Here is a 70,200-nt window from a genome sequence, read left to right as displayed (position 1 = left end):
CTCAACAATGGCACAGACAGTGCCCCTGTCATCAGGCCCAGGAAGGGGACAGCAGGTGTCTTTGTTCAGGCTGCCAAATTTCTGTCCCCCAGTGGAGGGAGAGAAACCCAAACTGGGAGGAAGGTGGACCTTAGCAGGAGGAACTTGGCAGACAGTTCCTAGGGAGGACTTGACAAATGTCCACAGGGACGTGGAAGGATTTCAGACAGGAAAGAGGGGAGGCTTCTTGATCTTCTTCACCAAGAGCAGACCAAAGGGGCATCTGGGAAGTCCAGAGCCCATGGAGCCCATGGGCACTCAGAGAGGTGACCCTCCACAAGCAGGCAGGAACCCTATGGTGTGCCAGGAATTGTGCCAGGAGTGCAGGAGCTAAGGACAAAAGTGAAAGAGTGCCTGCCCTCAGGGTGTTTGTATCCTACCAGAGGATGCAGGATGAAGATGGACAAGCATACACGAGGTCATTTCAGAGGGACAGAGAGCACTGGGATCTGGAGGGATCAGGAGGGGATTCATGTGGGAGGTGACACAGGAGCTCAGCCTCAGAGGAAGCTGGGAGGCTGAGGGGTAGAGAGAGAGCATTCTAGGCATGGGGGAAAGTGTGGGCAAAGGCACTGAGGTGGGCCATGGCCTCTGCAGCTGAGATGTAATAGGTAGAGTATGGATTAATTCTCCACTGCTTGAGCTAACTCTGGACTGACAATAGATACCAAAAAACCAGAATCTCTCCATCAGTCAGCACCACACCAGCCATACTTGCCACCAGCAGTTACAGTAAATGGAGCAGTTCTGAATACTCTGGAGAGATCACTTAGCTTGGCAGGATACTTACCAGGGATGTCCAAGTAGATGACGGAGTTGATGCATGTATTGTCAGAGCTAGCTCAGGGTTTGGGAGGCTGCCAAGGAAAGTGTGGGGAGGGGAGGTATTAGAAAGCCTACCCAAGTGAAGGTCTACAGAGCCGTGGTGCTGACCTCACTGTTGTAAACCTGGACAGTCTACCAGCACCATGCCAGGAAAGTGAATCATTTCCATTTGAATAGTCATAGGAAGATTATGAAGAACAACTGGCAAGATATGGTACTGGAAACTGAGGTCCTTTCTCAAAGAAAACTGCCAAGCATTCAGGACTGCCCAGCCTGGTGTGCCCCAATCAAAGAAGGCATGGTGCTCTAGGAGTGAAACAGAATTGCAGAACTGCAGAAACCCAAAAGAAACATGAGATGCATGAATTGAGAGCCACATGCACTCCAAATGTTTGGGTGGAATATTTGTGCCCCACCTGGGTAGAGCCTGCTGAGCTCCCACTGGGCTGATCAGCCACAGTGGACACGCTGGACCTTGACCCCAACATAGTGATGTAATTTTGGTCCCTTCCAGAAGGAACAACAACCACCAACCAATGAGGCACACCAAGCAGGGCAGTCTGCCTGGAACTGAATGTGACAAAGGAGGTAAAAGAGAAGGAGGCTGGGAAAGCAGGAAGGGGGCAGCTTGGGAACTTTTCCAATGCATTTTCTTCCCAAAGCCACTGAAGCATCCTGAGCTCAGGGGCCAGGATTGGGGCCTGGATTCCATTTGCTGTGAGGTCTCCAAACCCAGAAATGGTACTTTTTAATTTAGGGTCTGGAAAAGGAGACAACCTTGCCCCTAGTGCCACCTCCCCCTCCTGAAGCAATGGGGTGTTTGTACCAGGAGCACCCAACTGACCATTATATTCTCTTAGCCCAGAGCTACAAGTATGCCCAGGGGATCACTGGTCATTCCACTCACTCAGTAGTTCAAAAGTCTCCTTGTGACTCATTAGGATCATGGTCAAAGCCCTTAGCCTTGAAGTTCACATTCCATTTCCCTTGTTATTCAATAAATATTTGGGTCTGGAAGGTCTTGGAGAGACCAAGAATCGCCGATGAGACCAGGAAGGTGAGTGCTTCCTGCTGTAAAGACTCACCCAAAAGCCTTGGGTTTGGCTTTGAAGGAAGAAGGAGGAATCAGTAGGTAGATATAACTAAACAAGGGGCACAGTGGCCTCTAAGAAGACCCAAATTATGCTCAAGCCCCCAAGGAAAACTTCTGAGGGTCAAAGAAACACTGGGTAAGTATATATACAGAGGCTTCATAAGTTGTTTGGGAGTAGGAAGGGTAGGAGGGACAACAAGAAAGAAAAAAGCTGCTGCTGATTGCTGTGGCACAAACATTCACACACACAGGCACATGCAAACACACACACACACACACACACACACACACACTCTGCAAAGAGAAAGAGAGAGAGACACACACAGAGAGAGAAAGCGAGCGATGGGTAAAAGTTAGGGAAAGTTAGGTTTCCACAGAAGAGTTAAGTTCCACAGAATAATTAATGAAGTGTCAGCTTGAATAAAGGTGGAGTAAAAATTAACCAAGATGATGGTCCTCAGACAATCCCAATCAACCTTGTGGTTTTGCAGAGACCACAGTTTCAGGATGTTAGGAAAACTGGTCTAAACCAGACACAATTCCTTTGAATTCCTCAATAATAATAAATTGCCCTTGACACCTGAATTTCAATGTGGAGCATATTTCTAACATGTGTGAGCTTTTGTGGGTCTGTGGGGGGTGGGGGTGTTCTGCTGTTGGATGCCAGCTACCAAGGGATTCTCACTGCTTGTCCTTGTTTTGGAAGAGGACCAAAAAGCCATTGGTATGTTACAGTCAAGGTCCAGTGTGTCCAACTATGTCAAATCAGCCCAATAAGAGCTCAGAAGGTCTAACACAGGTCGGGCACAAGTAGTTCATGTGAACAATGTAAATTTGTACATCTCACATTTCTTTTGAGTTACTCCAATTCTGCTTTACTCAAAGAGTACCTTCTCTGATGTGGCCATGCCATCCTGAGCAGTACTGTGTCAGTATCTCTCACGTCACACAATCAGTTCCAAAGTTCTTAAGAGAGACCTTCAGAGTGTCCTTGTATCACTTCTTCTGACCACCATGTGAGCACTTGCTCTGTGTGAGTTCTTTGTAAAACAGTCTTTTTGGCAAGCTTACATTTTGTATTCAAACAACGCAGCCAGCCCACACCACACCTGGGCACCTGATGTCTGGACCTTGACATCTCTCATGCCCAGGTAGCCTCCCCACCCCGCCCCTGCCCATTCCTCCCAAATGTCCCCACAGCCCTGCAAGCAAAGCCCTGACCACCCCCCTCCAGAGTCTATGAACACTTCAGGGCCTGAAGAAAACTCTGGACCAACCAGTAGAATCCCAAACCATCAGCTTTCTCTACTCCCATGCTGTGCTTCAGAATGACCTGGAGAAAGTCACCTGGCCAGGGTGAACAACTTATACTCTCTGATCTTTGCTGTGAGCTCCATGATGGGAGGCAGTACTCTGAGGGATCGCTGACCACCTACCTTTCTGCCACCTATGACTGTTCCAAACCTCCTCTCTCCAAACATCCTTCAGCAGGCCCAGCTCCTCTCTGTGAGAAGAATTAGCCTCCCGTTTGACAGAGAAAACAGAGGCTGTGCCTTGGGGCACCCTCTTTCCCTCTTGTGGTAAGCCCCAAACACCCCCTACTCTATCCTCTCTCTTCTCCCTGGGGCTGATGAAACCAAGAATGGGAGGCTCTCTTTGCCTGGGGCAATTGTTCTAGGTGTGGCTGTGACCCCATCATCTCTTGATTTATTTTAGGAGGTTCCCCCTCTTTGTCTCTCCCCATCTCTTTCTCTGTCTCTCTCTGTTTGTATCTCTCTGTCTCTGACTCTGACTCTGTCTGTGTCTCCCTGTCTGTCTCTATCTCTGTCTCTCTAGCTCTGTGTCTCTTTCCTCCTCCCTTTCCCTCTCCCTCCCTACCTCTCTTCCTCCCTCTGTCTCTGTCTCTCTGCCTCTCTCTGTCTCTCTCCATCTCTCTCTCTGTCTCTCTCTGTCTGACTCCATCTCTCTCTGTCTCTCTCCATCTCTCTCTCTCTGTCTCTCTCCATCTCTCTCTCTCTGTCTCTCTCCATCTCTCTCCATCTCTCTCTCTGTCTCTCTCTCTCTCTCCTTCACTCTCTTTCCAATTTCCTTCTCCTCATCCATACTTCTACTAGCCCAGATAAGGGCTTCATCACCATCCCCGAGAATCATGAAGTACCCCTAAGAAGAGACCACTGGAGTGGTCTCCAGTCTTTCCTCTTTCCAAACCATTCTCTAGACCAGCTATTTCAAAATAAACAAGAAATGGGCACTACTAACAGGTATAGGAGGATCAAGGTGAATAGAATAGCAAACAGGTTTCAAACTAGACTTTGTCAAAGTTATAATGTATTTTAATTCATTTTGTTCCATAGTCTCTCGATACATTTTCATCTGGTTCTGCCTCTCTTGATACCACGGGGGCCGCGTGTCTGGAGCCACAACTCTGGAAGCTGACCCACTGATGTCCTGAAGGCCATGTCTGATCATGTGACTTTATGCCCAAGGTATCTGCTGTCAAACACAATACAAACGACCACATTGTTGGCCATTCACAACCCTGCCCAATCTCTCCCCTTGCTCTCCAGATGTCTGGGACAATACAGATTAGGGTCAAGAGTATATTTGGCCAGACAGGCCTGCTGGTCTCCCAATACAAATCTCCCTGTCTCCCCAAGCTGCTGGGAAGGCTCAAGACACCCCTCCCTCATCTTCCCATCCACCTCCAGGAATTAAGAGCTTGGACCTTATACAAGAAGCCTCCCTGATCATGCTTGTCAATGCTCTCCCCTCCTGACTTAGCCCCCAGGTTCTTGTCTCTGCTCAGCCCACCAGCTTGCCCTTCTGTCACTGGATGCTCAGGACTTAGGCCTCTGCCAGGCCAGGAGTAGAAGCCTCATAGATGTTTACTCAAGGGTGCAAGTGGAAACCAAATTGAGGGTGTTTTGGGCGCCACTGGCCATCTCCTAGACAATGTCACCATCACCTAATGATGGGCTCTGAGGGAAGCAGCCAGCCATAAACAACAACAGGGAAGAAGTTTGGGTGTCCCCTCAGCACATCCTCCTCCAAGAGGGATATAAAAGCCAACCAGGTTGCCCCACCTTCACACACTGACACCCACACCCACAAAGACAGTCCCAGTGAGGATCAAGCTCCTCCCAGTCTCAGGGACTCAGCCCCTCCTGACACTCCATTCCCACTCTTTGCTGCCCAAGGTTCCCAACACAGCTGCTCCCACCATGGCAGACACCTGTTTTTCTGGGCCCTGTGTTCCCACATCCTCAGCCATCTCCGTCTGCTCCAGTGATGTGAGCTGCAGCAGCAATGTCTGTCTGCCCAGTTCTGACCCAGGCTCCTCCTGGCAACTGGACGACTGCCCGGAGACCTGTTGTGAGCCCAGCAGCTGCGGCCCATGCTGCACACCAGCCTCCTGTGTGACCCTGGTGTGCCGTCCAGTCTGCTGCGTGCCTGCCACCTGCCAGCCAGCCTGTGAACCCAGCACCTGCCAGTCTGTCTGCACCGCCTCCTGCTCTCCATCATGCTCCCAGCAGTCCTGCTGCCAAGGCCCTAGCTGTGCTGCCCCTCCCTGTGCAGCGCAGTCCTGCTCCTCTGTTCCACTCTGCTGCAAGCCCAGCTGCTACATCACCCTGCCTGTATGCTGCAAGCCGAGCTGCTGTGTGACCACAGCCTGTTGTCCAGACTCCTCCTGCTGCCAACCGAGCTGCTGCCGCCCTGCCTCCTATGTGTCCCTCATCTGCAGGCCTCTGTGCAGCCCAGACACCTGCTCTGTGCCTCTCTCCTGCAGACCCTCCTGTTGCACCGCCACTTCCTCCTCCTCTTGCTGTCTAGCCCCCACCTGCTGCCGTCCTTCCTCCTCTGTGTCCCTCATCTGCAGGCCTGTGTGCAGCCCAGCCACCTGCTGTGTGCCTCTCTCCTGTAGACCCTCCTGCTGTACCACCACATCCTCCTCCTCTTGCTGCTGTGCACCCTCCTGCTGTCCAGCCCCCACCTACTGCCGCCCTTCCTCCTCTGTGTCCCTTCTCTGCCAGCCCACCTGCTGCAAACCCACCTGCTGCACTACCAGCTGTGGGCAAAAACCTTGCTGTTGACCCAGCCTCTTCTCTGGAGCCTTAATCTGAATGCAACCACTGCACAGGGTAACAGGGATGATGAGGAGAGCCAGAAAATGTTCTCTTGGTTTTGATGCCTACTTACTCCTCCTGGTCGAGCTGGGACACCCAGGCACACATGCATGAAGGGCCATGTTGGAGGGCCTGACTCACAGCAGAGCAGTCATGGTACATGGGAGCACACCCAGAGAGATGCTCCTTGCAGGCAGTCTCTTCATGCCCAGCATTCAAGCACTTGTTCCTCTCCACCTCTACCCCAAATCGTCAGACTCCTGAGTCCAGCCTGAAACATCAGCCTGAACATCTGGCCAGCAAAAAAACCACATGCATTCAGTCTATGAAGGTACACCTGAGCACCTCACCCACCCCATGGGGTCTCCACACATCTCCTCTCACCTGTGGCTGACCTCCATCATGGCTCCTGCTCCCACCTCTACCTAGCTCAGTGTGCATCAGCCTAGTGCTGCCTGCAGCTCTCACGCTCCTTCTGGGCTCAAAGTGTGCAGTGGATCAACCCTTGCTGGGACCCATCTCACAATAAACTACATCAAACCATCTTCCAGACCTCTCACTTGTCCTCCTTCCTTATCCTGGGCCCACAATAAGCAGTCAGAGTGGGGAAGGCACAAATACCATACAAGACTGCCTGGAGAGACCAGAATACTACATGAGATAGCAATCCAGTGACTACCACACCGTGTATCTATGTCCCCATGGTCATGCCAAGCCATGCCCTGACCCATCCCTCTCCATCCCACACTGTGCACTATTCACACCCATCAGCCTGACCACCTGGCTACTGTTTTCTTGCCTTAGAACTCTTACCCTATCTCACACTTGATCTCATTGTGTCTAGTTCAAGGGCATGATGCCCAATACACTCTGGCCCAGCCTCTCCTCTGGAGCCTCAGTCTGAGTGCAACCAGTGCACAGGGTAACAGGGAAGATGAGGAGAGCCAGAAAATGTTCTCTTGGTTTGGATGCCTCCTTACTCCTCCTGTTCAAGCTGGGACACCCAGGCACATGCATGAATGGCCATTTTGGAGGTCCTTACTCACATCAGAGCCATCGTGGCACATGGAATCACACCTAGAGAGATGCCTCTTGTAGACAGTCTCTTAAAGCAGCCTCCATGACCCTCTTCTCAACGAAAGCCCAGACATCTCACTGTCATCATCACCAGGACAATAGAGTCCCAAACCACACTGGGCTGATTTAGACTTGGTGAGGGTAGACCCATTGTGGTGGGAACGCTGCTGGCTGTGGGCACTCACAGGTGTGTTGCCGGCCGAGTTAGAGCTGAGCCCTGCTCTCCTCAGACCTCCAGGCCCAGGGGCCTGCTGAGATAGACTCAGGGCTTTGGGATGTGGGTGGAGCCAGGAGGAGGGGTCTCACCTTTGTTGCCTCCCTAGCAATCCCAGGTCTTTGCCCAGGCCTGCCTGACCACGTGGAACTTCTGGCTCTCTGGCAGAGCATGTGGAACTTCTGTTCTTTTCTGGTTACTGCCTGACTGCAGGGAGCTTCGGGTAGCACGGGAAGAGAAGGGGAGAAGAGTAGGCGGAGTCGGGGCGGTCCTAGGACCCAGGTGTATTGAATTTTCACCTGTCCTTCACCCACGTAACCAAAGAATGTACCTGCGTCACTAAAGCTACAAATGTGCTGCTTGCTGAAATAATAAACGGAGTCATTCACCATCTTTCGGCGCCAGCCCTGTACATTGTCCGCGAGATCAGGTCCTTTGCTTAGGCAAAGGCCTGGGGCTTGCGGGGGGAATCCCGAGCATAGTTAAGAGGCTTCGGAAGTCCGTAACACAGGTGCCTGGGTCTCTTGGTTTCAGTTGTAAGCCAAAGTCGAGAATTGAAGGAGTGCCTGAGGCTAGAGGCACCATCCCCCAAAATCCAAGGCTAGAGGTGATTACAAAAAAATAAGTTGGGACAAGTAGAAAAATGAGCAGAGAAAGGTGAAAGAATCCAACCATAGAGAGTTACTACGGGAATAGAAAAGACTGGGGTTCATCTTCAGAGGAGGATACTGAAGCAAAGAAACCATCTTTTACCCAAAGAGTAATATCAAATGGTCATCTGTCTAGGAAGAATTCATAGAAGAACTTAGGAAATACTTTAAAAATTGAATGAGAGAGATTGACAAAAAACTTTTTAAAAAAAGAACAATGCAAGAAAAACTAGATTATGAAAAGAAAGTCAACCAATTAGAAAAGGAGATCCAGAATCTTAAGGAAGAAAACAATTCCTTTAAAATCAGAATTGGGCAACGGGAATCCAGCAAAGTCATAAGAGGCAAAGAAATAATGAAACAAAATATAAAGAATGAAATAATAGAAGAGTATGTGAAACATCTCATAAGAAAAATAGCTGATCTAGAGAGCAGATAAAGAAGAGGAAACATAAAAATCATTGGACTAACTGAAAACCATAATTGAAAAAAGAATCTTGATGCAGTGATACAACAAATAATTAAAGAAAATTGTCCTGAAGTATCAGAACAAGAGGGAAAAGTAGAAATAGAAAACATTCACCAATCACCACCTGAAAAGGATCCCATGAGGAAAACACATAGGGATATGATAGTCAAACTCCAAAACTCCCAGGTAAATGACAAGATATTACAAGCAAAAAGAAAAACAATTTAAATATGGTGGTGCCACTATTGAATCACACAAGACCTAGCAGTGGTGACATAAGACTGCGGGCCTTGGAATACTATATATCGAAGAGAAAAGACCTGTAGTTCTAGCCAAAAACATCATGCCTAGCAAAGTTAAGCATAAACCTGAATGAAAAAATGGACATTTAATGAATTATCAGACTTTCAGGATGCTGAATTTAAAAAACCTGAACTTAGTATGAGGATTTGACATATAAGAGCGAAGACAACTATAAGGTACATGCCAAAGATTAATTACAAGAGACTCAATAAGGACAAACGGTTCACCTTTTTTATGAGGAAATGTAAAATGCATGTCTAAAATTGTTATTAGTAATTGGGTAGTTTATAAGAAGGGTTGGGGTAGACCCAAATATGATATGATTTTAAAAATTAAAACCATTTAGGAACAACAAAAAAGAGTAATTATTTTATAAAAATGAGACCCAAGACAAAGAACGGATGAAGAGGAATTAGATGGGGGGAGGGCTGATAGTTCTGGAAAGATACTTTCATAGGGGATGGGCTCCAGAGTGAACAATACATATATATCGAGAACAGCATGAAAGTCTTCTAAATTCAGAAAGAAATAAAATGCTAAGGGAATGGGGGAGAGGATACGGGAGGAATCTTTAGAGGTAAGGGTAAGAGAACAGGTCAAAGGTGGGTCTAGAAGAGTATTTAGATCAATGGGAATGGGAGGATAAGGGAGGAATTGTTAGAGTAGGGTTAGGTTAAGTAATAGGAGGGCAAAGTAGCCAGTAGAAGAAAAGCAGGAGGTCAAAGGGGCATGCAAAAGGGTGTTTAGATTTATGGGAATGGGAAGTAAGGAACGGATTGCGGGGGGTAGATTAAGTAATGGGAGGGCAAGGTAGCAGGAAGAAGTAAAGTAAAGGAGTTAGGAGTGATAGGAAATAAGAGAGACACACAAACTTATAATAAAGAAAGGGGAAAAATTTGTTAGGGGAAAAGGAGCAGGGGTAGTAATCGTGATCTCGGACAAAGTTAAGACTAAAATAGATTTAATCAAAAGAGAAAATGGAGAAACTGCACTATGTGTCCACCCTATTCATCAACATCGATTTGGACTATTCAAAACAACTAGACAGTATGAGGGGGGAATATTGCTGCAGTGTAGGAAATGACGAGTTGGCAGACTTGGGAAAGTATGGAAAGATTTGGACTTGTGAAGGAAGAAGTTATTCTCTGAGAAACAGGACAAACAAGTATAGTGCAGTCGTACATGGATGCATATGAATGGATATGTCTATATAGGAGTATAATTGCACATATCTAAGCATATGTATGTGTAAGTAAGTTTATGCATATACAGTTCAATGTATGAATATGAATGTAGGCATATCTGTCTGCTCATGTGATAAAAGTGATACAAGGACAATTAATGTCTCTCGGAAGAAATCTGGAATGAATGGCAAGACAAGGGAGACACTGGAACAGGACTGCCCAGCCTGGCATGTCCCCATCAAAGAAGGCGTTGTGTTCTAGGAGTGAAACAGAATTGCAGAAGCCCAAAAGAAACATGATATGCAGGAATTGAGAGCCACCTGCACTCCAAATGTTTGGGTGGAATATTTGTGCCCCACCTGGGTAGAGCCTGCTGAGCTGCCATTGGGCTGATCAGCCACAGTGGACACACTGGACCTTGATCCCAACATAGCAATGTCATTTTGGTCCCTTCCAGAAGGAACAACAACCACCAACTAATAAGGCACAGCAAGCAGGGCAGTCTGCCTGGAACTGAACGTGACAAAGGAGGTAAAAGAGAAGGAGGCTGGGAAAGCAGGAAGGGGGCAACTTGGCAAATTTTCCAATGCATTTTCTTCCTGAGGCCACAGAAGCCTCCTGAGCTCAGGGCCAGGGTTGGGGCCTGGACTCCATTTGCCATAGGGTCTCCAACACCATAAATGGTACTTTTTAACTTAGGGCCTGGAAGAGGAGACAACCTAGCCCCTAGTGCCTGCTCCCCGTCCTGAAGCAATGGGCTGTTTGCACCAGAAGCAAACAACAAATAAAGAAAATTGTCCTGAAGTATTAGAACAAGAGGGAAAAGTAGAAATAGAAAAAGTCCACCAACCACCACCTGAAAAGGATACTATGAGGAAAACACATAGGAATATGATAGTCAAACTCCAAAACCCCTGGATCAATGACAAGATATTACGAGCAACAAGAAAAACAATTTAAATATGGTGGCCCCACTATTAGAATCACACAAAACCTATCACCTCTTAGCCCAGAGCTACAAGCATGCCCAGGAGATCATTGGTCATTCCACTCACTCAGCAGTTCTGAACCCTCCCTGTGACTCATTAGGGTCATGGTCAAAGCCCTTAGCCTCGAAGTTCACACTCCATTTCCCTTGTTATTCAATAAAGGTTCAGTAAATATTTGGGTCTGGACGGTTTGGGAGAGACCAAGAGTCCCCCATGAGACCAGGAAGGTGAGCGCTTCCTGCTGTAAGGACTCACCCAAAAGCCTTGGGTTTGGCTTTGAAGGAAGAAGGAGGAATCAGTAGGTAGATATAATTAAACAAGGGGAACAGTGGCATCTTAGAAGACCCAAATTATGATGAAGTCCCCAAGGAAAACTTCTGAGGGTCAAAGAAACACTGGGTAAGGACCTATACAGAAGCTTCATAAGTTGTTTGGGGGTGGGAAGGGTAGGAGGGACAACAAGAAAACAGCTGCTGTTGGTTGCTGGAGTTTCTTGGAGCAACACTTAGGTACAGTCAGGGCCAGAGATAAGAGAAGTGTCAGGGAATCATGTAAATCCTGAGCAGGACAACAGTGAGGAGCCCTGGTCAACTGGGTGCCTCTCTCTCTTTCTGTCTCTGTGTGTGTGTGTGTGTGTGTGTGTGTGTGTGTGTGTGTGTGTGTTTTGCTAGGGGAAGCCAGCTGCCAAGGGATTCCCACACCAGATACCTGATGTCTGGACCTGGACATCTCACTCCCACGTAGCCTCCCCACCCCCACTGCCCATTCTTCCCAAATGTCCCCACAGCCCTGCAAGCAAAGCCTCAACCACCCACCTCCAGAATCTATGACCACTTTAGGGCCTGAAGAAAACTCTGGACCAACCAGCAGAATCCCAAACCATCAGCCTTCTCTGCTCCAATGTTGTGCTTCAGAATTACCCTGGAGACAGTCACCTGGCCAGGCTGAACAACTTATCCTCTCTGATCTGACCTGGGAGCTCCTGATGGGAGGCAGTGCCCTGACTGATCTCTGGCCACCTACTTTTCTCCCACCTATGGCTGCTCCAAACCTTCCCCCCTTGCCAAGCATCCTCCAGCAGACCCACCTCCTCCCTCTGAGAAGACTTTGCCTGCCCTTTGACAGAGAAAACAGAAGCTGTTTCCCTCTTTCCCTCCTCTGATAAACCCCAAACACCGGCTATATCATCCCCTCTCTCTTCCCTGGGGCTGGTGACACCAAGGAGGTTCTCCTGGCTTGGGGCAAATGTTCTAGTTGTGACTGCGATGCCCCTCATCTCCTGCCTCTTCTAGGAGGTTCCCCATCAATCTGACCCTCTGCCAGTTTCTCTCTGTCTCTATCTCTCTCCCTCCCTCTCTCTTGTGCTCTCCTGTCTCTCTCTCCCTCCCTCTGTCTCTGTCTCACTCTCTCTAACTCTCTCTCCCTCCCTGTGTGTCTCTGTCTCTCTCTTTGTCTCCTTTCTCCACACCCATACTTCCACTAGCCTAGATAAGGGCTTCATCACAATCACCTGAAATAATTAAGTGGCCTTATTACGTGGTCTTTCCTATTTCAAATTCATCCTCTAGACCAGGGATCACATACACAAAAAGAAATGGCTACCACTACCAGGTACATAAGGATCCCTGTGGATTAAATATCAACTGGATTTAAAACTAGATGTTGTCAGTGTTTTGCTGTGCTTTAATTTGTTTCGTTCAGTATGCCCCAGTGCATTTTAATCTGGTTCATGATGCTACAGGGGGCTGCATGTTTGGCACCTCCACTCTGGAAGCTGTCCCACTGATGTCCTGATTGATGCCCAGTTCTGATCATGTCACTTTATGCACCAAGTACCAGCCATCAAACAGAATACAAACAACTACATGGTGGGCTGTTCACAACCCTGACCAATTTCTACCCTTGCTCTCCAGATACCTTGGACAATACACTTCAGGGTCAATAGAACATTTGGCCAGACTGGCCTGCTGGTCTACCAACAGAAAACTCCATGTCTCCCCAAATTAATGAGAAGGTTCAGAATGCCCCTCCTTCATTTCCCACCCACCTCATGGAATTCCCAGCTTGGACCTTGCATAAGAAGCATCCCTGATCATGCTTGTCAATGCTCTCCCCTCCTGACTTAGCCACCCAGGCTAAGTCTCTACTCAGAGGACCGTCCCCCCACCACCTTTCCCTACTGTCACTGGATGCTCAGAATGTAAACCTGTGTCAAACCAGGAGTAGAGGCTTCATAGATGTTTACTAAAGGTGGAATTGGAAAACAAATTGAGGGTGTATTGGGGGCCGCTGGCCGTCTCCTGGACAATATCACCATCACCTAATGTTGGGCTCTGAGGGAAGCAGTCAGCCATAAACAACAATAGGGAAGAAGGCTCAGTCTCCCCTGGGCACATCCTCCTGGAGGAGGAATATAAAAGCCCACCAGTCCACCCCACCTTCACACACAGCCCCACAGCTGCACCTGCAGACACACACACACACACACACACACAGACCCACAACGACACAGACCCACAAGCACAGTCCCAGTAGGCTCAAGCTCCTCCCAGCCTCAGGCACTCAGCCCCTCACTCACACACCTTTCCCACTCTTTGCTGCCCAAGGCTCCCAACACAGCTGCTCCACCATGGCAGACACCTGTTTTTCTAGACCCTGTGTCCCCACATCCTCGGCTATGTCCGTCTGCTCCAGTGACGTGAGCTGTGGCAGCAACATCTGCCTGCCCGGTTCTGACACAGGCTCCTCCTGGCAGCTGGATGACTGCCCAGAGACCTGTTGTGAGCCCAGCTGCTGTGCCCCCTGCTGCTCCCCAGCCCCGTGCTGCACGCCAGCCTCCTGCCTGACCTTGGTGTGCCACCCAGTCTGCTGCGTGCCTGCCACCTGCCAGTCAGCCTGTGAACCCAGCCCCTGCCAGTCTGTCTGTACCTCCTCCTGCTCACCATCATGCTCCCAGCAGTCCTGCTGCCAAGGCCCTAGCTGTGCTGCCCCTCCCTGTGTGGTACAGTCCTGCTCCTCTGTCCCACTGTGCTGCAAGCCCAGCTGCTACATCACCCTGCCTGTGTGCTACAAGCCCAGCTCCTGTGTGACCACAGCCTGTTGTCCAGCCCCCTCCTGCTGCCAGCCCAGCTGCTGCCACCCTGCCCCCTGTGTGTCCCTCATCTGCAGGCCCATGTGCAGCCCAGCCACCTGTTGTGTTCCTCTCTCCTGCAGACCTTCCTGCTGCACCACCACATCCTCCTCCTCTTGCTGCTGTGCACCCTCCTGCTGTCCAACCCCCACCTGCTGCCGTCCTTCCTCCTCTGTGTCCCTTCTCTGCCCGCCCACCTGCTGCAAACCCACCTACTGTACTACCACCTGTGGCCAAAAATCTTGCTGTTGACCATAGGGTGCTCTCTCTCCCTCTCTCTCACTGACTCTCCACCCCTGCCAGACTTCTTTGGGCCTCCTGGATCCATCCACAAACATTAGCCTGAACACCTGGCTGACTTCACCCCCAAAGGCATCGAGACCACCAGGCCATAGACAACCAGCTGCACCAAGTACCTGACCCACGCCAGGACCATGCCAGGCCCCCTCCAAACCAGGGCTGACCCCAGGCACAACTCCTGCTTTGCCATGCACCTAACTCAGTGTCTATCATCCTGGTACTGCTTGCAGCTCTCAGGCTCTCTCTAGGCTCAAAGGGTATGGGGATGGCCCTATCCATGGGCCCACCTGGCAATAAACCACATCAACTCACCTTCCTGGCCTCTCACTCACCTTTTTTTGCTTATCCTCAGCCCACTGGGGGAAGTAGGAGCATAAGTCCTTCACTTGGCAGCCTGCAGAGCCCACCAGGTCACAGGACACAGTGTACAGACCAACCACCATGCCATGCACACACTTCACCATGGTCATGCAGAGCCATGCCCTGACACATCCCTCCCCAACCCACACTGTACCACATGCACTCCCATCCACCTACCACCAGGCCACTATCCTCTTGGCTTAAACCCTTCCCCTGCATTCACCAACACAGCACCTGCAAAGAGGCCAGCTCCCCCCAGGAGTGATCTCTGCACACACTTAGTGGGGCTTTCACTTGCTCCCATGCACACATCTCTGTGAAGTGACCTCCCTGTCCCTCAGCACAAGGCTTTCTAGTGGTCCTCGTGCCTGGGCAAACAGGACAACTAGGCACACATCCAAGAATAGCCAGGTTGGAGGGCCTGACTCACACTAGAACAGTCATGGCACATGAGAGCACACCCAGGGAGATGCCCCTTGTAGGCAGTCTCTTCATACCCAGCATCCAAGCAGCCTCTGTAATCCTCTATTCAACCAAAGCCAAGACAGTTCACTGTCAGCATCCCCAGAAAAACTGTGCCCCAAACCACGCTGGGCTGCTTTAGACCTGGTTTACATCTCAGGCCATTGACAAGTTCCAAAGGAACCTTCTGTGTGCAGAGACAGCAAGGAATTCAGAAAGGGGGAAGAGGCACGATGTTCTATCAAGACAGGTCCCCTTGGATAGAGTCTACAAGACTCAGGACACCTCCACATGAACACACAGCTACATTTATACACACAGACGTGCCCCCATCCCTCTTCATAGTGACTCCCACTTTTTCCGCCAGGGAGGAGGAGTCTGTCTTCAGAAAGAGACAGTGTCCTCAGCAATGGCACAGACAGTGCCCCTGTCACCATGCCCAAGAAGGGAACAGCAGGTGTCTTTGTTCAGGCCCACATTTTGAATGAGGCTGCCTGGCTTCTGTCCGCCAGAGGAGGGAGAGAGACCCAAACTGGGAGGAAGCCGAACCTTAGCAGAAAAATCTTTGCGGACGGTTCTTAGGGAGGACTTGACAAATGTCCACAGGGATGTGGAAGGATTTCAGACAGAAGACAGAGGAGTCTTCTTGACCTTCTTCACCAAGAGCAGACCAAAGAGAAACAGAAATGGGAGAGATGCAGATACTGGTGTGTTTGAGAAAATCCTGATGAAGTGTTCAGAGCTACCCTCCATTGGCACATGGGAACTCCTGCAGCCGCAGCAGACCCGAGGGACATCTGGGAAGTCCAGAGCCCATGGTGCCCATGGGCACTTAGAGAGGTGGCCCTCCACAAGCAGGCAGGAACCCTACTGTGTGCCAGGGATTGTGCCAGGGGTGCAGGAGCTAAGGACAAAAGTGAAACAGTGCCTGTGCTCAGGGTATTTGTATCCTACCAGAGGACGCAGGATGAAGATGGACAAGCACACACGAGGTCATTTCAGAGGGACAGAGAGTGCTGGGATCTGGAGGGATCAGGAGGGGCTTCATGTGGGAGGTGACGTAGGAGCTCAGCCTCAGAGGAAGCTGGGAGGCTGGGGGCTGGAGAGAGAGCATTCCACGCATGGGGGACAGTGTGGACAAAGGCACTGAGGTGGGACATGGCATCTTGTGCAGCCTCTGCAGCTGAAATGTATGAGCATGGATCAATTCTCTGCTGCTTGTGCTAACTTTGGCCTGACAACAGACACCAAGAAAACAGAGGTTCTCCACCAGCCAGCACCACACCAGCCATACCTGCAACCAGCAGTTACAGTAAATGGAGCAGTTTTGAATACTGTGGAGAGATCATTTAGCTTGGCAGGATACTTACCAGGGATGTCCAGGTAGATGACAGGGTTGATGCATGTATTGTCAGAGCTAGTTGAGTGTTTGAGAGGCTGCCAAGGAAAGTGTGGGGAGAGGAGGTATTAGAAAGCCTACCCAAGTGAAGGTCTACAGAGCCGTAGTGCTGACCTCACTGTTGTAAACCTGGACAGTCTACCAACACCATGCCAGGAAACTGAATCCCTTCCATTTGAATTGTCTTAGCAAGATTCTGAAGAACAACTGGCAAGATACAGTACTGGAAACTGAGGTCCTTTCTCAAAGTAAACTGCCAAGCATTCAGACTCCACTGTAGAGAGCACAACTCCAATGGGCTGGCCTTGTTGTTTGAAAGTCAAAAGTACATTGGCTTAAAAGACACTATGTGGAGAACTCCCACAAGGAAGACGCTCCTGTGGTGGCCAGAAGAAGTGATATAAAGACACTCTTAAGGTCTCTCTGAAAAAAATTGGGAATCAATTTCGTGACATGAGAGACACTGGCACATTATCTGCTGTCAAAGACAATAAAAACTGTGTTCTTGGTCATTCACAACCCTACCCAATCTCTCTCCTTGGTCTCCAGACATCCTGAACAATACAATTCAGTGTCAATGATACATTGACAGAAGAACCTACTGGACTCCCCACACAAAACTCCCTGTGTCCCCAAACTAATGGGAAAGCTCAGAATGCCTGTCTCTCATCTTCCCACCCACCTCCAGGAATTCCCAGCCAGGACTTTGTACAAGAAGCCCTCCTGATCATGCTTGTCAATGCTCTCCCCTCCTGACTTTGCTCCCAGGTGCTTGTCTCTGCTTAGGGTACCTTCCACCCACCAGCTTGCCCTTCTGTCACTTGGATGCTCAGGACTTATTCTTGGGTCAGGCCAGGTGTAGAAGCTTCATACATATTCACTAAAGGGTGGAAATGGAAAACAAATTGAGGGTGTTTATGGGCCACTAGTCATCTCCTGGACAATGTCACCATCACCTAATGATGGGCTCTAAGGGAAGCAGCCAGCCATAAACAACAACAGGGAAGAAGGCTGAGTGTTCCCCCAGCACATCATCCTGCAGGGAGGATATAAAAGCCCACCAGGCTACCCCACTTTCATACACAGCCCCACAGCTGCACCTGCAGACACACCCACACATACACAGACCCACAGCCACACAGACCCACAAGCACAGTCCCAGTGAGGCTCAAGCTCCTCCCAGCCCCAGGCACTCAGCCCCTCACTCACACCCCTTTCCCACTCTTTGCTACCCAAGGCTCCCAACACAGCTCCTCCTACCATGGCAGACACCTGTTTTTCTGGGCCCTGTGTTCCCACAGCCTCGGCTGTCTCCGTCTGCTCCAGTGATGTGAGCTGTGGCAGCAACGTCTGCCTGCCCAGTTCTGACCCAGGCTCCTCCTGGCAGCTGGATGACTGCCCAGAGACCTGTTGTGAGCCCAGCTGCTGTGCCCCCTGCTGCTGCCCAGCCCCGTGCTGCACACCAGCCTCCTGCCTGACCCTGGTGTGCCGCCCAGTCTGCTGTGTGCCTGCCACCTGCCAGCCAGCCTGTGAACCCAGCCCCTGCCAGTCTGTCTGCACCTCCTCCTGCTCTCCATTGTGCTTCCAGCAGTCCTGTAACCAAGGCCCTAGCTGTGCTGCCCCTCCCTGTGCAGCACAGTCCTGCTCGTGTGTCACACTCTGCTGCAAGCCCAGCTGCTACATCACCCTCCCCATGTGCTACAAGCCCAGCTGCTGTGTGACCACAGCCTGTTGTCCAGACTCCTCCTGCTGCCAGCCCAGCTGCTGCCAACCTGCCTCCTGTGTGTCCCTCATCTGCAGGCCCGTGTGCAGCCCAGCTACCTGCTGCGTGCCTCTCTCCTGCAGACCCTCCTGCTGCACCGCCACTTCCTCCTCCTCTTGCTGTCCAGCCCCCACCTGCTGCCCCTCTTCCTCCTCTGTGTCCCTCATCTGCAGGCCCGTGTGCAGCCCAGCCATCTGCTGTGTGCCTCTCTCCTGCAGGCCCTCCTGCTGCACCACCACATCCTCCTCCTCCTGCTGCTGTGCACCCTCCTGCTGTTCAGCCCCTACCTGCTTCCGCCCTTCCTCCTCTGTGTCCCTAATCTGCCGGCCCACCTGCTGCAAACCCACCTGCTGCACTACCACCTGTGGTCAAAAATCTTGCTCTTGATCCCAGGGCATTTATTCTTCTCCACCTCTGCCCTACTTCTGTTGGCCTCCTGACTCTAGCCCTCAACATCAGCTTCAACAACTGGCCAGCATCACCTCCAAAGGCATTCGGTCTACCAAGCTCCACCTGAGCACCTCCCCCACCCCAGGTGCAGGCAGTCTCTCACAAAGCTTCTCCCACCCATGGCTGACCCCCATCATGGCTCCTGCTTCCACATGCCCCTAGCTCAGTGTGCATCAGCCCAGTATTGCCTGCATCTCTCAGTCTCCCTCTAGGCTCAAAGTGTGCAGAGGATGACCCCATGCTGGGACCCACCAAGTAATAAATGGCATCAAACCATGTTCCTAGCCTCTCACTTGTCCTTCTTCCTTCTCCTGGACCCACAATATGGAGTCACAGGGGCGAAGGCACAAATACCACACAAGAGTGCCTGGGGAGACCAGAAGACTGCAGGAGATAGCAATCCAGTGACCACCACACCATGCACACACATCCCCATGGTCATGCCAAGCCATGCCCTCACCCATCCCTCTCCATCCCACACTGTGCAATGTTCACACCCACCAGCCTGACCACCTGGCTACTGTTGTCTTGACTTAGAACTCTTCCTCTGCTTCTCACACCTGATCTCATTGTGTCTAGTTCAAGGTCCTGATGCCCAATACACTCTGCCCCAACCTCTCCTCTGGAGCCTCATTCTGAGTTCAACCACTGCACAGGGTAACAGAGATGATGAAGAGAGCTAGAAAATGTTCTCTTGGTTTGGGTGTCTCCTTACTCCTCCTGGTCGAGTCAAGATACCCAGGCACACATGCAAGGAGGGCCATGTTGGAGGACCTGACCAGAGCTGTCATGACACATGGGAGCACTCCTAGAGAGATGCCTCTTGTAGGCAGTCTCTTCATGCCCAGCATCCAAGTAGTCCCTGTGACCCTCTACTCAGCCAACGTCCAGACAACTCACTGTCAGCATAACCAGAAGAGCACAGCCCCAAACCACACTGGGCTGATTTAGACCTGGTTTACATCTCAGGACAGTGACAAGTTCCAAAGGAACCCTCTGTGTGCAGAAACAGCAAGGAATTCAGAAAGGGGAAAGAGGCACTATGTTGTATGGGGACAGGTGCAGTCTACAAGACCAAGAACACCTCCACATAAACACACGCATACATTCATATACACAAACATGCCCCCCATCCCTCTCTTAATGGCGACTCCCACTTTTCCTGCCAGGGAGGAGGAGTCTGTCTTCAGAAAGGGACAGTGCCCCTTTTTGATTTAGGATTTCATTTTTCTACATTTATGTGTAAAAACAATTTCTAACGTTAGTTTTTAAAACTTTGAGTTCCAATGGCACAGAGAGTGCTCCCGTCACCAGGCCCAGGAAGGGGACAGCAGGTGTCTTTGTTCACAACCACATTTTGAATAAGGCTGCCAAGCTTCTGTCCCCCAGAGGAGGGAGAGAGACTCAAACTGGGAGGAAACTGAACCTTAGCAGGAGTATCTTTGCAGACAGTTCTTAGGGAGGACTTGACAAGTATCCACAGGGTTGTAGAAGGATTTCAGACGGGAGAAAGAGGAGGCTTATTGACCTTCTTCACCAAGAGCAGAATGGACAAAGAAATGGGAGAGATGCAGATGCTGGTGTGTTTGAGGAAATCCTGACAAAGTGTTCAGAGCCGCCCTCCACTGGGACATGGGAACCCCTGCAGCCCCAGCAGACCTGAGGGACATCTGGGAAGTCCAGAGCCCATGGTGCCCAAGGGCACTCAGAGAGGTGGCCCTCCACAAGCAGGCAAGAACCCTACTGTGTACCAGGGATTGTGCTGGGGGTGCAAGAGCTAAGGACAAAAGCGAAACAGTGCCTGCCCTCAGGGTGTTTGTAACCTACCAGAGGACAAAGGATGAAGATGGACAAGCACATACCAGGTCATTTCAGATGGACAGAGGGTGCTGGGATCTGGAGGGATCAGGAGGGGCTTCATGTGAGAGGTGACACAGGAGCTCAGCTGGGAGGCTGAGGGGTGGAGGGAGAGTATTCCAGCCATAGGGGGCAAAGGCACCGAGGTGGGAGATGGCCTGTTGTGTATGAAGCACATCAAGCAGGACAGTCTGGCTGAAAGACAGCATGAGTAAGGAGGTAACATGGAATGAGGTTGGACAAGTAGGAAGGGGGCACCTTGGGAACTTTTCCAATGCATTTTCTTCCTGAGGCCACTCTGGGGTCGGGGTTGAGTCCTGGATTCCATTTACCTTGGGGTCTCCAAGCCCTCGAAATGGTACTTTTTAATTTAGGTTCAGGAAGAGGAGACAACCTTGCCCCTAATGTCAGCTCTTCCTTCCAAAGCACTTGGTCCTACTTGGGACCTCCTTGGTCAGTTTCCCAAAAGAGATAAAAGAAACAAAAAGGAAAAGGACCTGTATGTGCAAAAACATTTCTAACAGTTCCTTTATGAGGGCAAAGAATTAGAAATTGAGGGTATGCCCATCACTTGGTGAATGACTGAAGAAGCTGTGCTATGTGATCATGATGGAGTACCATTTTGCTATGAGAAATGATGAGCGGGAAGCTCTCAGAAAACCTGTAAAGATGTGCATGGGCTGATACAAAGAGACATATGCTGTGTACAAAGTAACAGCGATACTGTGCAATGGCCAGCTGTGAATGCCTTAGCTGTTCTCATCAATACAACGACCCAAGACAACTCTGAAGGACGTGTGATGAAGAATGCTCTCCATCCCCAGAGAAAGAACTGCTAGTGTCTGCATACAGATTGAAGCAGACTTTTTAAATCCTTCTTTATTTTTCTTGAGTTTTTTCCCCATTTTCTTTCACAACATGACTATTATGGATATGGTTTGCATGACTACACATGTATGACTTCTGTTGAATTGCTCGCCTTCTCAATGGAGGAGGCGGAAGGGAGACAATTTGGAACTCAAAGTTCTAAAAGCTAATGTTAAAATTGTTTTACATGTAACTGGGGGAAAATAGAATACTAAATTAAAAACATTTAAATGGGGATAATATTTTTTTAAAAAACGAGAACCAGGAGCAAAGAAATGACCATTATAATCTCTTAGCCCAGAACAACATGCATGCACAGGGGAACATTGGTTATTCCACATATTCAGCGGTTCTGAATCTTCCTTATGACTTTTTTAGGATGAAATCTGTGATTTTCCAATTGGTAAAAAACCATAAAGTACAGTATTAAGTGAAAATCCATAAAAACTTAAACTCTGTGAAAGGTGGAAGCCTGAACATGGTAACCTATTTACAATCAAAGCTTAGATATTGAATTATATTTTAGACACTGAGTCAAAACTTAAGATACTGTGCTCTATGAAAGTCAGAATAAGAATGTTGTGAGATATATAACTGAGAAATGATCAATATACAAACTTATGTTTGGGCATAACATTGGCTTAATACCTACACTCATTACTAAGGAGAAAACCAAAAATATTCACCAATCAGGGGTGATGCACTCTCTAGCTCCTCCTTCCTTTGTCTGTTTCGTATAATTGCCATGGGGATTTTGGGGGTTCTTTGCAGAGACTCACTGCTTGGTTCTAGCTGCTGCCCCAGATCGAGGATGATTAATATCTTGGAAGGGGTCCATCACACTGCCCCAAAGGTAAGTTATCCAAATTGATTAAACTACTACCTACAATCATTCTTGAGCTCCTTGGCCTCTTCCTTTGGTATCAAAAGAAAACCCCATGGTTATGGGGGAGGTAAAGGGTTCCCCTGCCAGGGGAATTCCAGACCTTACAATTGGCATAGTCAAGCATGATATCAATGGAATGCCAAGGGGAAATTGGAGCTAGCTAGGAAGGGAGCAAGGCTGGTGGCTGACATGGGACAGCCCTTGCCCATGCCATTAAATGGAGCCACCACCAAGGCTTTTTCTCCTTCTCTCCCCCCTCTCCCTCCCTCCCTCCCTGACTGCAGCAACCTCAGAGGAGCGGGTGGATGGGAAAGAGAAAGAAAGAAAATATTTTCGGTTTATGATTGGTCAAAGCAAGTAGAGGAGGGTGAGAGAAGTGTCAGATCAGAATAAGAAAGAAGTAAGACATGTGCAGTTTTAAAGGGGCTTATCTCACCAGTGGGATAAGTAGATAGAAGGAAAAGCAAGAAAGCTTGAGCATGTAGGAATGAGAGGAGCATGGACAGAAAGAAAGTTGTAATTTCTTTGCACAAACAGTGTGAACAGCGGATTTGAGAGTGGATGGTTTGGAAACTTTTGGAAAAGAAAAAAAGTTTACTATCACTTTAAAACTCCTGCAGTAAACTGCCTGCATTTCTAGGATTATCAAGAGATAGGTTTGGGGCTGTGTCAACGAAAGTTTCAAGGTGAAGAGAGGAAAAAAGACAAAATAAGGCATGCACTTTGGAATAAAACTGGCATTTAACTCTTTCCTGGCTCACAAAAAGAGAAAAGATTTGTGTGAACCAGGAAACAACCAAAAGGTAATTGAATTTGCTTGGAATATCTAGCCAGAATTTAGGGAGTCTTACAAACCAAAATTAAGTGCTGGTCAATTTTAAAATAACTTGCTAAACTGGGTTGTGTATTAAAATTGGAAACTTGACTAAATTACATGAGACTCCCATGCATAAGAAGAAATCATAGAGAGCTATAGATAAATTGATACCCTATAGGTTCTTTCTGAGACTGTGAAACTGAGCTTTGAACTAAATTAAAACAGACTCTTAAGTGTTATGATTGGGGTAGATTAAATCATAATATCAGATTACCACTCTCACAGTCTTTGGCTGTGGATTGGCTGGAAATAGTGGACCCCATAATATTAAATGATTGGAATAAGGCGCATTCGCGTAAAATACAATATTAAAATATTAATATTAGTATTAAAATCACAACACCAGGTTCTGTGTAATACCATTTGGAACATAGATCCAGGTAATTGAATTCATTCTGGTCACATTTTAAGTGAAATTTTTCTCTCCTAATTTGATGTTTAATTTAAGTTAGAATTTATTATGCGATTTGGCACTAAGACCAATTGGGAAAATACATAGCTCTGAAATTTGGTAATTGGGTGACCCTAAGCAATTACCTCAGTTTACCTCACGCGATTGGAAGGCACCTAACACAATGCCTGGCAGAAGGCAGACACTATAAATGTTAACTATTATTATTAGTTCCTTAATTAGATGTGACCAGTATACAATGCCAATGGTGATGAGATGCCCGATTTTCTATATAAGGTAGTTTTGGAAATGCATTCAACAGAACTGAAGTCACTTGATCAGTAATGGGTTTGTTCCAAGTTTGAAATACATAATGCTATTTCAAACGGGTAAACTTTTGTATCAGTCATGTCAAACAACTTTACAGAACTTGGATGTTATTAGAGTACAAACTGAAAGAAACAAAGATGGTGGAAAATTGTTTAAAACCAGTTATGTTATTTTGTCAGCCCTGCTAACGCTGTCTTATAATGCTTTGTAACTGCCATTTAGAAAACTGGGCATTTCAACCTTTGCCTATAGTTAAGAGGAGGTTATAGGTAAAAAAGTTGGTTATTACTTATGAAAGTTGCAAGCCTGTTAACTAAGTTATTTGGGGTTGTTGTTTTATTATTGAAAATTAAAATTAGTAATTGATTACTGTGTGTGGAAAGGAGAAGATGAGGTGAAAGCCTCATCTGGGTTGGTTCTCTCCATTCAGAACAGTCTTCCTTGGGGTATGAGGGTGTGCAATAGGGTTAGTCTCTTCTACTTTGGGGGTGGGGTGGTGGTGTCAAAGAGCACAGTCTACAGCAACCCTAAGGTTATTTGGGGTGGATACCCTCAACTTCCCTCCCTTAGGAAGATGACCAAGGTTGCCTCTGATGTGGGGCTATAGTGGGTGACCAGAGGCCCCATGTGCCAGTAACTACATACCATTGTCCTAAAAATAAACAACCTCTTATAGATAACTGTGCAGAATGCATGACATAATATGGGAACCCCAAAAGACACACTGGTAGGTGGGTAGCCATAAAAGGATATGGGGAAAATTCAGTAAGGGCAAAACAAACTAAATTAAGACTCAAATAGGGGACTTGCCACCCAGAGAGTATGTGGTTTACATCAGTCCAAAAGAAGAATATATCATGGGGTGGGCAGACAGGCGCATCAGGATCAGCCCCTTCTTTGAGGTCTCTGTCAATTCTCCATATTTTGTAGACTTGCCAGGTCCCTGGAAGCCATCTGTGTGGGCAAGGTCATCAGGTCTAGGAAAAGAGCATGGCTGGATTATGGAGTTACTAAACATGAACTTGGCTTGCTGAGAATTTGCAAGTTTATCTATGGCATAGAATTGATTTCTAATGATGGGTCTTTACACCAGGATAAATTCAAATTTGAGAAGGAAAGAAAAATAAGTGAAAATGTTAGTGTTGAGTGAAATCTCTCATGTATGTGAGTCCTGATAAATTTTTATTGCTTATTGCAAGTCCATGAGAGTGAAAATAATTGTATCTAGCCCTAAGCTGAGATTAGTGAAACTTGTCTTTTGAGGTAAAAGCTCTTGGAACTATAACAGATTTTGTTTTGAGGTATGCGCTCTGAATTCAGGTATAGTTAACTTATGGATCATAGTCAGCAATCCACTATTTGGGAGAAATGCCACAAGCTACTCAGTGGGAATGGGAACTTGAACTGTTACAGGTGGAGGCTTGCAACTGGGAAAAGCCAAGAGGACAACCTTGGCATCATCCTAAGGGGAGATCCTCATGGCTCAGTTTCCCCATTGTATTCCTTTGAAAAGGAATGTTTCCCACCTGGCTATTCATAAATCTGGCAATGAGGTGGAATTGTTGGTTGCCAAACTGTGACTCTTATCCGAAATCAAACAAGGCTGATATACTGTCATATATGCATCCTTATGCTTAAGCCTGAAGGACCAGTTTAATGCTGGTATAATCATTTTCATGCTTTCTCCTTTTATAGCAAGTGTCTCTGATTGGAGCAAGTGGTCTTATGAGATATAAGTACAATGCAAGTACGTGAGAACTTGCTGTTTTCAATCCGAATATGTAGTCATTCCATATCCAAAAACACTAGGTAAATTAATACTGGGGCTTGTAATCTGCCTGCCTATGTAGTCATGTGAAAGCTTACGTCCCTGAAATAATTTCTTCTTTAAGAATAATATGGGAACAATTAGGCAATGATAAAATAAGGTCCTTAAATGTTTCAAAATGATATAAGAATAATTGGGTAGTGGTAGAACTCATTGAGAAACCTAGCTATTATTCTGTTAATTACTGAAACTAAATCAGAACCATCTTCAGTTTCTTTTGGGGAAGGGAATTTCAGTGGAATCAATTTTCTTAGAGGGAGGTAACTTATGAAATATTTTTACATTAATGGAAAAGTAAATTTCATTCAGGTTTATTACTTATGTGGAAACAACACCTATTTGTGTGGTGTGTCCTGTAGTAAAAAAAATGTTTTATTATAAGTAACCTAATGATATGCACTGTTTTGGAATTAATTATTTAATTATCCTCCCATGTCTTTTATTATAATTGGAGTAAAGTCAGCCTTTTACAAGTAAATTCATTTGTAAAACTATTGAACCTAGGGGTGGAAGGCTTCTACCTGCAAGAATATTGTTACTCATGTTTTCATATACAGGATTGAATCCTCAATCACATCTGATCCTTCCAACAGAATTGAAATAAGAGTGGAAAAGTTTGAGAAAGTAACAAGATCAGACAATCCTGTATGTCAAATGTAAATGTTTATAATTGGGCTGGTAAAAAAAAAAAACTAAATTTTCTGATGCTTCAAGCGAACCCTGGGTTCCTATTTTGATTTTTCCTCTTCTAGTTCTCTTGTTGAGACCAGAGCTCTAAGGTTTGATCTGGTTTTCACAATATGAAGTAGTTGTCAGAGAAGTAAAATTTGAGAAGCTACACTGACTTGTATTGAGATCTGTTTTATAAAAGATTTTATCAGGAGCATCTAAGGAGTCTCTACAAGCAATCTGGAACCAGAAACAATTCTACTGAAGGGCTGCCCCTGAGGACAAGACATTTGCCAGATGGCCCCAAGAAAAGATGTTCCAGAGACCAGACAACTACGTGGGACATCTGCATTCCAAGATAAAGTTTGTTAATTACATAGACATTGGAGGTAGGTTGATGGTCATGCTTGTACAGGTCTCCCCTTCCCAAAAAGGGGGAAATTGAGAAAATCAAATTGTTCTGATACCATTCTGTAAATCTATTCTATCCTGTGACACCCAATATGTTGTTAAACTGCCTGACCCATGTGTATTTGTCTCTGAACATAGTTCAGAAACTCAACTAGCCTGGACTAAGTTAAGTTCAGAAATTCAGCTCACTCATTAATCCTCAAATACCATTGGTTCTTTCTTCACCTCCTCATTGATGTAATGGAAGAATATTGTAACATTTTCTCCTTGGTCATGTGGTTTTCCTATCTGTGCTTGTATTGCTTATGTGGTTTATGCTTACATAAACCTGGCTGTACCCAAAATGTCCTAAACCCTAATATAGAGCTGTTCCAGGGACATTGTGGAAGATATTCAGAAAGAATGTAAGGGTGGCTTTTCAGGGGTGGATTGTAGGGTTGCTATCAGGGGAAAATGATAAAATACAGTAATAAATGAAAAGCCATAAAAACTTAAACTCTATTAAAGATGAAATCTCAAACATGGTGACCTGTTTAAAATCATAACTTAGATACAACATTATATTTTAGACACTGAGTCATAACTTGAGATACTATGACCTATTAAAGCCAAAATAAGAATATTGTGACCTATATGTGACCAGGACATGATTGATATACAAACTTAGGTTTGGGCATAACAATGGCTTAACTCCCAAGCTCATTACTAAGTGGAAAACCCCAAATATCCACCAGTCAGTACTGATGCACTCTCTAGCTCCTCTTCCCTTTGTCTGTTTTCTGTAATCACCACAGCATCTGGGGGGAGGGTACTTTTGAGGGGATCTACTAAACCGTCTGGCTGCTGTCCCAGACTGAAGATTGCCCCTGTTTGGAAGTATTCGTAAGGATTAATTAAACTACTGCCTATCATCAATCTTGAGCTCATTGGTCTTTTCCTTTGGTATCAAAAAACACTCCACAGTTATGGAGGAGGTGGAGAGTTACCCAAGCAGGGGAATTCCATAATTTACGGGCTTCTCTCCTTTCTTATTGGAGGGCAGAAGGGAGAAAGCCAGACTCCTTCCAAAGCCTTCCTTTGGAGAGGGCAGAGACTGAGCTCCCAGCTCTTCCACTTTACACCTGCTGCTCTGACAGGTTTCACCTCCACAGAACAAGATCCCACTACACCAAGTAGCTCCAGTTTACACCCACCTCTTCCTGAGTCCTCTTTTCTTCTCCCATTAGATTGTAAGCTCCTTGAGGGCAGAGACTTTCTTTTTTTGTTAGTTATTTCCCCAGCGCTTAGCACAGTGCTTGGCACATAGTAGGAGCTTAATAAATATGGACCGGATGGGCAGGAAGTTCCCCGGAGTGGATACTGCCTTCTGCTCTGGCTAGTTAGAGTACATGCCCATCTTCTATGGGGGCAAGTTTCAGCCCTCCTGTGGTTTGTGGGAGAGAATTCAGGTCATTTCTCCTGGAGCTTCTTGGAGCAACACTTTGGTATAGTCAAGCCCAGAGACAAGAGAAGTATCAGGGAATCCTGTAGATCATGAGCAGGACAGCAGTGAGGAGCCCTGGAAAGCTGGGTGCCTCTGTGTGTGTGTGTGTGTGCGCGCTCGCGGGCACACACACACACACACACACACACACACACACACACACACTGCGCTCCTGCATGTGAGGGCTTCAGAGGGTTGAGTGTCTGGGTGTTGTGCTGGGGGCTGCCAACTGCCAAGGGATTCCCACATACCATACCAGACACCTGATGTCTGGACCTGGACATATCTCATGCCCAGACAGCCTCCCCACCCCTACTTCCCATTCATCCCAAATGTCCCCACAACCTTGCAAGGAAAGCTCTGACCACGCCCTCCAGAATCTACAGTGGCTTCGGGACCTGAAGAAAACTCTGGACCAACCAGCAGAATCCCAAACCATCAGCCTTCTCTGCTCCCCTGCTGTGCTTCAGAATGACCCTGGAGATAGTCACCTGGCCAGGCTGAACACCTTATCTTCTCTGATCTCAGCTGGGAGCTCCCTGATGGGAGGCAATACCCTGGTTGATCTCTGGCCACTTGCCTTTCTCCAACCTATGGCTGCTCCAAACCTTCTCCTCTCACCAAGCAGCCTCCAGAAGACTGAGTTCTTCCCTCTGAGGAGACCTTGCCTCCCCTTTGACAGAGAAAACAGAGTCTGTGCCTTGAGGATCCCCCTTTTCCGTCTCTGCTAAGCCCCAGACACCTGCCACACCATCCCCTCTCTCCTCCCTGGCGCTGGTGAGACCAAGAATGGGAGGCGCTCCTTGCCCGGGGCAATTGTTCTAGGTGCGGCTGCGACACCACCAGCTCCTGATTCTCTTAGGAGGTTCCCCAACAATTATGAATCCTGCTCTCTGTCTCTGTCTCTCCCTTTTCCCCTCTGCCCTCAACTCTCTGCCTCTGTCTCTCTGTCTCTATCTCTGTCTGGTTGTCTCTCTCTGTGTCTCTCTCTGCATCTGTGTCTCTGTGTCACTATCTCTCTCTGTCTCTCTCTCTCTGTCTCTGTGTCTCACTATCTCTCTGTCTCTCTGTCTCTATCTCTGTCTGGTTGTCTCTCTCTGTGTCTCTCTCTGCATCTGTGTCTCTGTGTCACTATCTCTCTCTGTCTCTCTCTCTCTCTCTCTCTCTCTCTCTCTCTCTCTCTCTCTCTCTCTCTCTGTCTCTCTCTCTCTCCTACACTCTCTTTCCAATTTCCATATCCATACCCATACTTCCACTAGCCCAGATAAGGGCTTAATCTCCAATACATTTTCATCTGGTTCCACCACCCTTTGACGCTGCTGGAAGCTGCATGTTTGGCGCCTCCACTCTGGAAGCTGCCTCATTGATGTCCTGAAGGCCCAGGTTTGATCATGTCACTTTCTGCCCCAAGTATTTGCCATCAAACAGAACACAAACTACTACATTGTTGACTGTGCACAGTCCTGCCCAGTCTCTCTCCTTAATCTCCAGACATTCTGGACAACATTTCCTTGTCAAATTAGCGAGATAGGCCTGCTGGTCTACCAACATGAGCCTCCCCGTCTCCCCAAACTGCTAGGAAGGCTCAGGATGCTCTTCCCTCATCTTCCCACCCACCTCCAAGAATTCCCAGCTTGGGCCTTGTGCAAGAAGCCTCCCTGATCATGTCTGTCAATGCTCTCCCCTCCTGACTTGGCCCCCAGACACTTGTCTCTGCTCAGGGCACCCTCCGACCATCAGCTTTCCCTTCTGTCACTGCATACTCAGGACTTATTCCTGTGTCAGGCCAGATACAGAGAGTACATAGATGTTTACTAAAGGGTGGAAGTGAAAACCAGACTGAGGGTGTTTATGGGTCACTGGCCATCTCCTGGACAACGTCACCATCACCTAATGATGGGCTCTGTGGGAAGCAGCCAGCCATAAACAACAACAGGGAAGAAGGCTCCATCTCCTCTGGACACATCCTCCAGCAGAAGGGATATAAAAGCCCACCAGTCTACCGCACCTTCACACACAGCTCCACAGCTGCACCTGCAGGCACACACACACAGACCCACAACCACACAGACCCACACAGACTCACAAGCTCAATCGCAGTGAGGCCCAAGCTCCTCCCAGCCTTGGACACTCGGCCCCTCACTCACACCCTTTCCCACTCTTTGCTGCCCAAGGCTCCCAACACAACTGCTCCCACCATGACAAACACCTGTTTTTCTGGGCCCTGTGTTCCCACAGCCTCAGCCATCTCTGTCTGCTCCAGTGACATAAGATGTGGCAGCAACATCTGCCTGCCCAGTTCATGGACAGGCTCCTCCTGGCAGCTGGATGACTGCCCAGAGAGCTGTTGTGAGCCCAGCAGCTGCAGCCCCTCCTGCTGCCCAGCCCCGTGCTGCACACCAGCCTCCTGTCTGACCCTGCTGTGCCGCCCAGTCTGTTGTGTGTCGGCCACCTGCCAGCCAGCCTGTGAACTCAGCCCCTGCCAGTCTGTCTGCACCTCCTCCTGCTCGCCATCATGCTCCCAGCTGTCCTGCTGCCAAGGCCCTAGCTGTGCTGCCCCTCCCTGTGTGGTGCAGTCCTGCTCCTCTGTCCCACTCTGCTGCAAGCCCAGCTGCCACATCACCCTGCCTGTGTGCTGCAAGCCCAGCTGCTGTGTGACCACAGCCTGTTGTCCAGCCTCCTCCTGCTGCCAACCCAGCTGCTGCCACCCTGCCTCCTGTGTGTCCCTCATCTGCAGGCCTGTGTGCAGCCCAGCCACCTGCTGTGTGCCTCTCTCCTGCAGACCCGCTTATTGCACCTCCTCCTCATCCTCATCCTCCTCCTCCTCCTCCTCCTCTTCCTCTTCTCACTGCAGCTGCTTTGCACCCTCCTGCTGTCCAGCCATCTTCTGCCGCCCTGCCTCCTATGTGTCCCTCATGTATCGGCCTGTGTGTAGCCCTTCTGCCTGTTGTGCGCCTCTCTCCTGCAGACCCTCCTGCTGCACCACCACATCCTCCTCCTCTTGCTGCTGTGCACCCTCCCTCTGTCCAGCCCCCACCAGCTGCCGCCCTTCCTCCTCTGTGTCCCTAATCTGCCGGCCCACCTGCTGCAAACCCACCTGCTGCACTACCACCTGTGGTCAAAAATCTTGCTCTTGATCCCAGGGCATTTATTCCTCTACACCTCTGCCCTACTTCTGTTGGCCTCCTGGCTCCAGCCCTCAACATCAGCCTCAACAACTGGCCAGCATCACCCCCAAAGGCTGTCAGTCTACCAAGCTCCACCTGAGCACCTCCCCCACCCCAGGTGCAGGCAGTCTCTCACAAAGCTTCTCCCACCCATGGCTGACCCCCATCATGGCTCCTGCTTCCACATGCCCCTAGCTCAGTGTGCATCAGTCCAGTGCTGCCTGCAGCTCTCAGACCTTCTCAAGGTTCAAAGTTTGCAGGGCATGACCCCATGCTGGGACCCACCAAGGAATAAACTGCATCAAACCACCTCCCTGGCCTCTCACTTGTCCTCCTTCCTTATCCTGAGCCCAAAATATGGAGTCAGAGTGGGGGAGGCACAAATACCACACAAGAGGAGACCAGAAGACTGCAGGAGATAGTAATCCAGTGACCACCACACCATGCACACACGCCCCCATGGTCATGCCAACCTATGCCCTGACCCATCCCACACTGTACACTGTTCACACCCATCAGCCTGACCACCTGGCTACTGTTCTCTTGACTTAGAACTCTTCCCCTGCCTCACACTTGATCTCATTGTATCTAGTTCAAGGACTTGATGCCCAACACATTCTTCCCCAGCCTCTCCTCTGGAGCCTCAGTCTGAGTACACCCACTGCACAGGGTAACAGGGATGATGAAGAAAGCCAGAAAACGTTCTCTTGGTTTGGATGCCTCCTCAATCCTCCTGGCTGAGCTGAGACATCCAGGTGCACATGCAAGAAGGGCCATATTGGAGGACCTGACTCACACCAGAGCAGTCATGGTATATGGGAGCATTCCCAGAGAAATGCCCCTTGTAGGCAGTCTCTTCATGCCCAGCATCCAAGCAGTCTCTGTGACCCTCTACTCAGCCAAAGCCCAGACAGCTCACTGTCAGCATAACCAGAAGAGCACAGCCCCAAACCACACTGGGCTGTTTTAGACCTGGTTTACATCTCAGGACAGTGACAAGTTCCAAAGAAACCCTCTGTGTACAGAAACAGAGAAGGAAGTCAGAAGGGGAAAAGAGGCACTATGTTCCATGAGGACAGCTCCCCTTGGTGCAGTCTACAAGACCAAGGACACTTTCACATGAACACACATGTACACTCATACACACAGATGTGCCCCGATCCCTCTCTTCATGGTGACTCCCACTTTTCCTGCCAGGGTAGAGGACACTATCTTCAGAAAGGGACAGTGTCCCCAACAATGGCACAGACAGTGCCCTGTCATCTAGTCCAGAAAGAGCCAGTGGGTGTCTTTTGTCAGACCCACAGTTTGAATGAGGCTGCCAAGCTTCTGTCCCCCAAAGGAGGGACAGAGACCCAAACTGGGAGAAAGCCCAACTTTGGGAGGAGGATCTTTGCAGACAGTTCTTAGGGAGGACTTGACAAGTGTCCACAAGGATGTGGAAGAATTTCAGACAGGAAATCACCTTCTTCACCAAGAGCAGACCGAGGAGAAAGAGAAATGAGAGAGATGCAGATGCTGGTGTGTTTGAGGAAATCCTGACCAAGTGTTCAGATGTAATATCAATTATGTTGGGACTTCTTTACTGTTTTAGAATGCTAAATTAAGTGTCTTTGATTGAGCCTTACTAGGTGCAAAGCCCCAGGCCCAAACCCCTACCTACTAGGTGCTAAGCCTGTGTGGGTATGAAGCCCTCAGGGTCCTAAGGGGCATTGCTAAGACCAGAGCCAATAGTAGGAGCCTGAGTTCTGGTCACTCAGATGACGTTTGATGATGACTAAAGAGCATATAAAAAGAGAGGACAGAGCTATTTGCAGGGGCTCTCACTCTTGTTGGTGTGCTGATGTGGAGACTGGGCAGCTGTAGTTAAGAGCCCTCCAGCTTGTGAACCTGGATGCTGGGACTTTGTTAAACCCTGGTAACTATGCATCGAGATTTGAATTGGAAAAGGTCTGCCTGTTGATGTTTGTAATTTCTTTGTGTTTGCTCTGAAATTCAGGGTGCTGGCTTTTTCCCCTGAACTGAGTGAATGGTATCTGTGTGTTCGATTAAACTGAGATCATTAACCCCTTAACGTTACTTTCCTTAGTAAAGCAGATCAAAGAACCTGTGTTGGCACCTTTCTGTGCGCTGGTTGTTGGTGGGTCTTACACTTCTACAGTAGCTACTAGCAGATTGTTGCAACATCAGAGCCGCCCTCCATTGGGACATGGTAACCCCTGCAGCCCCAGCAGACCTGAGGGACATCTGGGAACTCCAGAGCCCATGGAGCCCATGGGCACTTAGAGAGGTGGTCCTCCACAAGCAGGCAGGAACCCTACTGTGTGCCAGGGTGCAGAAGCTAAGGACAAAAGTGAAACAGTGCCTGCCCTCAGGGTGTTTGTATGCTACCAGAGGACACAGGATGAAGATGGACAAGCACACACCAGGTCATTACAGAGGGACAGAGAGCCTTGGCATCTGGAGGGATCAGGAGGGGCTTCATGTGGAAGGTGATACAGGAGCTCAGAGGAAACTGGAAGGCAGAGGGCTGGAAGAAAAGCATTCCAAGCGTGGGGGACAGTGTGAGTATGAGGCATATCAAGCAGGGTAGTCTGGCTGAAAGAGAGCAGGACTAAGGAGGTAACACACAACGAGGCTAGAAAAGCAGGAAGGGGGCAGCTTGGGAACTTTTCCAATGCATTTTCTTCCCAAGGCCTCTGAAGCCTCTTGAGCTCAGGGGCTAGGGTTGGGTCCTGGTTTCCATTTTCCTTGGGTTTTCCAAGCCCATAAATGGTACTTTTTAATTTAGGGCCTGTAAGCGGAGACAACCTTGCCTCCAGTGCCAGTTCCCCCTCCTGAAGCAAGGGGTTGTTTGTACCAGGAGCGAACAACTGACCATCATATTCTCTTAGCCCAGAGCTACAAGCTGCCCAGGGGATCATTGGGTATTTCACTCACTCAGCAATTCTGAAATGTCCCTGTGACTCAGAGGATCAGGGTCAAAGCCCTTAGCCTGGAACTTCCCATTTCCCATGTTATTCAATAAATGTTCAGTAAATATTTGGGTCTGGATGGTCTTGGACAGACCAAGAACCCTCATGAGACCAGGAAGGTGAGCACTTCTTGTTTTAAGGACTCACCCAAAAGCCTTGGGTTTGGCTTTGAAGGAAGAAGGAGGAATCAGTAGGTCGATATCATTAAACAAGGGAGACAGTGGCCTCTAAGACACTAAATTGTGCTTAGGCCCAAAGGAAAACTTCTGAATGTCAAAGAAACACTCAACGAGGACCTACACAGAAGCTTCATAAGTTATTTGGGAGTGGACAAGAAGAAAGAAAACAGCTACCATTTTTTGCTGTGGCGCACACGCGCACACACACACACACACACACACACACACACACACACACTGCAGAGGGTTATAAAAGCCTTGATGAGGAGGGAAGGAGCTGTCCAAACCCATCCCTCCTCCTCTGCTCCTTTCTCAAAGGTCCCCCTGACGACACCATGTGCCACACCAGCTGCTCCCCTGGCTGCCAACTGACCTGATCCATGCCTTTCTGCTGCAAGCCAGTCTGCTGTATCCATCCCTGCTGCTGCCCAGCCTCTTCTGTGGTCCTGCTGTGCTATCCAGTGTGCCCTGTGGTGATCAGTTGCCAGGCAGTCTGTGGAGCTGGCTACTGTGTGCCCAGTCCCTGCCAATCTACCTCCTGCCAGGATAGTCCCTACTAGTCCACCTAGTGTGCACCTTTCCGTTGCAAACCTGCCATGTGTGTACTCATATCCTGCAAGCCTGCAGCCTGTGGGGTCCCCTCCTACCAGTCCTCCTGCTCCCCAGCCAAGTTCCTGCACCTCTGTGGCCTACGGACCTTCCTGTGCCCCCTGCTGCTGCTGAGGAAGAGTTCTCCAAGCCACCCACTCATGGTTACATGAGCCTAGAACAGCTCTTGCTGTTAGATTTTTCCACTCCATTGAAGCAAGCCTTCTCTGAGCACCCAAAGTATGTACCTTGAAGGGACCTTATTCTATTGGTGACCTCTGTATACCCCATGGCAAAAAGGTCCCTGTATACAAAACATCTGCCTCCCTTCACTGACTACATATATGGACAGCTTGCCTTTCTTATGGAGGAACAGCTTGTTCAATGTACCTTTGCTACCTTGTAATGGGAATCTGGGCACCAGCATCATCCCAGTGAAGCTCTGGGATCTGGCCCAGATCAGACTGAGTCCTCAGCTCTGCTTTCCTACTCCGGTGTCTAATGTCTTTTTTTTGAAGGGGGAAAGGCAGGGCAACTGAGGTTAAGTGACTTGCCCAAGGTCACACAGCTAGTAAGTGTGTCATGTCTGAGGCCATATTTGAACTCAGGTCCTCCTGACTCTAGGGCTGGCACCCTAATAACTGTGCCACCTCGCTGCCCCAGATGTCTTATGGATAGTAACAATAGCCAGCAAAGCTATCCGAGAAGACTCACTGCTTATGCAGTGCTGATGGTGGTTGTAGGGGCTCGAGGAGAAGCAATGGGGAGATGATGCCGACCCTCAGCTGATTAGTATCCCCTCTATCTCCCATGTACCATTCAGCTATCGTTGGCCTCAACTGATGCACTGGCTGTTTGTCCAAGTGCAAGACTGAAAGTTTTTCATTAGAAGCCACATCTCACTGTCCAGGAATCTATGCTCCGGTTTTCTTCCTGTGACCTTCATGTGGATTGTCATAGGGATGGCAGAGTGTCTCCATCCCACTGCTCCTCCCATTTACAATCAAGAGATGATAGAGAGTATCAACAGCCTTTCCTTTCTCCAGTGAGAGGAAGCGACCGGCATGAGTTTATAGACATGGGAAGTGGCAAAGAGAACACGTGAACACCCATTTCCCCTGAGTTCAAACAAGGGCATTCCCCTGTGCCACAGCAGCCTGCTCAGCAGACTTCCGCCCAATGTTGGAATGCCTTTCAACATCAAGCTGCAAGGGTTGGCTAATATTTTTAAAGCAGTTACCTTCAGAAAGAAGGGAAACCAGCGATATGCCAATGTCTAATAAACTTCCCAGAATCAGTGGAGGAAAAATCCAATTTCCAGAAAGTTTTGTGAGGAGCCCAGGAAGCCATATCACCCTGAGAAAAATCTAAGGATGAAATGGGAAGAAGGCTACAGACAAAAAATGGAAATGATCTGCCAAGATGAGTCTAAGAAACTTCTGTCAGGGACAGTGGACCCTCTTCATTCCAACCTCACAGTCTCTAATGAGCTGCAGGAAGAAAGAGAAAAGGTACCAAAGACCAAAAATGCGCCCAGGAACTGGCCTAGGCCAAGCAAATGCTCAGGAGGCCTGCGGGGTCTGCACTTACAGTGACACAGCTTGGAGGGAGCTGGAGTGAGGACACCCAACATTATGGGGGAAATCGCAGACATTACTACTACCAAAAAAGGACTAAGAAAACATCAGAAACTGCCTTCCCCATGTCTACAAAGTCTTTATGAGAATCATTGACGCGCACCTTTAGATGTGCGTGTATGTATGTATATTTAATCTTGCATGTGTAGTCATTTCCATGTTATTTTCATGTTGTCTCTCTCTTACGTTAGAACAGGGGCAGCTTTTGCCTTTTTTTGGATCTCCAGAGACTAGTACAGCGCCTAATAAATGTTGTTGGTGTCTAGTTGTTTCAGTCGTGTCTGACTCTTGGTGGCCCCATTTGAGGCTTTCTTGGCAAAGATACTGGGGTGGTATGCCATTTTCTTCTCCAGCTCATTTGACATATGGGGAAATTGAGGCAGAGTTAAGTGACTCGCCTAGGGTCACACAGCTAGTAAGTGTCCGAGGCCTATTTTGAATTTGAGTCTTCCTGACTCCAGGCTGTGTAGCTCCGTCCGCAGCACCACCTAAATGCTTGTTGACTCGACTTGATCCAACCCCTTGCAATCTCGCTTCTCACCCTATCAAATTACTGAGCCCACTCTCCTCAAGGTTTTCTCAGTCTTTGTTTTTGTTTCTTGGGAGAGCAGAAGAGGTACTGAAAGCCTCGCTCTAGTGCTGGGAGGGGAGGTACCAAGCTAGGGGACAGGCTGAAGTAGCACAAAAGAACTGGTCACCTTCCTGTCACAGTCCAGGATGGCTGAAGGGCACGTGCAGAGTGCTGTGGGAAAATGGAGGATGTCTAGGCAAAGCACCTGAATACAACACAGAGAAGAGATGCCTAGCATTTCTAGCTAGATAAGAAGGCTGAAAAAAATGAAAAGTCACAGTGACTGTGGAACACATCACTCATGCTCAGTTTGCTCTGGGACCCAAGAGACAGCAGGGCATGGTGAGGATAGTGTGTCCGGAAGCCTTGATTTGAGACGCATTCCCTAGCTGGGGGACCCTGGGTATACAGGGTGAGTGAGGAGGAGACATTATGGTTATGAGCCTGAGCATCTAGAAGGACAGACCCGAAAGTCATTCCCACTGTGCTGAAACTGTCCTTGTATCACCAGCTCGGTATCAACCAGCCTCTGAGTTCTTGGGTTGAGTCCCCAGAGGTGGGTGACTATGTTCAGGGCTCTAGGTATGATCCTAAGGGTCTGCACTCTTCACACCATACCTCATCAGCTCCCGCTGGTATACACTGCATCGACAATCAGCCACTAGACATAATTAGCTCTCTGCAAAGGCATTTAGTAAAATGGCATCATCAAAACAGTAGCTACAGTACATTCCCTCCCCCTCACACCCCATAAATCTTGGGGACATTCTCCCACAGACACATACAGCATTGATGGGAAGAGTGTGCTCAAGCTGAGCGTGCAGTAGTGGTGGCCACAGCAAATCCCCACCCCCATTACTGCAGGGCCTCAGAATTCTCTCTCTTTTCACGGACACCCTTCCCAGGGTTTGCCCCTCTCCACAGTGGGCTCTCATCTCTGCTGCTTGGAGTCTTGTTCCTTGAAACGTCTTCTTCCTTTGAACGATGGCCTTTCTGCACCTGTGTCTGTCTAGAGTTTGTCTTTGCTCTCAGTTATGCCCTGGACTGTCCTGAACCAGTGACCTCTCACAGCGATGGATGGAGTGTCTCCTCCTCTGCTGCAGACAGCATGGCCAATGAAGGGAGGAGAGAAAAGTGTCTTCCCCTCCCCCGCCATGCTGAAGTTTCCTCCACAAACTCTTGTAGCTCAAGGCTCTCCGTGGGGCTTGTCCACTAAAAGTGCAGTTCTTTCCACTTCATTAACGTGTTATGACAACCATAAATGCTTTTTAGCACGATGTTTCCAGCCATGTTGTAAAGCCTTCAGTGAGGACGAACACGGCATCAAGGTCAGCTACCGCACCGACGGTAAACTCTTCAACTTGGAAAGGCTGCAAGCCAAGACTAAAGTGGAGGGCGTGCTGGTAGGCGAGTTTTTGTTCTCAGTTGATTGTGCTCTCAATGCAGCCTCTGAAGCTGAGAGGCAACAAAGTATGGATCAGTTCTGCGCTGCTTGTGTCAATTTTGGCCTACCAATGAACACCAAGAAAACACAGGTGCTCCATCAGCCGCCACCGCACCACCCATACATGGAACCATCAGCTACAGCAAATGGAGAAGTTCTGAATGCTGTGGAGAAGGTCACTTACCTTGGCAGTGCACTTCCCAGGGATGGACACATTGATAATGAGGTTGATGCAGGCATCGCCAGAGCTGGCTCAGTGTTTGGGAGGCTCCCAAGGAAAGTGTAGGAGAGAGCAGGTATAAGAGTGGCTACCAAACTGAAGGTCTATGGAGCCGTGGTGCTGACCTCACTGTTGTATGCCTGTGAAACCTGGACAGTCTACCAGCGCCATGCCAGGAAACTGAATCACTTCATCTGAATTGTCTTAGGAAGATTCTGAAGATCACCTGGCAGGATAAGGTACCAGGTCCTTTCTCAAACTAAACCACCAAGCATTCATACTCTACTGCAGAGAGTGCAACTCCGATGGGCTGACCATGTTGTTCAAATGCAAAATGTATGCTTGCCAAAAAGACTATTTTATGGAGAACTCACACAGGGCAAGTATTCACATGTGGTCAGAAGAAGTGATACAAGGACACTCTCAAGGTCTTACTTTGGAATTAATTGTATGACATGGGAGACACTGGCACAGGACCATCCGGCTTGCTGTGCCCACATCAGAGAAGGTACCGTGCTCTATGAGCAAAGAAGAATTGAAATAGCCCAAAGGAAATGCAGGATGTGTAGATTTAAAGAATCCACCCCAAATGTTCACATGGACTATTTGTTCTCAACTTGTGGTAGAGCCTTCTCAGCTCATATTAGTCTGATCAGCCATAGTCAGACACACTGGACCTTGACCCCAACACAGTGATGTCATTGGCTCCTCTTCAAGAACGAAGGACAGCAACTAACCATAATTACATTCTGGACCCTTTGGGCTGGAGGAGCACTCTTCACTCTGCCTTATTTCTAGAACCAAGGGCCTTGCTCAGTCCTCCTCAGTCCACTGAGAGGGGCTCTAGAGCCTTATGAGCCTCCCCACTTAGTGTCTGATTTTTTTCTGCCCTTTTCATAACAAGACTTTGGTCTGTAGTGTTATGAACTATAAAGCTCCAGGTAAGGAGTGAAGGAGAAGGAGCACACTCCCTTAATGGTGACTGGTACCTGCAGAGGGTCTCTAACAGCACCCTCCTGTATCTAAGAGGCTGGGGGGTCTGTTTCCAGGAGAATTGTAATGGTATATAATGAAGTGCCTTGGAAGACTCTGAGCGTGCCCACTGGTTCACCTGGTGGCTGAGAGGGGTGCTGAGACGGCATCGTTGTCTCTCACGGTTTGACCCCATCAGTGACGGCAACTGGTGAGAGACGATGGAATAAGGGGAGAGTCCTTGGTTCTTCTCATCTCTAAAGCTGATGCATGGCCCAGTAATAAAAGGAGGGCTCAATCCTTCTGTTCTTTCCAGTCATTCAATCCATTTGTTCTTTTTCGGTTCAGGTGAAAAGGATTAATCTGGAGGCTCTGACCTCGGGAATTTTGAAAAGTTGGGAGAACAAGCTTCTGGGAGTCCAGGAGTTTGAATTTATCCTGGGTTTTGTAGCTAACTCAGCATTGACGCCCTGAGAAGCAAGGAGTAACTTTCCAGAGTGACCTTTGGGAATGAGCCCAGGGAGGCTGAGACAAAGATCAATGTGCCAGTGATGCCGCACTTGGAGGTGAGCTTGGTGGGACCAATGTTGTGTAGAAACTTCATTGAGCTTGACCCCCTTCTCTCAACAGAGTGAGGTGGAATAGGGTAGAGTACACCACAAAATGTTGGGGGGAAACATTTTTTCCTTCATTGTTGCTACACCTTCAAAGTAAATGTCCGTTTGTAAAAATCAGTTGACATTACGTAGTTAAATGGGACTGGATGCTAGTTACTCAGCTATGGCTGAAAGTGGAGGGAGCACAACCAATGGGGGCTCAAGCTGATGCCATTAGGGAAAACCCCTGTATCCCTGAGGGAGTGCTGTAGCCTGTCGTGATCTGGGCCACCCAGCCTAAGCACACCTCCTACTCTCCCATTCTCCAGGATTCTTGGGTAGCTTTGACAAGCCAAGAAAGTGAGAAGATCCCAGAAAGCAGCTGGGCAGCATGAAAGCATCATAGGTGAGGAAGTCAACTTTAGAGCAGAAAATCATGTACGGGGCACCTGGGTGTTTTGTGACCCAAGAGTTTTTGCATTGACTTGTTTTGTAGCTACCTGTGCATTTTTCTTATTCCTTCTACTAGACCGCTAATTCCTTGAGGGCAGAAGTTGTGTTGTTTCATCTTAACACCCCACACACTGAGCACAGGGCACTGTTAGGGCTGCCATCTACAGCGGCAGCCATAGAGTAGCTGGAAGCCCAGAGAGGAAGCCCTACTGTCTCCTTTCTCTGACTTCATATCCTGCCCCCAGCACCTCCTCTGTTGCTCTCTCCTTTCCTTCTCCTTAAGCCCCTTCCACTTCAGGTCCAAGAACCAATGGAGTTTGGAGATGACTCTTTTTCCCTTCTCCACCAAAGCCTGAGCAGGTGGCCCCAGGGACTCTCTTGTCCTTGGATATGATGAGAGGAGTCCCAGTGCTATTGGGGCATGCCTGAGCCCAAGCCAGTTCTCCAGGCATCCTTACTCATTCTGCTTTTCTCTAGGTGGCACAGCTTCTTGGTGGCCTGAATGATAAATCATTATATATAAAAGATCCTCCATATTATAGTGCAGGCCCAGCACATATGCATCAGGTTGTGCTCTGCATGAGCTCTCTCCCCCTTTAACAAACCTCTGGACTCTCCTACTTGGAGATATGATAAGTCTCAAGCAAAGAATGCACAAACCTTCCACTTGGAGACGTGATAAGCCTTGAACAAAGGATAATTAACATTCTTGAGGTTAAACATTTAGGGAAACTGCCATTCTGGGGGCCTAGCCAGCTCCCAGGAAATGATATCTCATGTGACCCCATTGTGAGGGTTGGCTCCCCTCTCAATAGGAACATCCGGAGTAATTGGCAGTGAGTTTTCTTTGTTCAAGGCCTTATTTAAATCTCCACGTGGGTGAGTCACGTTGGGATCTCACCCATGGAGAGGACACTTTGCCTGGGACTTTCCCATCTGGGACCCTGATTGAGTTGTGTACCCCAGGACCCCCCAGCTTTGAAGGATCAGTTGCTGGTGCTCCCCAAATTGGTGATGTATTAATGCATTGCTTTCTGTGTCTTTGTTGCTTTTGCTGTGATTAGCTGTGTTATTAAGAACTGTTAGTTATTGTATTGTAAATCCATTGTAACATTCCCTCTGTCTTTTAACAAAAGCATTATTCCGTTGGGAGTGTGTCATATTGCAGGTGCGAATCCGAACCTAACTTAACTTAATTGCACATGGCCCTAATACAAGAGAATAGAAGGAACGGAGTCAATGTGGGTGGGTTGAAGAGAACTGGGCAGAATTACACTTGTTCTCACTCTCCCTGAGGAATCAGGGTTTTAAAAGCCATCCAATGAAAGAGAAAACCTGAGCACATATGGAAGGTCCCATGGGTTTATTAAGTTGGTGAGTAGGAGGGCACCAGTGCAATGAAAAGGTGGCTTCCTTGGCTGCGGGCGGTGCTCTGGGGTGATGTCACAGGAGAGGGAAGTGAGGGCCAGAGGAGCCCGGGCCCTCCAAGAGAGTCCAACGCACATCAGGAACAAGCCAGAACAACTCTCCCTTTGGCACTGATACAGCGCTTTCAGATGGGCAGTTTCATATTGATGGAATTCCGTGTCATCCTTGTTATAAATCATTTGAGCATTAGCTTCACCTTATAGATGTCAAAACAGGGAGTTGAAGATAGTTCAGTTCTCAAACTGCAAATCCAAAGGTCTTTTCCTGACACAGACTCCTTTAATTCAGCTGGAGGTTTCAGAGAGGGTCTTTGTGGAGAAACTGTTCACTTCTCCTCACCTGGGATGGGATGGGACCAGGAAAGACCTGCTCCAGCAAACAGCTAAGCTACGCCTCCAGTGATCCTTCTCAGACTCGTGCTCAGCAGCAGGAGGAGGTACAAGAGGGTCCACAGAGCAGAGAGGTGCAGGAGGCCTGGCAGGAGGGGACCCCACAGGCCACAGGCTTGCAGCACAGGGCCACACACACAGTGGGTTTGGAGCAGACAGGCACACAGCAGGCAGACTGGCAGGGGCTGGGCACACAGCAGGCAGACTGGCAGGGGCTAGATGTGCAGCAGGCAGGGCTGCAGGGACCAGACTGGCAGCAGGTGGATCGGCAGGGGCTGCCTCCGCAGCATGAGGGCAAGCAGCTGCCAGCTCCACAGGCTGCCTGGCAGCCGGTCACCACGGGGCACACTGGGCGGCACAGCAGGGCCACACAGGAGGCTGGGCGGCAGCAGGGACGGACACAGACAGGCTTGCAGCAGACAGGCACAGAGCAGGTCAGCTGGCAGCCAGTGGAACAGCTGGTGTGGCACATGGTGTCTGGGGTGTGTGGGATCTTGATAGAGAGCAGAGGAGGAGGGATGAGTTTGGACAGCTCCTTCCCCCCTCACCAAGGCTTTTATATCCCTCTGCTGAATGTGTGTGTGTTTGTGTGTATGTGTGTGTGCGAGTGTGCACGTGTGTGACACAGTAACAAACACAGCAGATGCCTTCCTGGTTTCCCCTCCTAGCATCTCATTAGCCTGTTGTGGTGTGTTCTGAAGCATGGATCATGAGATCTCGCATCTAGTTAGAAACCATTTGACAGATGACCCAGAGACCCAGAAAGGAGCAGTGGCTCTCCCAGGATCATGACCTGAGGTTGGTCCTCAGCCCTCCATCCCTCCCTCCGTGGAAACAACTTCCTGCTCAAGGGCCTCTGATCAACTCATTCCAGACAATCACCAAGCCAGCTGGTCACATCCCTAAGTCCAGTGTGCCCTGCCTTCTGTGTGACTCGAACTGTCAGGGTGTCAGTGCTGAGGGAGCCTGGGCTCCACAGGTCATCATGGAAGGAGGCTGCATTCTAACCTCTCTGCACCTTGACCCAGACAACTTTCCTGCTCTCAGACTCTCACTGCTGGCTTCCCCAGCATATCCTGGTACCTGGCCTGGGCACCATTTCCAGCATTTTCCCAGGGCTTCCAATGGTACAGGAGATTACAACAAGCTTTTGGTTCCCTCAGGCTGGTGTCAGCCCCAACCTCTAAGACCAGTCAGCCCCCAGTGAGACAAGGAGACTCCCACGAGGAATGGGGAATGGAGGAGGGTCCACACCACACAGAATCTCCAATGCCTCTCCCCATTCCCCATTCTAACTCTTGCGTGCATGTGGTCATGGTCCTGTTCTTCACCAGCATAGCCCTTTGGAGAAGAGCAGAACAGTTTTCTCTCCAAGCACTCATGTCTCTAGCAATGAAATGACAGCTCTTGGGCCAGGCAGAGCCACTCATTCTGTGTCCTAGGTCAGTGCTGTGCATTCAGACCTTCACCCACTGTCCTCCTGACACTGTGAGGGTCCAACCCTTCTTCCATCCCTCACCCATGGCACCATGACACCAGCCCACCTCTTCTTTTTTTTGAGGGGGGAAGGTAGGGCAATTGAGGTTAAGACTTGCCCAAGGTCACACAGCTAGTAAGTGTCAAGTGTCTGAAGACAAATTTGAACTCAGATCCTCCTGACTTTAGGGCCAGTGCTCTACTCGCTGCACCACCTAGCTGCTCCCCACCTCTTCTTTATGCCCTACCAAGCTATTTGTGGGAAAGCTTAGCAGATGCTGGTACAAGACAAATCCATGGATCATAGTAGGTGGGGCGGGGAGATGAGGGATGGATGGTGTTGGTACAAGTGGAGCCAGGAACCAGCAAGGTGAGAGGGGCTTCAGGTCAATCAGCTATTCTAGCTCCTAGAGGGGAAGCAGCTTCTGCTCCCTCTGCCTTTCCCAGACACATACATACCCCACACATACACAGACAGACAGACAGACACAACAACACCTTGGAATTGCACGTGACAGGGGCTGACACTTGAGAACTTTGTCCTAGCGTCTGGAGGTGAGGCTATGCCTTTTCCAAGAACAAGCTGCTGGCTCCCTTGTTGACCTTTGGGAGACAATTCTGATCTGGTCTGATGGTATGCTAGCACCAATAGCCAGCTGGCAAAGAAAACGAAGCTCCCTCCTGGGGATGAGGAGAACTGGGCAAGCATGAGTTTGCGCAACTGAGCCAATAACTCAGGGGCATCTCTGGGGTGTGAGGAGCTGTGCCTTCGAGAGACATCAGTCTATCCTGTCATTGGACTAACCCAGGGCTCATCCTCATGTTTCAAGTCTCAGTCACATCGGTGATATCAGGAGCAGCCACTGGCGGGAAGGGGTAGAAAATTGGAACTCCAGTGCAGAGCAGAGGCCAGGATGATTGGGGGCGGAGGGGGGGAGGCTGGGACTCATTGAAAAGATTCACCCTCCAGAGAAAGGCAGGGTAGAGCAATAACCAGGCTTTCCTGCTGGTAGTTCTCCAGCATCAGGAGTACCTAGTCAAAGCAGATCCACGCTCAGGACTTGGCCCTTTTGACCGGGATCTTATCATCAAACCCAAACTGCTCACTCTCTTCCTTGACTTGTTCTCTCCTGATCTCTGGGCTGGTGCTTAGGATGACTGGCTACTCTCACAGGGGACTGTAGGGGCACTCTACTAAGATGGTATTTCCATTGGAGCCTGAGTCCATTCAGGGTCCACATGGACTCCTTGGCTCACTGGGCATGAGGGCAGCAGAATTGAAAACAGGAAGAATGGGAGTGGGAGGGAGTGAAGGGGAATAGGGCTGAGCAGATCTCCCTGTAGCTTCCTCTTGAGAAGCCAGACAACAAGCAGAGCAGCACCATGGTGGATGACTTTCAACCTTGGCTGCATGGCTGAGGAGAGATGGGGAGCACCAGAGGGGAATGATACCCAGCCAGAAATCTGGATTCTCGTCCCTTGGCATTAGGCACACGTGATTGCCTTTTACTGGCTAGTCCCAGAGCGAGAAATGATGATACTGTCTGAGAGCACAGAGAGGCCGCAGAGGCTGTGGCCTGGGAGCTTCCATTTATCGGAGCCCACTTTTTACCTCTGGTACCGTGGTGGCCTGTTTCATCAATCTGCTGTCCTCAGTGTACAGGTTACAAAGCCACTGCTTCAGGACTCCATGATCTCATGGTTTCTGATGTCCCACTGCCGGTTCTCAATTTGGAAATAGAGTCATTGAGCCCAATTTATGTGAAGGAGATGTTAAGGCCAAAGAGTAGGAGAAGAGGGAAGAGGAGAATTAACAGAGGGATGCCACTACACCAGATGCCACCTCTGCATTTCCTTCACCTGGGATAATGCTACCAAAGGAGCTCTTGGGCCGAGCCCTTGAATCCACACCTTCCAGTGCCCCACAGGCTATCTCTGCCTGTCCTTGTCCATGCAAAAAAGGCATTTCAGGGGCTATGTGAATATTTGCTGTTCCAATGCCTTCTTGTGGAAGCAGAGCTTTAGAAAACATGGGTTCCAGACCTCAAACTGTATTATGAGGCATCAGTCATTAAAGCCACTTAGTATTGGTTAAGAACAGAGAGATAAATCAATAGATCAGACTAGCCAAGGGAGAGTCAAAACCAACAGGACTCAATAAGCCAATAACCATCGATAAAGTGGAAATACCTAGGGGAAAAAACTCCTTACTCAATAAAAACTCCCGGGAAGACTGGAAAGCAATCTGGCAGAAATTAGGCTTAGACCAACACCTTACACCATATTCCACAATACATTCAACTTTAATATTAAAGATCATACTATAAAGACACTGAGTAGCTAGGTGGCCCAGTGGATAGAGCGCCGTGTCTTGAGTCAGGAAAACTCATCTCCCTGAGGTCAAATCTGGCCTCTGACACTTATTAGCTGTGTCATTAAGCAAGTCATTTAATCTCCTTTGCCTCAGTTTTCTCATCTATAAAATTAGCTGAAGAAGGAAATGGCAAACTTCAGTATCTTTGCCATGAAAACACCAAATAGGGTCACAAAGTGACAGATGTGACTGAACAACAAACAACATAAGTAAATAATTTAGAAGAAAAAGATCATGTGCCTCCCACAGGTATGAGTAGGAGATGCATCCTTAACTCAACAATAGAGAAAGAGAATTACAAAAGATAAAATAGCTAACTTTGATCACTTAAAACTGAGAAGCTTCTGGACAGAAAACATTAATGCATCTTACAGGGGTGGAGAACTTGTGGCCTCAAGGACACATGTAGCCCTCTAGGTCCTCAAATGCGGCCGTTTGATGGAATCCAAACTTCACAGGATGAATCCCCTTAATAAAAGGATTTGTTCTGTAAAATTTGGACTCAAAGGGCCACACTTGAGGACTTAGAGGGTCACATGTGGCCTTGAGCTGCAGGTTCTTCACCCCTAAAGGAAGTGGTCAAATGGGAAAAAATCTTGGTATCAAATTTCTCCAATAAGTGTTCAGTATCCAAGATATATAAACAAATAATAAATATATGTAAGACTAACAGCCATTCTCCAATAGATAAATGGCCAAAAGATATGAACAAAGTTCTCAAAAGAAGAACTGCAAAGTATTCACAATCACATGAAAGAATGCTCCAAATCACTGATAATAAGAGAGATGCAAATCAAAACAATTCAGAGGTTTCACCCCACACTCTGCAAATGGAGAAAAGTAACAACAGTCAACATTGAAGGGGTTGTGGAATGATAAGCATACCGATACATTGTTGGTGAAGCTGTGAAATGGCGCAGACATTTTGGAAAGCAACTTGGAATTATGCAAATAAGGTGACTAAAATGTCCATAGCCCTTGAACCAGAGACTCCCTTACTGGGCATATACCCCAAGGAGGCCATTAATAAGAAGAAAGTCCCCATATAGCCCAGAATATTTATCATAGCATTATTTGTGATAGTTGAGAATTGGAAACAAAGTAGATGCCCATCAAGTGGGGAATGGCTAGACAAATTGTTGTACATGATTGCAATGGAATATCACTGTGCCATAAGAAATAATGTGTGTAGTGAATACAGAGAATCATGGGAAGAACTATCTGAACTGATGCAGAACGAAATCAGCAGAGCCAAGAAAACCATCTACACAGTAATTATAACAATGGAAATGGAAAAGACAAAAATCAAAAGTAAATGTAAGACAATGACAAAGACCAAGCGAGCCTCAAATGAAGAGACTGCCATGAGGGCGCTCCCAGCCCGGCCCTCTGGGAAGGCAGGAGCCCGCGGGAGTGGCCCGTCACACGTGTTTTCAGGCTTTTCCCATGTATTGATCAGGTTTTCTTTCTTTAAAAAAACTATTTGTGATATGGGACAGCCTTCTGGGAGGGGGAGGGGCACTTGGGATAACTGTGAGAATGTAAGAAAGAGGAAACGACGCGACAAAGCTTGGTGTGTGGCCAATTTGGTGAGTTTGTTAGGAGGATATTGCTGTCTAGGGCAGAATCAGAACCCAGACACACAGTTACAAAGTAGGGCCCCTGAAGGATGAGGGTTATAATGGGAATGAACTAGCTGAGAAGAAGATCAGAATCTTTGGACCCAGAGGATCTTCATTCCACAGAGGTGGTGAGAAATGAGTTATTGGACTGTTGGAAGTCCTGGGCCAACAGCTCAGCTCTGAGTGCCTGGGGAAGGCCCCCCACAGCGGCTCACAGGCTGTGACCGCAATTAATTGAGAAGTGGATTTCTAGGCTCATCTCATCTGAACTGGAAATGCGGCAGTTTGGACAACGTGCTCAGCAGCGGGAGGGGGGACAGGAGGGTCCACGGAGCAGGGAGGTGCAGGAAGCCGGCTGGCATCAGGAAACCTGGAAGGAGAGGACCCCACAGGCCACAGGATTGCAGCACAGGGGCACACGCAGAGCTGGTTTGAAGCAGACAGGCACACATCAGGAAGATTGGCAGGAGGTAGGCACACAGTAGGTGGACTGGCAAGGGGTGAATACACAGCAGGCAGAGCTGCAGGGACCAGGCTGGCAGCAGGTGGATTGGCAAGGGGTAGGCACACAGTAGGTGGACTGTCAGGGGCTGGGCACCCAGCATGAGAGGGAGTAGCTGCCAGCTTCACAGGCTGCCTGGCAGCTGGTCACCGCGGGGCACACTGGGCAGCACAGCAGGACCACAGAGGAGGCCAGGCAACAGCAAGGATGGACACAGACAGGCTTGCAGCAGACTGGCATGGAGCAAGTCAGCTGGAAGCCCATGTAGCAGCTGGTGTGGCACATGGTGGCTGGGGTAGGTGGGATCTTGGTAGAGGAGCAGAGGAGAAAGGATGGGTTTGGGCAGATCCTTCCTCCCTAAGCAAGGCTTTTACACCCCTTTGCTGAGTGTGTGTGTGTGTGTGTGTGTGTGTGTGTGTGTGCAGCAACAACCAATAGTAGCTGTTTTCATCCCTGCGCCTCTCTGGCTTTGCCATCCTGCTGCCCAGATGGTGAGATCAAGGTTCTTACATTCCCAGCCTAACTGAACTTCAGTAAAGCTGTGTGTTCCCTGGGTGTGATTAGGGGGCACGTGTGTGAGCCACCGGCAGTGCTTTGGGCAGGTTAGGCAGGGGCCTCACCTGAGACTCCCAGTCCTAATGCCCTGAGCTTTAGCTTTCATTCGGGTCTCGGATTGTTGATCAGACCTGGATTGTGAGCCTGGCTGGAAGCATTGCTGGTCAGCAGCTTCTGCATTTATGTGTGCACGTATGCGTGTGTCCCTGCACATTCTCCCAGGTTTCTGACTTGATGCTCATGCTACAGCCTGGAGCAGGTAGGGCAGTGCAACGCACCCTGCTGGGGGGCAAGGAGGAGAGGTTGGGTCCAGCTCGGGACCAGTCTCTGCCAATGAAAGGTCTGAATAGACCTTCAGTTTGCTGGGTGCTTCTCACTTCACTTCGGTTCAATTCAACCACATTGATTGATGACCACCTGGGGCTGTGAGGGCCCTGCCCTCCAGGAGCTCCATTTGCCAGCCTCATCTCAGCTTCACAAACCTGTGAGAATTGGGAGACCTGCTCGTTTGTGCAGTGTGCACAAAGCCTCCTATGCGTGGGGGGTTTGAAAGGCAGAGGACAAACGGAGGAAGGGAGGGGTCACTCGGGTCTGACTGGCTCACTGACTCACAAGCAGGTCAGAGCCACTTACTGATATGAGACTTGTCAGATCTCATGGGAAATGGCTTTGACAGGATGGTCTGGGCAGCTCCTGGGTCTCAGCAACAGCCTGAGGGCTGCCTTGGAGAGAAAAAGGCTGTGTCCACAGGGAAGGGGCAAAGGCTGACAGGGAGTCACCTTCTGTCGAGGGGAACCCAATAGCCCATTGTCGGCCCCCTTGGGACTTCTTGAAGTTGGTCAAATAGGCATTTGTTGAACATCTCCTAGGTGCCAGGCACTGCACTAGACATCAGAGACACAAAAATGGTCCCATTCCTGCCCTCCAGGAGCTTTTGTTCTGGCACAGTTCTCCTTCCAGGGGCCCATGGTGTTCATGGTGTTCCTAGCTGTTCACAGGCTTCCTCCACCTCTCTCTACCTCCCTTCAGCCCCTTCCCCCCACAATAACCGCTCTCATCACGCATTGCCTTGAGGTTTGCAGGGTACTCTCTCCTCGCTGGGCAGTGGTCAGTGCAGGTACAATTAGCCCCTCTTACAGTTGAGAATCCTGAGGCTCTGGATGGTTTGGGCAGCTTGCTCAGAGTCAGAAAGCCGGCCAAGGAGCCTTTATTGAGCACCAAGCATTGGAGAGCCATAGAAAGCCTTCTACTGGCTGCTGCTTGGGTCCTTGGGCTGGCCTGGACACCAAGTCCCCCCTGCTCAACATTTCTTGGAGCTTCCCCTGCATGGAACATTGCCTAGATACTCCAACCCAGAGGGATCACCCCTTTTCAGAGCCCCACGTTCATCTGCTTCCCCCATACCACACATGGGGCAGCTGCCGGATGCCATCTTGAAGAATGAAGGCTCCTTTTAGTTGCACAATGGCTACCTCCCCAGCTGGCTTTTGTGCCCCAGAGAGCAGGGCTACATCTGGGAGTTCTTCATCTACTTCTGACGGTAACTGTGCTCACCTCAGGCAGGTGTTTATGGTTTGTGTCTGGGTCAGTGGATTAGTCCAGGAACAAACAGCTTGGCATCTTTCAGGGCACTTGGAAAGTCTTTGGCCTTTCCCACAAACTCTCCCACCTGCTTTCTTCCTCCATTTAGATTCTGGGTCAAGCACCAGCTCCACCTGCAGTCTGTCCATTCAGTCCAACTCAGCAGTCATGTAGAAAGTGGCTCCTGTATGCTGTGTACTGGGCTCTAGACTGGTGATACAAAGCCCACCTCTTCCCACAGTGCCTGCCCTCAGGAGCTTGCTTTCTATTAGGGTTAATACCAGCATGGATAGAGATTGGAATTGGACCTGTGATTTAATTGGTGTCGGGAGCTCCCAGAAGTGGAACCTTTTCTACCTACAACCCAGTCTTGGAGAATTCCCCTGAGCTTTGGGGAGCAGAGGGGCTGGGCCACACAGTGGGACAGAATTTAGACCTAGGTTTTCTGGCTTTCAGAAACCCCTGACAACTAGAAACAGCAAGAAATTCTTTGCTTGGAAAGCAGCCTCTGAGCAGAACCTAGAAAGAAGCTAAAGCTTTTCAGGGACGGGGTGGGGGGAGCCTTGGGGTAGTGGAGGGGCAGTGGGGTGACCAGCGCAAGGCCACCAGGACTCGGTGGCATCACTGTCTGAGTATTGATGCTCGTACTCAGTGGACTGGTCTTCCAGAGATATATGTCTCTGTCATAATGGGAAATGCACATTTTTTCATCCCTTTGGTTTTTCTTGCATGTATTTTCAGTTGCCCTCTTTGGAGTAATCACTGATTTCACCAAGGGGCCTCTGTCATGTTCAGTGACCTCTCCTTTTTCCACCAGGGGTCTTCCCTGGACATGCTCTGGGGCTGGGCCCAGCACCACTTTGATACCAAGTACACCATACACCATGATTTATACCAGGCTTGACTTGAATGATCAGATGGTCACTGACAGACCAGAGCCCTGCGTTGCAAAGTCAAATGCTTACTTTGATCAGCAAGCCAAAAGCAGGGAGTACCCTTTGTTCTCTGCCCCACCAGGTCAAGAATGTGACCTTGAAAAGGTGGCTTGTTGTAGCTCTTTGGGAAACCCAGCTGGCCCCTCCTCATGATGAAGGGTGGCTGCACTTTCCTAAAGGAATGTCAGGAACACAGAGGCATGTGCATGGGCCACGTGCCTCCCAGTGATGGCCTAAATGTGGGAAGTGGAAGTGGCAACAGCGCTCTGACATTGTGTGACTCGGCCAGGAGGGGCAGAAGGGGCATGGCCTCAGGGGACCCCCAGAACCAAGGGGATAGAAGGAGACAAGGGGAGTGGGAGCCGACCTGGAGGCTCTATGGGAGAACATGAACAGAAAGGGCACAGGAGGAGAAGCCCTGGATGGGTCTTAGTCCGCACTTGTGGAGGGAGCAGGCATAGGACAGATCCATTTAAAGAGCTTTGGATTGGCAGAAACTTGGCAACCAGGCCTGAAGGAGGGAGGGCGTTTTGCTCCGACAGTTGAGGGGTGAGCCATTGGCTCTGCAGAAATTTGGCTTTATCTGGAGGAACTAGAACCAAGATATCCTTTCCCTAGGAAGTAAAGGCTATCAAACTGAGGCACCAATTATCCTCAAAAGCCAGTTTTGGTGATCTGAGTCAATTCTCACAGGGAGGTATACATCAAGTTAATAAGGGGTTGGGAGGGAACATGGAGAAAACAAGAAGAAGGAAGAAAAGCCACTGTGTGGCTATGACACTGCAGAGTATAAAAGCCTTGGTGAGTGGGGAAGGGCTGTCCAAACCCATCTCTCCTCCTCTGTTCCTCTCCCAAGACCTCACCTACCCCAGACACCATGTGCCACACCAGCTGCTCCACTGGCTGCCAGCCGACCTGCTCTGTGCCCATCTGCTGCAAGCCCGTCTGTGTCCATCCCTGCTGCCGCCCAGCCTCCTGTGTGGCCCTGCTATGCCACCCAGTGTTCCCCGTGGTGACCAGCTGCCAAGCAGCTTGTGCAGCTGGCAGCTGCTCCACCTCATGCTGTGGAGGCAGCCCCAGTCAATCCACCTGCTGCCAGGCTGGTCCCTGCAGTCCTGCCTGCTGTGTGTCCAGCCCTAGCCAATCTTCCTGCTGCGTGTCCAGCCCCTGCCAGTCCTCCTGCTGTGTGCCCAGCTCCTGCCAGTCTTCCTGCTGTGTGCCTGTCAGCTGCAAACCCATTGTGTGTGTGCCCGTGTGCTGCAAACCTGTGGCCTGTGGGGTTCCCTGCTGCCAGGCCTCCTGCTGCAAGCCAGCTTCCTACACAACCTTGGTCTGCAGACCCACCTGTGCCCCCTCTTCCTGCTGCTGAACAGGCCATTCACTCATAGTTTAATGAGATCAGATGGGAAACACCCTGACTCAGGTCACTTTGGCCACAGCTCTGCTGATGCCCTGGAATACTGGATGCCTTCACTGGCCACAGAAAGCAAGGCCACTGATCCAGTCCACAGGAGCTTCCTGTTCCCCAACCCCCTCCCTGAAACTCACAGAGCAAAGCTCCTCATGGGCAGACACTTTGGCTCTGCTCACTGTCCACTTCCCCTGAGGGCGGGTCTCATCTCTAAGGGTTTGTCTTATTACACATTTGCTGTTGGAGTCTGCCTTGGCAAGAAGAAACATGAAGCTAATAAAACAATGGGATTGGCCATTTATACAACTTTCTCTTTCTTTTTCTTCACTTCCAGAGCTCCCCCATACCACCCCATGTCAGCTCTCAATTGACTCTCCATATGCTGGGAAACTGGGTCCAAGCTTTGGAGAAAGGACATGAGTCAGTCAACAAGTTTCTATTGAGGGCTGGCTACATGGCAGGCCATGAGCTAAGCTTGGGGGATACAAAAAAGACAAAAACTTGCCTTGCCCTCAAGGACCTTACATTCTAATGGAGAGACACCAAGCAGACAACCATGTACATACAAGAGCTATCGGGTATAAATGGAAGGTGATCTCCGAGAGAAAACACTAGCAGGGGGTGGGGGGACAGGAAAGGCCACCTTCAGAAGATACTCGAGCTGAGTCTCGCAGGAAGCCAGACAAACTAGAAGGCCGAGGTGAGGAGAGAGGTCCCAGGCGGGCAGGGCGGGGGCAACCAGAACAAAGTCAGAGACAGAAGATGGAGCATTTCCTCGAGGAAACACAAGGCTTTCAGAGGTTGCAGAGGGTGCTGAGGAGGGCTTGTGTAAGATGGAAAGGTAGGAAAGGACCAGATCGCAAAGGGCTTTCAACGCCAAACAGGGATTTCTATTTGATCCAGGAGGTAATAGGTAGCCCCTGGAGTTTCCTGAATAGGGGAGGGATGTGGTCAGACCTCTGCTTCAGAGAAAGCCCTTTGGCAGTTGAAAGGCAAGTGTCCTGGAGTGGGGAGAGATGAGGGAGCTGTTCCAATAGTCCAAGTAATGGTGAGGAGGATCAGTACTGGACAGTGGCTGCAGGAGTGGAAAGGGCTGTATAGGAAAGACGTGAATAAAAAATCACGAGATATACCTCTAGCTTGGACATGTGAGTGAGTCAGACTGAGGAGCTGAGGAGGACGCCTGGGTTTCAAGTCTGGGTGGCTGAGAAGACAGTGCTGCCCTCCATGGTAATAGCAAAGTGGGGAAGAAGAAATGGTTTGGGGGCAAAGCTAATGAGTTCCTTTTTCATTTTGGACATGTTGAGTTTGAAATGCCTATGGGCCAATCCATTAGAGATGCCCAATGGGCTGTTGGCAATGCATGACTATAGCACAGGAGACAGACTGGACTGGATTGTGCATCACCCATCTGAGCCTGTGGAAGCTGCTGAGATCCCCCAGTTGGTGGGGAGAGAGAAGGCAGGGCCCAGGACAAAGCCGTGGAAGGTACGCTGAGGGGCAGACTGGAGAACCAGCAGAGAGCAGTGGGCGAGAGGCTTAATGATGAAAACCAGGGCTGCAGAGGGGCCAAAGAATGCCTCACCACCTCTATGTGTGCCTTGTCTATGCCTCACCATTCTCAGGTTTGCGTCTCCCATTAGGTCAGGAGATCTTGGAGGGCAGGATCGCTTTGGACTTCGTTTGTATGCCAACCTCTTAGCCCAACTAACATTTATCCTTCAGCAGCCCCAGGGCACAGCTGGTACCCCGGTGGGGAGGGGATGGGTATACCCCAAATTCAGGTAGTCATTGGACTCTCTCTGACTGTAACTATCACTAATAGAAGGGGGATTCCCTGAGAAAAAAGGGTTTCCTTTAAATCTGTTATGGGAACACACAGTTCATCAGTCAATCAAAGCCTTTTGTAAAGCGTCCACGTGCCAGGCACTGGGAACATGAAGACAACGCTTTACTCACGAGGATCAATAGTCCAGGAGTACAAGCAGGTGCCGTACCACCGGTCCTGCTTCCAAACCAGCCCTCCTCACCAACCTCTGGAGCTAGCTGAGCAGAAACAGCAAGGTGTGGTGGAGAAGAGACAGGAGGCAACAGGGGACAGGACAGCACACCGCCTTGACCACTGACTCTCCTCAGACCCTAATAGAGACAGCCCAGGCCCCAGGCCCAAGAGCCTTGGGAAGAGCAGGGCTTCTAGTCCAGGACCCTCAGCATCCTCCTGAGAGGCAGCCCCTGGGGAGAGACAGCCGGGGGACTGACAGCCCCTGCAGGGGCTGAGGTGACTGAAGATGGAGAAGGGAAAGTCTTTGTCACCAGAGTCCTGGGCTGAATTGGATTTACATAATTACCTTCAAATCTGACGATTCAAAGTACATATCAATAGACATGTCCAAAATAGATCTTGTTTTCTTCCCTCTTCCCCAAATACCAACCCTTCTTCCATGCTTGGCTATCAGTCCCTTTAGTAAGGTGTTGGCCAGGGCCAGACCACCTGAGCAGGCATCCTTGCACATGGAGGAGTCTAGGAGAAGTGTGATGGTGTGGAAGGAGCATGCCTTTGAGACACTAGAGCCTCTATGACCATCCTGGAACTGGTTATAGTGGAAAAGCCCTCGTGGTGAAGGGAAGGACCTTGGATTCGTCTGGGAGGCGTCAAAAATGGACTTTCGGCATTGGTAATGTTTCCTCCGTTGCCTCTTTCCCATTTCTTGCTTCCTTGTCTTAGCTAAGCTCTGGTGGCATGAAGGCATCTGATGAGAGAACCATACCGGAGAGGGTTGTGGGACCTCTTTCCTTCCTACTCCAAGACTATATGGCCGCTGAAAAGTGGGGCCTCCTGGGACTCTTGATTCTTCCTTTTCTGTTCTAGTCTCAGGGAGCAGAGTCTCAAATTACAATAATCCAGAGGCTGGAATCCAGTCAGCCCAGTGTCCAGGCTCTGAGCACTGGTCTTTGGGAGGGACCTTAGCACACCAGCAGTGGGAAGGTCCATCCTGCAGCGATGCTTTCTATGGATGGGATCACAGTGGGATCGATTGTAGCAGGAGGGGGATCTATGCCCTTGAGGGGTTGGGGGAATGTCTGTATGATTCTTCAGGCCATATCGTTACAGCAAATATCGCTTTTTAAAAAGCTAACTAATGCTAAGTGGTTAATGGAAGTGAGGGACTAGGGGGGTCCCTAAAAATGGGGGAACACAACTGAGGGGAGCACAAGCTGATGGCAGAGAAAAGAGAGATCCCATGAACAGTGAAGGGCAGTTGGGGAGGGCCTAGCCCTGAGAGAGTGAGGCCGCCATATTACATAATAAGGTAACCATCATCATTAGATATCTCCATCTCTCTCTTTAGCCAATCAGTTTTCCTCCCTCAAGTCAGTACTCACACTGAAGGACAAGGCCTAAGCAAGGCAAAATAAGGTAAAATAATCCGTTTACAAGTCATAGACTCTGCAACAAAGAACCAAATTGAGAAAACACAACACCCAGCACCTGGCAGCCAGACCAGGATGTTCATTGCTCACTGGCCCTTCCTTCCACTCAAAGAAAGGCAAACACACTGACTTTGTTTCAGCATCAGCTTTGGCTGCAAGGACCCAACAGAACCCAGGACAGGACACCATCACCCCAAAGCACTAGCACACCCATACACATGTGAGTTCACAAACACACACAAACAAAAGCATGTTGTAGAGATGTTGATGGGTCGCTGGCCATCTCCTGCACAAGGTCACCATCACCTAATGATGGGCTCTGAGGGAAGCAGCCAGCCATAAACAACAACAGGGAAGAAGGCTCCATCTCCCCTGGACACATCCTCCTGCAGGAGGGATATAAAAGTCCACCAGGCTACCCCACCTTCACACACAGCCCCACAGCTGCACTCACACACTCACACACCCACACACACAGACCACACAGACCCACAAGCTCAATCCCAGTGAGGCCCAAGCTCCACCCAGCCTCAGGTACTCAGCCTGTCACTCACACCCTTTTCCCACTATTTGCTGTCCAAGGCTCCCAACACAGCTCCTCCCACCATGGCAGACACCTGTTTTTCTGGGCCCTGTGTTCCCACAGCCTCAGCCGTCTCTGTCTGCTCCAGTGACATGAGCTGTGGCAGCAACATCTGCCTGCCCGGTTCTGACACAGGCTCCTCCTGGCAGCTGGATGACTGCCCAGAGAGCTGTTGTGAGCCCAGCTGCTGTGCCCCCTGCTGCTGCCCAGCCCCATGCTGCACGCCAGACTCCTGCCTGACCCTGGTGTGCCGCCCAGTCTGCTGCGTGCCTGCCACCTGCCAGCCAGCCTGTGAACCCAGCACCTGCCAGTCTGTCTGCACCTCCTCCTGCTCTCCATCATGCTGCCAGCAGTTCTGCTGCCAAGCCCCTAGCTGTGCTGCCCCTCCCTGCTCCTCTGTCCCACTCTGCTGCAAGCCCAGCTGCTGCATCACCCTGCCTGTGGGCTGCAAGCCCAGCTGCTGTGTGACCACAGCCTGTTGTCCAGCCTCCTCCTACTGCCAGCCCAGCTGCTGCCGCCCTGCCTCCTCTGTGTCCCTCATCTGCAGGCCCGTGTGCAGCCCAGCTACCTGCTGTGTGCCTCTCTCCTGCAGACCCTCCTGCTGCACCACCATGTCTTCCTCCTCTTGCTGCTGTGCACCCTCCTGCTGTCCAGCCCCCACCTGCTGCCGCCCTTCCTCCTCTGTGTCCCTAATCTGCCGGCCCACCTGCTGCAAGCCCCCCTGCGGCACTACCAGCTGTGGTCAAAACTCTTGCTGTTGATCCCAGGGCACTTATTCCTCTCCACCCCAACCTAGCTTTTGTTGGCCTCCTGACTCCAGCCCTCAACATTAGCCTCAACTACTGGCCAGCATCACCTCCAAAGGCTTTCAGTCTAGCAACCTATACCTGAGCACCTCCCCCACCCCAGGTGCAGGCAGAGTCTCTCACAAAGCTTCTCCCACCCATGGCTGACCCCCATCATGGCTCCTGATGCCACATGCACCTGGCTCAGTGTGCATCAGTCCAGTGCTGCCTGCAGCTCTCAGACCTTCTCTAGGCTCAAAATGTGCAGGGCATGACCCCATGCTGAGACCCACCAAGGAATAAACTGCATCAAACCACCTTCCTGGCCTCTCGCTTGTCCTCCTTCCTTATGCTGGGCCCAAAATATGCAGTCAGAGGGGGGAAGGTACAAATACCACACAGAGGAGACCAGAAGACTGCAGGAGACAGCAATCCAGTGACCACCACATCATTCACACACGTCCCCATGGTCATGCCAAGCCATACCCTGACTCATCCCTCTCTATCCTACACTGTGCAATGTTCACACCCATCAGCCTGACCACCTGGCTATTGTTCTCTTGACTTACAGCTCTTCCCCTGCCTCACACTTGATCCCTTTGTGTCCAGTTCAAGGGCTTGATGCCCAATACACTCTGCCCCAGCCTCTCCTCTGGAGCCTCAGTCTGAGTGCAACCACTGCACAGGATAACAGGGATAATGAGGAGATCCAAAAAATGTCTTCTTGGTTTGGGTGTCTCCTTACTCCTCCTGGTCAAGCCAGGACACCCAGGCACATGTGTAAGAAGAGCCATGTTGGAGGACTTGACTCACACCAGAGTCATCACAGCACATGGGAGCACTCCCAGAGAGATGCCTTTGTAGACAATCTCTTCAGCATCCAAGCAGCCTCCATGACTCTCTACTCAGCCAGAGCCCGGACAGCTCACTGTCACCATTACCAGGACAGCTGAGCCCCAAACCACACTGGGCTGCTTTAGACCTGGTTTACATCTCAGGGCAGTGACAAGTTCCAAAGGAAACCTCTGTGTGCAGAAACAGAAGGAAGTCAGAAGGGAGAAAGAGGCACTGTGTTCCATGAGGACAGGTGCAGTCTACAAGACCAAGGACACCTCCACATGAACACATGGCTACATTCATACACACAGATGTGTCCCCCTCCCATCCCTGTCTTCATGGAGACTCCCACTTTTCCTGCCAGGGAGGAGGAGTCTGTCTTCAGAAAGAGACAGTGGCCCCCAACAATGGCACAGACAGTGCTCCTGTCACCTGGCCTAGGAAGGGGACAGTGGGTATCTTTGTTCAGGGCCACATTTTTAATGAAGCTGCCAAGCTGTCTGTTCCCCAGAGGAGAGAGAGGGACCCAAGCTGGGGGGAAGCTGAACCTTAGGAGGAGGATCTTTCCAGACAGTTCTTAGGGAGGATTTGACAACAGTGCCCAGGGATGTGGAAGGATTTCAGAAGGAGAGAGAGAAGGCTTCTTGATCTTTTTCACCAAGAGCAGAACAGAGAGAAAGAGAAGTGGGAGAGATGCAGGTGCTGGTGTGTTTGAGGAAATCCCAACAAAGAGTTCAGAGCTGCCCTCCATTGGGACATGGTAACCCCTGCAGCCCCAGAAGACCTGAGGGACATCTGGGAACTCCAGAGCCCATGGTGCCCATGGGCACTTGGAAAGGTGACCCTCCACAAGCATGCAGAAACCCTACTGTGTGCCAGGGATTGTGCCGGTGGCGCAGGAGCTAAGGACAAAAGTGAAGCAGTGCCTGCCCTCAGGGTGTTTGTATCCTACCAGAGGACACTGGATGAAGATGGACAAGCACACACCAGGTCATTTCAGAGGGACGGGGGCACTGGGATCTGGAGGGATTGGGACGGGCTTCATGTGGGAGGTGACGCAGGAGCTCAGCCTCAGAGGAAGCTGAGAGGCTGAGGGGTAGAAGGAGAGCATTCCACGCATGGGGGACAATGTGGGCAAGGGCACTGAAGTGGGAGATGTCACATCAAACAGGGCGGTCTGACTGAAAGAGAGCAGGACTAAGGAAATAAAATGGAATGAGACTGGAAAAGTAGAAAGGGGGCAGCTTGGGAACTTTTCCAATGCATTTTCTTCCCAAGGCCACTGAAGTCTACTGAGTTCAGGGGCCAGTGTTAGGTCCTGGATTCCATTTTCCTTGGGGTCCCCAAGCCAGAAACGGTACCTTTTTAATTTCGGACTGGGAAGAGGAGACAACCTTGCCCCTAATACCAGCTCTTCCTTCCAGAGCCCTGGGACCAGGAGCAAACTAGTGACCATCACATTCTTTCAGCCCAGAGCTACATGCATGCCCAGGGGATCCACTCATCCTGCAGTTCAGAAGCCTCCCCGTTGACTTTTTAGGATGAAGTCTGTGGGTTCCTGATTGGGAAAAAGCCGTAAAATACAGTAATAAGTGAAAAACTATAAAAATTTAAACTCTGAAAAGTGGAAGCCCAAACATAATAATCAAAGCTTAGATACCAAATTATATTTTAGACACTGAGTCAAAATTTAAGATAGTATAATCTATGAAAGCCAAAATAAGAATAGGGTGACCCATGTGTAACCAAGACAATACACAAACTTATGTTTGGACATAACATACTCAAAGGTAAGTAACCCAAATTGATTAAACTACTACCTACAATCATTCTTGAGCTCCTTGGCATCTTCTTTTGGTGTCAGAAGAATACCTCATGGTTATGGAGGAGGTGAAGGGTTCCTCTGCCAGGGGAATTCCAGAACTTACAATTGGTATAGTAAGGCAGGATACCAACGGAATGCCAAGGGGTAGTTAGAACTAGCTAGGAAGGGAACAAGGCTGGTGGCTGACTTGGGATCAGACCTTTCATGTGCCATTGAGGAGTGCCACCACCAAGGAAGGGAAAAAGTCTGGTGGCTGACATGGGAGAGCCCTTGGCCATGCCATTACATGGAGCCACCACTAAGGCTCTTTCTCTTTCTCTCCCCCTCTCCCTCCCTCCCTAACTGTAGCAGCCTCAGAGGAGTGGGTGGTGGGAGGGAGAGAGAAAGAAAATATTTTCAGCTTGTGATTGGTCAAGGTAAGTACGGGAGGGTGAGAGGAATGTCAAACCAGAATAAGAAAGAAATAAGATATGTGCAGTTTTAAAGGAGCTTACCCTACCAGAGGGATAAGTAGATAGAAGGAAATGCAAGAAAGTTTAAGCATGTAGGAAAGAAAGGAGCATGAACAGAAAGAAAGAAAGAAACAGTGTGAACAGAGAGTTGGAGAGTAAATGATTTAGAAACTTTTGAAAAAGAAGAAAAGTTTACTATCACTTTAAAACTCCAGCAGCAAACCTCCTTAATTATATGTGACCAGTATACAATGCCAATGGTGATGAGATGCCCGATTTTCTATGTAAGGTAATTTGGAAATGCATTCAACAGTATTGAAGTCACTTGATCAGTAATGGGTTTGTTCCATGTTTCAAATGCATAATATTGTTTCAGATCAGTAAACTTTTATATCAGTTATGTCAATCAACTTTTCATAACTCGGATGTCATTAGAGTATGAACTGAAAGAAACTGAAAGATGGTAGAAAAATTGTTTAAAACCAGTTATGTTATTTTATCACCCCACTAAGCCTGTCTTGTGCCATGTGTGTGAAAAAAGGAGATGAGGTGAAAGCCTTATCCAGATTGGTTTCATCCATTCAGAGCAGTCCTCCTTGGAGTATGAAGGTGTGCAACAGGGTTAGTCTCTTCCACCTTGGGGGTGGGGTGGTGGTGTCAAAGAGCACAATCTACAGCAACCATAAGGGTAGATGGTGTGGATACCCTCAACTCCCCTCCCTTAGGAAAGATGGCCAATGTTGCCTCTGATGTGGGGCTATAGTGGGTGACTAGAGGCCCCATGTGCCAGTAACCATATACTGGAGTCCTAAAAATAAACAAACCATGTCCACTCTGGTAGATGCCTTTACAGAATGCATGATGCAATATGGGAACCCCAAAAGACATCCTGCTAAGTGGGAAGCCATAGAAGGATGTGGGGGAAATTCAGTCAGGACAAAACAAACTAAATTAAGACTAAAAATAGAGGACTTGGCACCCAGAGAATATGTGGTTTACATCAATCCAGAGGAAGAATATATCATGGGGTAGGCAGGCAGGGGCATCAGGATCAGTCCCTTCTCTGGGGTCCCTGTCGATTCTCTGTATTTTGTAAACTTGCCAGGTCCCTGGAAGCCATCTGTGTGGGCAAGGTCATCAACCCTGGGGAAAGAGTGTGTCTGGATTATGGAGTTACTACATAATGAACTTAGCTTGCTGAGAATTTGCAAGTTTATGTATATTATGGAAATGATTTTTAACAATTGACTTTTACGCCAGGATAAATTTAAATTTGAGAAGGAAAGAAAAACAAGTGAAAAATGTTAAGTGAAATCTCTTATGTATGTAAGTCCTAATAAATTTTTATTGCTTATTGCAAGTCCATGAGAGTAAAAATAATTGTATCTAGCCCTAAGCTGTGATTAGTGAAACTTGCCATTTGGGGTAAAAGCTCCTGGGACTGTAACAGATTTTGTTTTGAGGTTTGAATTCAGGTACAGTCATCGGATCGATCATAGTTAGTAATCTACCATTTGGGAGAAATGCCACAAGCTACTCCGTGGGAATGTGATCCTAAACTGTTACAAGTGGAGCTTTGCATCTGGGAAAAGCCAAGAGGACAATCTTGGCATCAGCCTAAGATGAGATCCTCATGGCTCAGTTTCCCCATTGTGTTCCTATGAAAAGGAATGTTTCCCACCTAGCGATTCTAGAGTCTGCTATGAGGTCGAATTTTTACTACGTGATTGGATGCCAAACGATGACTCTTACCTAAAATCAAACAGAGGTAAGGACACTTTACCCTGTCATATAGGTGCCCTTATGCTTAAGCCTGAAGGACCAGTTTGATGCTGGTATAATATTTTCCCTGCTTTTTCCTTTTATAACAAATTTCTATAATCAGAGCAAAGTGATCGGTAAGGGATTTGAGCATAACGAAGGTATGTGAGACTTTACTGTTTTCAATCTGAATGTGTAGTCATTCCATAGCCCACAAACTTGGGTAAGTTTGTGTTCGGGCTTGTCATGGGCCTGCCTACGTAGTCATGTGAAAGGTTAGGTCCCCGAAATAATTTATTCTTTAAGAATAATATGGGAATAATTAGGCAACGATAAAATAAGGTCCTTAAATGTTTCAAAATGATATAAGAATAATTGGGTAGTGGTAGAACTGATTGAGGAACCTAGCTGTTATTCTATTAATTACTGAAACTAAATCAGAAACTGGTTTAGGGAAGAGAATTTCAGTGGAATCAATTTTCTTAGAGGGCGGTAACTTAAGCAATATTTTTACATTGATGGAAAAGTCAATTTCATTCAAGTTTATTACTAATGTGTAAATAACACCTGTTTTACTGCGTGTTCTGTAGTACAAACGTCTTTTATTATAAACGACTTACAGGTATGCACTATTTTGTAATTAATTATTTAAGTATCCTCCCAAGTTTTTTATTATAATTGGAGTAGTCAGCCTTTTATAAGTAAATTCATTTGTAAAACACTTGAACGCAGGGCTGGAAAGCTTCTACTTGAAAGAATGTTGTTGCTTACATTTTCATTTACAATATTGAAACTTCGATGGCATCTGATCCTTCTAACATCATTGAAGTCATAGTGGAAAAGTTTGAGAAAGCAACAAGATCAGATAATCCTGCATATCAAATGTAAATGATTAAAATTAGGCTTGTAAAAAACCCCTAAATTTTCTGGGTTCCTACTTTGATGTGCCTTCTTATATAGTTCTATCATTAAAATAGAACTTTAAGACAGAACTCTAAGGTTTGAGCTGGTTTTCACAATATGAACTAGCTATCAGAGAAGTAAAATTAGAGAGGCTATCCTAAGTTTTATTGAGAATTGTTTTGTAAAAGATTTAGCGGGAGCATCTAAGGAGTCTTTACAAGCAATCTGGAACCAGAAAAACAATTCTACTGAAGGGCTGCCCCTGAGGACAAGACATTTCCAGATGGCCCCAAGAAAAGATGTTACAGAGACCAGACAACTACATGGGACATCTGGATTCCAAGATAAAATTTGTTAATTAAATGGACATTGGAAGTGAGTTGATGATCATCATTGTACAAGTCTCCCTTTCACAGAAAGGGGTAAATTGAGAAAATCAAATTGTTTTGATCCCATTCTGTATTTGAATCTATTCTCTGTCACCCCCAATATGTTGTAAAACTGCCCAATATTTGCATCTGAATATAGTTCAGAAACTCAACTGGCCTGGACTAAGTTAAGTTCAGAAATTCAGCTCACTCATTAATCCCCAAATACCATTGGTTCTTCCTTCACCTCCCCAAGGATGCAATGGAAGAATATTGTAACATTTTCTCATTGGTCATGTGGTTTTCCTATCTGTGCTTGTCTTACTTATGCGGTGTATGCTTAGAAATGAGATCATCCTGGCTGTACCCAAAAAGGCCCTAAACACCCTAATATAGAGCTGCTCCAGGGACATTGCGGAAGATATTCAGAAAAAAATATAGGGGTGGCTTTTCAGAGGTGGATTGTAGGGTTCCTATCGGGGAAAAGCCATAAAATACAGTAATAAATGAAAAGCCATAAAAACTTAAACTCTATGAAAGATGGAAGCTCGAACATGGTGACCTGTTTAAAATCATAACTTAGATACAACATTATATTTTAGACACTGAGTCATAACTTAAGATACTATGACCTATGAAAGCCAAAACAAGACTATTGTGACCTATATGTGACCAGTACATGATCAAACTTACATACACAAATTTATGTTTGGGCATAACATTGACTTAACTCTCGAGCTCATTACAAAGCAGAAAACCAAAAATATCCACCAATCAGTAGTGATGCACTCTCTAGCTCCTCCTCCCTTTTTCTGTTTTCTATAATTACCATGGGGATTTTGAGGGGTCTTTTGAGGGGATCCACTAAACTGACCGGCCACTGCCCTAGACCAAAGATTGCCCCTGTTTGCAAGTATTCATAAGGATTGATTAAACTACTCCCTGTAATCAGTCTTGAGGTTCGTTGGTCGTTTCCTTTGGTATCGAAAGAACACAGCACAGTTATGGGGGAGGTGGAGAGTTCCCCAAGCAGGGAAATTCCAGAACTTACAGTCTCCTCTTCCCTCTTATTGGAGGGAAAGAGGCAAAGAGTCAGACTCCTCCCAGACCCTTCCTTTGTAGAGAGCTGAAACTGGGCACTCAGGTCCCCACACTTTGCATCTGGAACTGCCCCTCCCAGGACCGGCTCATCACCTTTGACTTCATCGCTGCGCTGCTAATTCAAGTGTGGATTGAGCTCACCTCCCTCAGCCTCCTCTCCCCTCTTATTGGAGGTCAGGAGGCAGGGAGCCAGACACCTCCCAAAGCCTTCCTTTGGAGAGGGCAGAGACTGGGCTCCCGGGTCCCCCACTTTATACCCGCTGCTCCGACAGGTTTCACCTCCGCAGAACAAGCTCCCACAACACCAGGCGCCCCCAGGTTTCACCCCTCCCTTTCTGAGTCCTTTATCCTCTTCCCATTAGACTATAAGCTCCTTGAGGGCAGGGGCTGTCTCTTTTTTGCTAGTTATTTCCCCAGGGCTTAGCACAGTGCTTGGCACATAGTAGGTGCTTAATAAACAAGGAGTGGATGGACAGGAAGTTGCCCTGAGTGGACACTGCCTTGTGCTCTTGTTAACTAGAGAAGAATACCAGCTTTTACTGGGGGCAAGGTTCCAGACCTCCTGCGGTTTGTGGGAGAGAATACAGGTCATTTCTCCTAGAGTTTCTTGGAGCAACACTTTGGTATAGCCAGGCCCAGAGACAAGAGAAGTATCAGGGAATCCCGTAGATCATGAGCGGGACAGCAGTGAGGAGCCCTGAGCAGCTGGGTGCCTGTCTGCGTGTGCGCGTGAGTGTGTATGTGTGTGTTTGTTGTGCCAGGGGCTGCCAGCTGCCAGGGGATTCCCACACCAGACACCTGATGGCTGGACCTGGACATATATCACTCCCAGGCAACCGCCCTACCCCCACTGCCCATTCATAACAAATGTCCCTACAGCCCTGCAAGCAAAGCCCCGACCACCCCCCTCCAGAATCCACAGTGGCTTCAGGGTCTGAAGAAAAAAGTCTGGACCAACGAGCAGAATCCCAAACCATCAGCCTTCTCTGCTCCCATGCTTTGCTTCAGAATGACCCTGGAGACAGTCACCTGGCCAGGCTGAACACCTTATTCTCTCTGATCTGGGCTGGGAGCTCCCTGATGGGAGGCAATGCCCTGACTGATCTCTGGACACTTGCCTTTCTCCCACCTATGACTACTCCAAACCTCATCCCTCCAAACATCCTCCAGCAGCCTCAGCTCCTCCCTCTGAGGAGACCTTGCCTCCCCTTTGACAGAGAAAACAGAGGCTGTGCCTTGGGGGTCCCTCTTTCCCCCCTGTGCTAAGCCCCAAACACCTGTACACCATTCCCTCTGTCCTCCCTGGGGCTGGTGAGATGAAGAAAAGGAGGTTCTTCTTGCCTCGGGTAATTGTTCTAGTTGTGGCTATGACCCCCTCTCATCTCCTGCCTCTTCTAGGAGGTTCCCTGTCAATTCTCTCTCTGTCTCTGTCTCATTCAATCTCTTCCTCTGTATCTGTCTCTCTCACTGTCCTCTGCCTCTCTATCTCTGCCCTCTCTCTCTCTCTCTCTCTTTTCTCCCTCCCAACCTCCCTCTCCCTTCCTCCTGCTTTCATCTCTGTCTCTATGTCAATGTGTCTGTCTCTATCACTCTTCCTGTTTCTCCTTATTTTCATCTCTTTATGTCTCTTTCTCTGATTCTATCTCTGTCTCTCTCTGTGACTATCTCTTTCTGTCTCTTCATATTTCTGTCTCTACCTCTCTGTGTCTCTCTCTGCCTCTTTCTCTTTCTCTGTCTCTGTCTCTCCCTCTCTATTTCTCTCTGCTTCTGTCTCTGTCTCTCTGTGTCTTTCTCTGTGTCTCTCTGTCTCTCTCCCTGTCTCTGTCTTTCTCTGTCTTTCTCTCTCTCTCTTTGTCTCTCTCTCTCTCTCTCTGTCTCTCTCTCTCTGTCTCTCTGTCTCTCTCTCTGTCTCTCTCTCTGTCTCTCTCTCTGTCTCTCTGTCTCTCTCTCACTCTCTCTGTCTCTCTCTCTCTCTCTGTCTCTCTCTCTCTCTCTCTCTCTGTCTCTCTCTCTCTCTCTCTCTCTCTCTCTCTCTCTCTGTCTCTCTCTCTCTCTCTCTCTCTCTCTCTCTCTCTCTCTCTCCCCCTCCCTCCCTCCCTGGCACCCACATGCTCTTTCCAATTTCCATTTTTGCACTCATACTTCTAGTAGCCCCTATGATGGCTTCATCACTATCACCTGGAATCATGAAGTAGCCCTACTAAGTGGTCTCCAGTCTTTCCCCTTTCCAATCCATCCTCTAGACCAGGGAATTCATACACAAAAAGAAATGGGTACCACTAACAGGTACATAAGGACGCCTGTGGATTGAATATCAATTAGTATTAAAACTGGACTTTATCAATGTCTTGCTGCGTTTTAATTCGTTTGGCTCAATATTCCCCCAATACGGCCTCCCTTGATGCTGCTGTGGGCCAGATGTTTGGCGCCTCCACTCTGGAAGCTGACCCACTGATGTCCTGAAGGCCCAGGTCTGATCAGGTCACTTTATGCCCCAAGTATCTGCCATCAAACAGAATAAAAATGACTACATTATTGACCATTGACAGCACTGCCCAGGCTCTCCTCTTGGTCTTCAGACATCCTGGACGATAGTTTAGTGTCAATGCTACATTTGGCCAGATGGGCCTGCTGGTCTCCCCAAGCTGCTGGGAAGGCTCAGAATGCCCCTCCCTCATCTTCCCACCCACTTCCAGGAAATCCCAGCTTGGGCCTCATACAAGAAGTCTTCCTGATCATGCTTGTCAATGCTCTCCCCTCTTGACTGAGGCCCCAGGTGCCTGTCGCTGCTCAGGGCACCCTCAGCTTGCCCTTCTGTCACTGGATGCTTAGGACTTAGCCCTGTGTCAGGCCAGGAGTAGAGGCTTCTTGATGTTTGTTAAGGGTGGAAAAGGAAACCAAGTGTAAGGTGTTTATGGGCCACTGATGGGCTCTGAGGGAAGCAGCCAGCCATAAACAACAACAGGGAAGAAGACTCAATCTCCCCTGGACACATCCTCTTGCAGGAGGCATATAAAAGCCCACCAGGCTACCCCACTTTCACACACAGCCCCACAGCTGCACTCACATCACACAAACACACATACACAGACTCACACCCAGAAGCACAGTCCCAGTTAGGCTCAAGCTCCTCCCAGTCTCAGGCACTCAGCCCCTCACTCACACACCTTTCCCACTCTTTGCTGCCCAAGGCTCCCAACACAGCTGCTCCCACCATGGCAGACACCTGTTTTTCTGGGCCCTGTGTTCCCACAGCCTCGGCTGTCTCTGTCTGCTCCAGTGATGTGAGCTGTGGCAGCAACATCTGCCTGCCCGGTTCTGACACAGGCTCCTCCTGGCAGCTGGACGACTGCCCAGAGACCTGTTGTGAGCCCAGCTGCTGTGCCCCCTGCTGCTGCCCAGCCCCATGCTGCACGCCAGCCTCCTGCCTGACCCTGGTGTGCCGCCCAGTCTGCTGTGTGCCTGCCACCTGCCAGCCAGCCTGTGAACCCAGTCCCTGCCAGTCTGTCTGTACCTCCTCCTGCTCACCATCATGCTCCCAGCAGTCCTGCTTCCAAGGCCCTGGCTGTGCTGCCCCTCCCTGTGTGGTGCAGTCCTGCTCCTCTGTCCCACTGTGCTGCAAGCCCAGCTGCTACATCACCCTGCCTGTGTGCTGCAAGCCCAGCTGCTGTGTGACCACAGCCTGTTGTCCAGCCCCCTCCTGCTGCCAGCCCAGCTGCTGTCACCCCACCCCCTGTGTGTCCCTCATCTGCAGGCCCATGTGCAGCCCAGCCACCTGCTGTGTTCCTCTCTCCTGCAGACCCTCCTGCTGCACCACCACATCCTCCTCTTCCTGCTCCTGTGTACCCTCCTGCTGTCCAGCCCCCACTTGCTGCCTCCCTTCCTCTTCTGTGTCCCTAATCTGCCGGCCCACCTGCTGCAAACCCTCCTGCTGCACTACCACCTGTGGCCAAAAATCTTGCTGTTGACCACAGGGCACACTCGCTCTCTCTCTCTCTCCCTCTCTCTCCCTCTTTCCCTCTCTCCCTCTCTCTGACTCTCCACCCCTGTCCAACTTTTGTGAGTCTCCTGGATCCATCCTCAAACATCCTTACATCAGACTGAACAACCAGCCAGCATCATCCCCAACGGCATTAAGACCACTAGGCAAGAAGTTATACCAAGTACCTGACTCATTCCAGGGCCCCCCAAACCATAGCTGACCCCAGCCATGACTCCTGCCTTGCCATGTACCTAATTCAGTGTCTATCATCCTGGCACCATCTGCAGCAATCAGGCTTTCTCTAGGCTCAAAGGGTGTGGGGATGGCCCCCTCCCTGAGCCCACCTGGCAATAAACCACATCAACTCAACTTCCTGGCCTCTCACTCACTTTTTTGCTTATCTTCGGCCCAGTGGGGAAAGGGGGAGCATAAATCCTGCACATGGCAGCCTGCAGTGCCCACCAGGTCAAAGGAAACTGCACAGAACGACCACCATGCCAAGCACACACTTCACTGTGGTCATGTAGAGCTATGCCCTGACACATCCCTTTCCAACCCACACTGTGCCACATGCACTCCCATCCACCTGCCCTATCAGGCCACTATCCTTTTGGCTTAAACCTTCCCCTGCATCCACCAACACAGTATCGGCCAAGAGGCCAACTCT

The 70,200-nt window shown here is 49.1% G+C and overlaps 7 protein-coding genes across 7 annotated transcripts; all 7 read left to right on the top strand.

Annotated features, from left to right (window-relative positions):
- The first annotated feature begins 5,178 nt into the window (after positions 1–5,178).
- Positions 5,179–6,048, top strand: LOC118856915 (keratin-associated protein 10-12-like). The gene has a single exon (XM_036767469.1). The coding sequence runs from the start codon at positions 5,179–5,181 to the stop codon at positions 6,046–6,048; it is 870 nt and encodes a 289-aa protein (XP_036623364.1).
- A 7,548-nt stretch (positions 6,049–13,596) lies between these two features.
- Positions 13,597–14,349, top strand: LOC118858079 (keratin-associated protein 10-3-like). Its single transcript, XM_036768522.1, has one exon. The coding sequence runs from the start codon at positions 13,597–13,599 to the stop codon at positions 14,347–14,349; it is 753 nt and encodes a 250-aa protein (XP_036624417.1).
- A 3,530-nt stretch (positions 14,350–17,879) lies between these two features.
- On the top strand, positions 17,880–18,767 carry LOC118857416 (keratin-associated protein 10-3-like). Its single transcript, XM_036768107.1, has 2 exons — positions 17,880–18,418; positions 18,554–18,767. The coding sequence occupies exons 1-2, from the start codon at positions 17,880–17,882 to the stop codon at positions 18,765–18,767; spliced, it is 753 nt and encodes a 250-aa protein (XP_036624002.1).
- Positions 18,768–30,627: 11,860 nt separating this feature from the next.
- On the top strand, positions 30,628–31,566 carry LOC118857415 (keratin-associated protein 10-12-like). Its single transcript, XM_036768106.1, has one exon. The coding sequence runs from the start codon at positions 30,628–30,630 to the stop codon at positions 31,564–31,566; it is 939 nt and encodes a 312-aa protein (XP_036624001.1).
- A 21,404-nt stretch (positions 31,567–52,970) lies between these two features.
- LOC118857414 (keratin-associated protein 4-9-like) lies at positions 52,971–53,462 on the top strand. The gene has a single exon (XM_036768104.1). The coding sequence runs from the start codon at positions 52,971–52,973 to the stop codon at positions 53,460–53,462; it is 492 nt and encodes a 163-aa protein (XP_036623999.1).
- A 4,080-nt stretch (positions 53,463–57,542) lies between these two features.
- Positions 57,543–58,280, top strand: LOC118858575 (keratin-associated protein 10-3-like). Its single transcript, XM_036769144.1, has one exon. It carries the CDS (start codon positions 57,543–57,545, stop codon positions 58,278–58,280), a length of 738 nt encoding a protein of 245 aa, XP_036625039.1.
- A 10,486-nt stretch (positions 58,281–68,766) lies between these two features.
- On the top strand, positions 68,767–69,519 carry LOC118858486 (keratin-associated protein 10-3-like). The gene has a single exon (XM_036769006.1). The coding sequence runs from the start codon at positions 68,767–68,769 to the stop codon at positions 69,517–69,519; it is 753 nt and encodes a 250-aa protein (XP_036624901.1).
- Positions 69,520–70,200: the final 681 nt, after the last annotated feature.

This window comes from Trichosurus vulpecula, chromosome 7 (genome assembly GCF_011100635.1).
Source record: "Trichosurus vulpecula isolate mTriVul1 chromosome 7, mTriVul1.pri, whole genome shotgun sequence".
Lineage (NCBI taxonomy): Eukaryota > Metazoa > Chordata > Mammalia > Diprotodontia > Phalangeridae > Trichosurus > Trichosurus vulpecula.
The sequence above is the reverse complement of the archived record's forward strand: the minus strand, read 5'-3'. Positions and strand labels throughout refer to the sequence as shown.

Coding starts and splice junctions, on each gene's coding strand:
- LOC118856915 (XM_036767469.1), top strand. CDS start 5,179: ATGGCAGACACCTGTTTTTCTGGGCCCTGTGTTCCCACATCCTCAGCC.
- LOC118858079 (XM_036768522.1), top strand. CDS start 13,597: ATGGCAGACACCTGTTTTTCTAGACCCTGTGTCCCCACATCCTCGGCT.
- LOC118857416 (XM_036768107.1), top strand. CDS start 17,880: ATGGCAGACACCTGTTTTTCTGGGCCCTGTGTTCCCACAGCCTCGGCT. Junction 18,419..18,553: donor TGTGTGTCCCTCATCTGCAG/GCCCGTGTGCAG, acceptor CCTCATCTGCAG/GCCCGTGTGCAGCCCAGCCA.
- LOC118857415 (XM_036768106.1), top strand. CDS start 30,628: ATGACAAACACCTGTTTTTCTGGGCCCTGTGTTCCCACAGCCTCAGCC.
- LOC118857414 (XM_036768104.1), top strand. CDS start 52,971: ATGTGCCACACCAGCTGCTCCACTGGCTGCCAGCCGACCTGCTCTGTG.
- LOC118858575 (XM_036769144.1), top strand. CDS start 57,543: ATGGCAGACACCTGTTTTTCTGGGCCCTGTGTTCCCACAGCCTCAGCC.
- LOC118858486 (XM_036769006.1), top strand. CDS start 68,767: ATGGCAGACACCTGTTTTTCTGGGCCCTGTGTTCCCACAGCCTCGGCT.